Consider the following 70,654-nt stretch of genomic DNA (forward strand, 5'->3'; position numbering starts at 1 on the left):
CGACTATTACTAATTAGAATGATCAATCCGATATTTTGACGCAGCTTTAAATCCTGCCCAAGGCGGAGATACAGTGGCATATAGCATTATTTAGAAACCCAACCCGGGCAATTAATCGCTCCACAGGTACATCACCGCGCGTGAATCCTTCACGTCAGGCGCTCGGGTGGCCTTGTTGATGTGCAGATATATAGTAACACTGGTGGGGGCCCGACTCGATATTTCACTCAACTCGATCCTACAGTTTGGAAGATGGCAATGTAGGATTCTCTTGTGTGTGCCAAATATTATCCAGCTTGTTGAGTGTAAGCGATAAGCTTACATAAGCGTAGAGAAGCTAGAACCTTAGTAGATAGGAAAAGCAGAGATCTTGTACTTTACACCCTCTAGTGTAATATCGAGTTCGACTTTGGTTCAGCAACTTTCGATCACCCTAAGATTTCGTGAGTCCCTTACAGCAAGCGACAGAAAAAACCGCACACCTAATTTGGATGAATGACCCAGGCAGGTCTCGTGATGATCCAAAATGGTAGGCAGGTTACCAGCTCTATTAGAATAGAGGCTGGTTTCAATCTCGGTCTAGAGTACAGTGAATTGACCATTATTCATGAATATCAGCATCTTTCCTTCCACATCCTTGGTGATAGGCAGGACTCCAGCCTCTCTGACTTCGTAACAATAAAGAGAGGCTGGAACCAAACCCCAGTTGATGAATGCGGATTTTTACTGAATGGTTGTCACAGTCGAGAAAGGGTCCTCACAGTTGCCATGGGTTACTTAAGCAATACAGTTTAAGTGAATGGAAGGAGAACTTCGGGATGAAAGATATTTGTTTATATTTACAGTACAAACAAGTGCAAATTCTTTTCTCGATCCCACAATGGATGCATTCCAAGTCAAGATCCCTTCTCTACCGATATTCTACACGCCTGGTCAGACTGGGAATCTTGCAGGCTATAGACAACAAAAAATATTTTCTAGACCTCACCCCAATGAAACTTACAGCCCTGCTACCTCAATTCCATCACGGGGCCGTCCCAAGCGCAAAGCTGCAGAGGACCAGGATTCTCCAGTGAAAAAAATCTGCGAGAATTCAGGAAGAACTGCTGTTATCGCCAACCAACGGGCAGAGTTCATTGGAAGCCCACCAGAACCACTCTCACCATCAAAGCGGCTTAACAGAGAAGACCAAGCCAGGAGCTGCAACGCATTCAATACCATCGAGTCGGAATGGATGGCATCCAGTTCTTCCCAGACACCGACGGAGTGTGATAAATGGCAAAGTACCTCGAGGTGCCCTTCATGTTATAGCTCTGCCCCCGAGCAATTATACCTGCTGGGCAGCCAGCCCAGGCCCAAGCCTCTGGCAACAGTAGAACTGATACTGTCGATACTGAGATCGCGGGATATCACACTCGGCAAGTTTCTCATTACGCTTTTTGGGGATACCACGCACTTAAGTACATCAGCAAAGGAGATGCTCAAGTGGTTCATAGGGGGACGTACCGTGAAGAACCACCCTGTTGACATTGTCCATGCATTATACAGTCATCCATGGGCCCGGCCCCAGCAATCGTATGAACCCACCTATGACACACTGCCAGAATACGCTATTCCAATGATGAGTTCTCAGCCAGGAACTCATTCAGACATCAAGAACACGTACAGCAAGCTACAGGAGTACTTTATTGCACACATTGTTGACCGGCTGGAGACAGAAGTCAGGGCTCTTCTCAAAAGCCCTTACTTGCGTGCAAGAGACACCGCAACAAGCCGATTTAGCTGGGATACGGTCCTAGACTTCTCTGTTAACACAGTCCAGAAGATGGCCCTCAGCGTCGCACCTGTGACCTGGATGTTGTTAACATGGATTGCAGTTGGTGGGGAGAGGGCGGAGCAGCTGAAAGAAGTGAAATTAAGGGACTCTGGGAAGGGACGTGGGTCGAATCACGTACGAGATCCCTATTTAGTGAGTGAACGATTCAGTACTTGCTAGCGAATTAACTGATGATCGTGTGAGGGATGCACCGTTGTGCTGATGGTGCTGTTGTACTTTCGTAATAAAGGGTTAAACAAATTCCAGAGCATCATGGGATTACTCATGTTCTCTGAGAATTCTTCAAAGTCATTACAATCCATCACTGGCCGCATCGGACTTGCAGTCGCGAATAGCTCAACTCTTCAGCGCTTATACTCAATGAGCGCGGTTGCATCCGAGAAAATTCGCAACATAGGGGCTAACTGGGTCAACAAGCTGGCTTCATTCCATGTCGTTTATGATAACATCAATCAGTACCATAAAGACTGGCGGCCATCCCTCTCTTCACAAACATGTATGGAAAGTGGGACTGCTGCCACCTTGATCATGCAGCCTGGCGTGGCTGCAGATGCTTTCGATGGTTTTGAATATGAGGAACGCCGGCGGCACGTCAAACGTGATGACATCACGTTAACGAGGATTTGGGATGACGTTGACCGCAAGCACCTGGAAAACGTCTGTGTCATCAACATATTGCGTCTGTTACTCGATCACATACCTGGCCTGAAGCGACACAAGAACGACTTCGACAATTTCAGGCAAACTGCTGCGATTCACCCAACGCCACTCCAAATCACCGAAGTTATCCCCCTTGAGACGTCGGGCTTTGATGAGGCAACTACTATGGGAAACCGTCAGACAATCCGCGACATCATCGAACGCCAACTTGGGATCCCTCCACATGCTGTCGAAGGACGACTCATACCATTCTCCGGTGATCAGGCCACAATATCACGCATCCGAACCCTGAAGCGCCACACAGCTTCAGGGTCTTCTTGGTTCTCTTCAAACCGTTATGTCCTACCGCTTATCGAGCTTTGGCACATGAAGTTCGCAATGCTCAAAGGGATAATTAAAGCTCACTGGCCAGAGCAGACCGAAAAGGGCGACGTTGGTCTTCGCTTCGCTGCCGATAAACTTCGTCGGAATTTAAACCCCAACAAAGTGGATTTCTATCCCGCTGAGAGACTCATTGAAGTTGTACTCACAGCGATGACGCTAAATTACATCAGGTATTTTTTACTTCCCACTTCCTCCTTCACAGCTCACTCGTAAGTTTTCTTAGACATATACTTCGCCAGAAATCTTTGAAATGCCCTGTCCGGGAGGACAGGAAGCCGATGCACCTTACCGAAGAACTCGAGGCATACACAAAGGAAGGAAACTTTCTCCATTCATGTAGTTTCAACGATCTCTACCGCCTTGCTTGCGATGCATACCATGCATTTGGCTCGACACGTTCCGGTTACATGGCCTTGTCACCCGATGTAAGCGATGGCCAGTCATACTTCGCCCGCTTCATCGATCCTCAACTGGACTCTCTCTTCCCAATGCCAGAAGAGCCCTCGATTGTATCCAATATGGCCCGACGAAGCTGTGAGCAGGGTGAAAGCGATGAAGACGATGTGGACGAAAGTGATGACGAGGCTGGTAATGCCAATGACTGCATCGGAGCATCAATGAATATTGATTTGACTTTCGATAATGAATCTCTCACCTTCGAGATGCCAAACAACACTCGTGGCGACATCTTAATGCACAACAATGCATTTCTTTGGCGAGATTTGCTTCATTACTGGGAGCTCAAGAGTAGCGTGAAGGAAGGAGATGTAGGACAGACGTTTGAAGTGATTAAGGTGAGAATAGTTGGAATTTGGGATTAAACAGTGCCAACTAACCAAGCAACAGTGGCTATGCATGTGGTTCTTCGGCGTTGGGGCGAGCAATTATGGCCACGAACTTTTACATCAAGCGATTGATTTATGGTTCAATTTCACGGCGGCGACGAAGAAGGCAGTCTTTGACTGGTACATTTTGAATGTATCAGGGTTAGTTGGGGGGCGAAAGGAGAGAGATCTCCTTCAGGAGCACCACAACCTTGCAATCAAGCGGGTGCATAATGGACGCTTGGCAAGGTTTGATTCGAGGTTCATTCGGGAGGCCGTCTCCTTGAATGTCGTGCCACTGGGTCAACTTGCAAACACGATCAAGGATCGGCTTGGTCTTCACAAAACCGTATCGAACCGAACCGATGCCGAATTGACAGCGGACATCAACTTACTGGGTCACTCGTACTTAGTTCAGCGACATCATCTCTATCATCCAAACCGATCACAATCCTACTTGGCAATTGATGCACTCTCGCATGGTTATGCAAAACTTCGCAATGGGGCATTGAGCAACTTCTTGGACAAGTACATGACTTGATAGGTGAGTATTCTATTTATGAATCAGCGCCCAGCTGTCTATGCCTGCTTTTCTAATTGCAGGGTTTCGTCCATTAACAGGCCACGTGCCGATCGCACTCTCTTTCGCTTTGACTTCCCCCCATCTTCCATCTCACCATTATCCCCTGTTGGCTCCTTGGACCCTGTGGCACGCCCTGCCCCTCCCTCACCATCTATCGCTTCGGCACCATCACTTGCATGCGATGTTGAGGGCTTCTCGCGTGTAGCCTTCTTTCTTGTCAACCTCTTTTTCTGTGCCTCCGTTGCCTTGACACGTTTAATGATAATCTCTTGCAATTCCGCGTTAAGTGCTTGAACTTTCTCCCACAGTCCATCTATCTCGGCTTCCGACAGAGGCCTGACTGATAACCAGGTTCTGACCACAAAGTCTAAACGCTCGCGCGTGGAGATCGTGTATAGCCGCTCTGCAAGGCCACGAATATCACCATCACCGACGATAACTTCAGGTGAGATATCATCAGGAGAATCAAAGCTGAATGGTCGCTTTCTCCAGACGCTGTGCCTCCAACTCAGCAGATCATTTATTGCATGCTCGCGAAGGTCTTTTGATGGCTTACGAAAGTTCTCCCCAGGCAAGCGGCTAACCTGCTTGCTCTTTTTCGGCTTTTTCCCAGAAAGAACGGCCATGTAGTCTTTTACCATGGCGAGGTGGGATTCCATTGGTCCGGGTTCACACCGTTCACAGCAGTTTGCCACTTCCTTGAACTCGTCACCAAAGTATCGGCATAGTACCATGCGGGGGCAGTCACTGGGGTGAGGATTGAAGAACTCGACCAGCGCAGGCTGTACCATCGCTTGTACTTTATCACGACGCTCGATCTTCGCCGCTGTGAGGCCCTTAGCATTTGATGGCACATATGTCTTCAAATCTCGATGCTCAGCAGGTACGACCTGGAGATCTTCGTTTGCGTACACAACTAACATCCCACCACTGCCATCCCGACTTGCTCGTCCTGCCCACTGTGTCAACTCTTCGACCGAGTTGGGAAGATCGATACAGATGACATTGGTAACACTCATGTCAATTCCGACATTAGCACTAACGGTAGCGACAATGTACCGGATGGAACCTGCGCAAAGGCCGGCAAGCACTTCTCGATGGTCGCTGTCATCCATTTCCGCGTGAAAGGGCGATACCATCTTTGATGCCACTCCACGGCACTTGATCACATCCATCCAAGGCAACCCTTCTGCTAGTTCCATCACAAGCCACTGACAAAGCACCATTACTTTGTTAATAGTACAGCATGCAAAGAGGGTCGGGGTAAGATCAAGCAATGAATTGATGATTGGGGGAATGACCCAGGCGAGGTCGGGGAATGTCGTCCCTTTGGTGGAATTGAGAAGGAAGCGTGGACAATATTTCAGGTCAGGGCGGTCAATGGGTAGTTTGATATCATGGAACTGATTCTTCTTGAATCCCAGGATTCCCTGGACTTTGGTACGGGCATCATCATGAAGGGAGGCGGACATTGCAAGGAAGGTGATCCGTGTTGGTAAACGCGCGCGCAGTTCACATAATTTCAGGTAATCTTTCCGGAATGTTAATCCCCATTGAAGTACTAGGTGGACTTCATCTATGAAGATGAACCCAAGCTTCCGCATAAAATTCTCATTCCGGAATAGCCGAGCCACTGGTGGGCTTTGCAGCATCTCCGGGCCCATTCCAATCACATCCCATATACCATCACTAATTTCTTTCCACAGATCGCGACCTTCCTTGGCTGCCATGGAGGCAAGGATGTTGGCGCTCACTCCGATAAACCGGACGCCTTTCTGACGTGCCTTGGCTTCCTGGATGCCAATTTGGTTTGTAAGTGTATAGCATTGTTGAAAGCAGGTACTGACTTGGTCAATTATTAGTGATTCTGTTGGGTAGATAACCACCGCAATGTAATCTTTTTGAGCAATCTTTCGAGCAATCACCGGCGCTAAGGTGAGGACGGACTTCCCGCTTCCCGTCTTGGCTGTTAGAAATACTTCCTGTCCTTTGAACAGGTCGAGTGAGTGTGAAATCTGCCATGGTCGGGGTGCTGCAATTGTCAGCCATTCCTTAAATATTGTACACATCCATTCTTCGGATCGAGTCTCGAAATGTGCCAAACTCCTACGAAATTGATCGAGCTTGTTGTCGTATTCATTCCGCTTGAGGGATGATGCGCCCTCGATAAGTGCACTCATATGGCAAGTTTTTTAGGATAGATACAATATATTCGGCCACCCCTGCCATCACGCTGCTAAGGCATGACTAGATGAGAACCCGAGATTTCCCGGCACGTGATTCATTGTATTGATTAACAAATTGGGACATAGATACAAGGACCCTTTATGAGACCTTAGCAACAATTTAAAAAAAATCCACATTCAGAACCGCACTGATGAGTCCCAGACTACCTTGGTGACTGAGAAATTAGGGAAATATAGTGGGTTGTCGATAATCCTCGCGAAGAACGGGTCTGAATAGTAATAAAATCCGGTAGCACAAGGCCTGGCTCGGAGTCTGATACCAATGTTATGAGTCCTGGAGGTGTCTCAGCATACTCGGACTGCAATTCCGAATGGACTTGGTTTGAGGTAGAACCCGTTGCTTGGGTATCCTCATCTGTGGTGCTTTTTCACATGTGGGCAGGTATTTTGATTCTGATTTTCAAAGCCTCCTGGGGGTGCTCTTCTAAGGCTTCTTGTGTGATGGGTGATGGTTCCAGTTCGTCATCCTGAGAGCCTAGGGTCACAGGTGTCTTTCCAGTTCTTGTCAAAAATGGTATTCAAGGTGATCGTGGGAAGTGGAGCAGAGTGCGGCAGCGTGAGTAGTCACTTAGCTAATGTGCAACTCCATTGCAAGGCATCTAGGGAGATGGGACTTTGGCTTCAATGACTCAACTGGAGTGTTGTGCCACACGTTCTAGGCTGTCCGGTATTTCAGGTTAGTGGGAGGACCTTGCAGCGACATTTACTCAGGTGAAGATGAGACTTAGAGGTGAGAGGACTTTGGGGGATTTCTAGTCAATATTCGAACTGAGGTACATCGATGGTAACCTACAAGTATAAATACAAAAGGAGAACAAAGAAGGGGCCGGTCAGTCTGGTGCGGGACAGGAGCAGAATGGTAAGTGCAACAAAACTAAATGAGCGATAAGGACCAGGGAAATGGAACAGAAGGAATGAATGAGAGTGAGGAGTGAATGGACAAAGGATGGCAAAGTTGGGAGGCAGACTGAATAGGGCCAACAATTTAGGCGCCAATATAGTGGCAGATCAAAATGTCAATATATGAATAAACCAAATGTCAATGTAGGAGCAGATCAGCAGCGACAATATCGACTGCTAGTAAGTTAAGCGAATAAAATGGTGTACTCAGCCATGAGTGAATCGGGTGTGGCCAAATGGCTGAGGAACCAAAGTGGTGGCAGGAAAGGGGGAGGTGTCAGGGACGCGTCTGGGGTAGAGGGGGCCCGGGTGAGACGCCCGACACTGGAAGTCTCGCAGGGGGTGGAGTGGGCGTGCGTACTGGCAGGCCCGGCTCAGGAGGCAGTCCCTGGCCACTTAGACTGAAGTGGGAAAGGATGTTATTATTATTAAAAGGGAACACTATGTTGCTTACCTGAAGTGGGAAAGGATGAGAAGAAGGCTACTTCTTCGGTTCCCACTTCAGGTATGTTTATATACATGTGGCTTAGGTCACATGACGGGTGCCACGTCATCCTCGCGTACAGCCGTAGTCACCCGGGTGTCCCCGTGGGGGATCCCGAGGGCGTCCGCTGTGAACGCGTGAGCTGGAGATAGCAGGGGTCGCCTGAGGCGCCCGGGCTGGGCATGTCGTGAGCGTGCTGCGGGTGGGTCAATGGTACATTGATACAAGGAAAAGTCGTCCGTGTAGAATAAGGAGAAAATAAAGAGAAGGTGAAATAAGTAAAGAGGGAGTGGAATGGAGAAAGAAGGAAAGAAAGGAGAGGGGGGAGGAGGTAGGGGAAGGCCGGGTGGCGGGGTACTGGGTGAAGTGGGGCCGGGTGGGGCCGGGTCAGGCAGGTGTGCCCTGACAGGAGGCGCCGCTACAGGGGCTGTGGACGGGAACCACTATCAGCACCACTAAGTGATGGACAACGGTGCAATTGATGGGCACAAGAATGGTGGTGGGGGTGCAGGTGATAGACGTGGTAAAAGGACTGTGACTTTGCAGGGCCATGACAGTTCTCTTCTTCCTAGGTGGTTTGGGTGGGCAAATGTGCAACCTGCATGGTTCGGAGACTGCAGGGCCTGTGATTAGTGTGGCTGTGTACACTCTATCCATCGTTGTTCCAGCATCATTGTCCTCCATAGTCTCTGACATGAATTCAGAGGGGGCACATAATGTCCCCAGTGACTCATCACTGTATATTCATGATAGGGAATCTGAGAATGAATTTTGTTCACCGGGTAGATAGTTGATTGAAAAATCAAAATCACTCAATGCATCCAGCCAGCAAGCTTGACGTTGCGATAAATTCCGTTGCGATTTCAGGAATTCCAATGGCTTGTGATCCATGAACAGTCTGAACTTACAGCCTAACAATTGGTCATGAAAGCACTTTAGTGACTCAATAATAGCCAATAATTCTCGCTCATGGATGGGGTAATTTTGTTGCATCAGAGTGAACTTCCCGGACCAGAAGCATGCAATCTGGGCTGTTTCCAGGTTGTCCCCTTGACTTAAGACACTGTCAGGGCACACCCGCCTGACCCGGGTCCACCCGGACCCACCCGGCCACACCACACCCACTCCCCGCTGTCTATCCCCCTCCTCCCTCCTTCCTCCCTCTCCTCCCCTTTCTTTTCCCTCTTCTTTCCCCTTTCTTTATTTCATTCCTCTCATCTTCCTCTTCCTGTTTATTTCTTTCTATCTACATGGACCACCTTCCTTTGTATTGATGTACTATTGACCCATCCGGCCCACACACCCCAGACGGCTTCCCGCTGTGCCCAGCACGCGCGCATGCAGCGGACGCTCTCGGGATCCCCCACGGGGACACCCGGATGCCTGCGGCTGCCTCCGAGGATGACGTGGCACCCGTCATGTGACTCAAGCCGCATGTACATAAATGTGCCTGAAGTGGGAACCGAAGAAGTAACCTTCTTCTCACATTCTCCACTTCAGTCTGAGTGGCCAGGGACCACTGTCCCGGATCGGGCCCGCCAGTACGCACGCCCGCTCCACACCCCGCGACGGCCTCAGTGCCAGACATTACCCCCGGGCCCTCTCGACCCCGGACGCGTCCCTGACAGCAGAAGAAGGTTTTAACCTTATCTCCCCCGCCTCCCCCATCTCCCCAGCCATGGTGTCAGAAGAACAGTATGACGACCTGCTGGCCCACTTCCAGGAGCTCCAAGCCATTGTGGAGAGCCAAACCCACAACCACCCCCCACCCGCACCTGCACCCGCACCCACCCCTGCACCCGCGCCCGCACCCACACTCGCGCCCAGACCCAAACCACCGAAGGTCGCTGCCCCCACTCCCTTCTCGGGAGCCAGTGAAGACCTCGATCGTTTCAAAGCCGAGTGTGGGATCTACTTCCATGTCCACGCAGCCAAGTTCCCTACCGAACTATCCCAGATCCTCTTCGTCCTCTCCTACATGAAGGGAGGACCCGCAGGGGCGTGGGCGTGGGCGACACAACGGACGATCACCCTGTTGACAGCCAGCTCCCCCACCATAACCATGGACGAGTTCAACACGGAACTCGACGCCATGTTTCAAGACCCGAACCGGGAGGCCACAGCTCGGCAGAAGTTGGCAGTCATCCGCCAAGGGACTGACTCCGTGGATAAGGTCATCCAGGAGTTCGAGATATTGGGACCCACCTCGAGGCTAGGCGATGTCGGGCTGGTCGACCGGTTTGAGCAAGCGATTAACTCGTGGCTCAGGGAGAGTATATACCGCCTCCGCCCCATGCCCACCACTTGGACTGAGTGGAAGCGCGAAGCCATGCTTCTGGACAACCAGTGGCGACGTTTCCAAGCCACCCAACCACGCGCACCCCCACCTAGACCCCCATTCCCGCCAGCTCGACCTCTGCTGACCACGACCCCATCCCAGACCCGACCCGCACAGACCCCCCACGACCTGCTCCCGCACCTCCGCCCCCCACCCCAGCAGCCCATCCTACACCAGGGACGGGCCCCCAGCCGATGGATCTCGACAGGTCGAGGACTGACCAGAGACGGTGCTACAATTGTAACACCCCGGGTCATCTTGCGCGAGAATGCCCACACCCCAGGGTCAGCTGAGTACGATGTCTCCACCCGGAAGACCTGAGAACACTGATGGAAGGGCTGAAGAGGCAGTTGACCGAAGGGACAGAGACGGTGGAGGGGGAACCAGAGGAAGAACCTCAGAGGGATTTTCAGGCAGGCGACCGGTAAGGGATGCGTCCCGGCCACCCGTAGAAGATAGCTTGTGTAAATACCGCAGCGTGCGTAAGCCAATGCCAATGCCAAAGTTTCATCAAGTCATCACGAAGAAAAAGAGGAGAAACGCATCCTCCACCTGTGAGAACGAGAAGACCCCAAGGGCAGCAACGCCCGAGGTAGCAGTCTCCCCCCCAGCCATTTACGTCCTTTCCAAGCAGTCCCCCAGATCCCTTAACCTCACAGTGAAACTGACCGCCCTAACCTCCCTCGCGTCGGTATCTGTATCAGCCCTCCTGGACTCAGGAGCCACCGGGAACTTCGTAAGCCCCGAGTTCGTCCGAAAGCACAACCTAGAGACAACCCCCCTTCCCCAGCCCATTCCCATCCGTAATGTCGATGGAACCCCGAACGAAAATGGAGCTATAACAGAAGAGCTAGAAGCCCTCCTGACCTTTGGGCGACACACAGAGCGGGCACACTTCATGGTTGCAAATCTCGGGCGCCAGTCCCTCATCATAGGACACTCGTGGCTGCTGCACCACAACCCAGAAGTGGACTGGGTACGACAGAGAGTCGTCATGTCCCACTGCCCGTCCTCCTGCAGACAACCGCGAATACAAGACGATCAGGACCCGGTACTGGAGCCTGGGGATGGGATCTACGCTGCTATCATTCCCCCAAGCTGGGGCCATGACCTGAGAGCCACCACGACCCCCTCACAGCGGATGGCCCAAGAGGCCCGCGACCCGGAGGCTGAGCCTGCGTCGTTTGAGACGCTAGTACCAGAGCACTACCAAGACTTCCGGGATGTGTTCTCCAAAGAAGCCTTTGACCAACTACCCCCCCGGAAGCCCTGGGACCATGCTATAGACCTGGTACCGGATGCCAAACTGCCCAGGGGGAAGACCTTCCCACTCTTGTGCCCGGAACAGAAAGAGCTGGACGAGTTCCTACGCGAGAACCTACAGAACGGGCGCATACGGCCGTCCAAATCCCCCATGGGAGCACCAGTCTTCTTCATCAAGAAGAAGGACGGATCCCTACGCCTGGTCCAGGACTACAGGAAGCTGAACGAGATCACGGTGAAGAACTCGTACCCGCTCCCCCTCATCTCAGACGTCCTCGCCCGCCTCCGCAACGCCAAATACTTCTCAGCCTTGGACCTACGCTGGGGGTTTAACAACGTCCGGATCAAGGACGGAGATGAGTGGAAGGCGGCATTTGCGACCAACCGGGGGCTGTTCGAGCCCATGGTGATGTTCTTCAGCCTGTGTAACTCCCCGGCAACCTTCCAGACCATGATGAATGACATCCTGAGGGATTTCATCGACCGGGAGGTTGTCATCTGTTACATGGACGACATCCTGATCTTCACGGCCACCCTGGAGGAACATCGAAGGGTCATCCGAGAAGTCCTAGAGACGCTAAGGAGAAGGAGGCTCTTCCTTAAGCCAGAGAAGTGTAAGTTTGAGCGAACCCGGATCGAGTACCTGGGCCTTGTTATCTCGGAGGGTAACGTCGCGATGGACCCGGTGAAGATCCAGGGTGTCCTCGACTGGCCCCCCCCAACCAAGGTGAAAGAAGTACAATCCTTCCTAGGATTCGTAAACTTCTATCGCCGGTTCATCAGAGACTTCTCTGAGAAGGCCCGCCCCCTTCACAGGCTGACCCGGAAGACCCAAACCTGGAACTGGGGCCCGGATGAAGACGATGCCTTCCGTGCCCTCAAGGAAGCCGTCACCACAGCCCCCGTCCTCTCTTTCCCTACCGACCACGGCCGCTTCAGGCTCGAGTGCGATGCATCCAACTTTGCAACCGGTGCGGTCCTCTCCCAACTCCAACTGGATGGAGAGTTCCACCCGGTAGCATTCATGTCCAAAAGTTTCATGGATGTAGAGTGCAACTACGAAGTGTACGATAAAGAGATGCTTGCAATCGTCCGAGCCCTCGAAGAATGGCGACACTTCGTGGAAGGTGCTGAGGAGAAAGTCGAGATCTACACCGACCACCATAACCTGGGCTACTTCCGGATGGCCCAGAGGTTAAATCGATGTCAGGCCAGATGGTCCCTTTTCCTCTCCCGCTTCCATTTCACCCTCGTCCACCGCCCAGGGAAGCTCATGGGGAAACCAGACGCACTCTCTCGCCGCGCTGACCACCTGAAGGGAAGGGACAACAATGACGGGCTGACTCTCCTCCAACCGGCCTGGTTCGAGGCCCGTGCGACGGAAGCAGTCTCAGTGGAAGGTGAGGAGGCGGATATCCTAGAGAGGGTATGAGGAGCGAGAGATCACGACGAGCAGGTGGTAAAGGCCATGAGGGAACTGGGAGAAGGAACGTTAAGGTCGGACAAGCGGGAGAGACAGGGAGAGTTGGTCCTCTACCGAGGCAGGGTGTACGTTCCAAAAGACCCACAACTCCGCCACGATCTGGTACGGCTACACCACGACGCGTGGGCGACGGGACATCCAGGGCGATGGAAAACCCTAGAGCTCGTCTCCTGCGACTACTGGTGGCCTCGGATGGCAGAATATGTCGGGCGATACGTACATGGATGCGACACCTGTAACCGCGTCAAACCCTTCCCCGCACGGAAGGTTGGGAAACTCACCCCAAATAAAGTCCCCACCCACCGTTGGCAGGTAATCTCGGTAGACTGTCAGGGACACGTCCGGGGTCGAGAGGGCCCGGGGGTAATATCCGGCACTGAGGCCGTCGCGGGGTGTGGAGCGGGCGTGCGTACTGGCGGGCCCGATCCGGGACAGTGGTCCCTGGCCACTCAGACTGAAGTGGAGAATGTGAGAAGAAGGTTACTTCTTCGGTTCCCACTTCAGGTACATTTATGTACATGCGGCTTGAGTCACATGACAGGTGCCACGTCATCCTCGGAGGCAGCCGCAGGCATCCGGGTGTCCCCGTGGGGGATCCCGAGAGCGTCCGCTACATGCGCGCGTGCTGGGCACAGCGGGAAGCCGTCCGGGGTGTGTGGGCCGGACGGGTCAATAGTACATCGATACAAAGGAAGGTGGTCCATGTAGATAGAAAGAAATAAACAGGAAGGGGAAGATGAGAAGAACAAAATAAAGAAAGGGGAAAGAAGAGGGAAAAGAAAGGGGAGGAGAGGGAGGAAGGAGGGGAGGGGGATAGACAGCGGGGAGCGGGTGTGGTGTGGCCGGGTGGGCCCGGGTGGGCCCGGGTCAGGCAGGTGTGCCCTGACATAGACATGGTGGGAGAGCTCCCAGAGTCGAAAGGTTATAACGCCATCCTAGTTGTAGTGGACCGTCTGTCCAAACGCATCCACGCGATCCCCACCATGACATCCGTGGACTCGGCTGGTATCGCCCGGCTCTTCCTAGAGCACGTCTGGAAGCACCACGGGCTCCCGGAAGAGATCCTTAGCGACAGAGGGAGCACCTTCGTCTCGTGCTTCTCGAAAGAACTTGCAGATCTCCTGGGGGTCAAGCTAACCCCCTCAACGCCCTACCACCCCCAGACTGACGGACAGACGGAGCGGGTTAACCAGGAAATCGAAGCCTATCTTCGGGTGTTCGTCAACCACCGCCAGGACGACTGGGCGGACTGGCTCCCACTGGCAGAATTTGCCTACAACAACCGCATCCACTCGTCCACCCGTTGAACCCCCTTCGAGCTCGACACCAGGCAGCATCCCAGGATGGGGACGGAGCCCACACGTACGTCCAAGGTAGAAGCCACCGACGCCTTCTCGTCCAGGATGATGAAGATGCAGGAAGAGGCGAAGGCGGCCCTGGAGCACGCAGCAGACAAGATGGCCCGCTACTATGACCGAGGTCGAGAGACAGCCCCCAAGTACCAGGAGGGTGACCGAGTCTGGCTCAGCGCCCAAAACTATACGACTGACTGCCCGACCAAGAAGCTAGACCATAAGTGGCTAGGCCCCTTCAAAGTTGTCAAGGTCGTCTCCCTGGCTGCCGTCAAGCTCCAGCTCACCACACGGCAAAAGGGAATTCACCCAGTCATATCTGTGACGAACGTAAGACCCTACCGCCCAGACGAGATTGCAGAACGACCCCCCGACCCCCGCCCAGGCCCAGAACTTGTAGATGGAGAGGAGGAATATGAAGTGGAAAAAATACTGGACTCTAAGTGGTTACGCCGGAAGCTCTGGTATTTAGTAAAGTTCGCGGGTTGGCCGAACTCAGAGAATGAATGGCTCCCCCGAGACCAACTAATCCATGCCCCTGACCGGATCGAGGAGTTCCACCAAACACACCCCCACACCCCAGGAAGGGAGAGAACGAACCCCCTGGCCGCTTCGAGGCGAAGCGGCTTAAGGAGGGGGTGATGTCAGGGCACACCCGCCTGACCCGGGTCCACCCGGACCCACCTGGCCACACCACACCCGCTCCCCGCTGTCTATCCCCCTCCTCCCTCCTTCCTCCCTCTCCTCCCCTTTCTTTTCCCTCTTCTTTCCCCTTTCTTTATTTCATTCCTCTCATCTTCCTCTTCCTGTTTATTTCTTTCTATCTACACGGACCACCTTCCTTTGTATCGATGTACTATTGACCCGTCCGGCCCACACACCCCGGACAGCTTCCTGCTGTGCCCAGCACGTGCGCATGCAGCGGACGCTCTCGGGATCCCCCACAGGGACACCCAGATGCCTGCGGCTGCCTCCAAGGATGATGTGGCACCCGTCATGTGACTCAAGCCGCATGTACATAAATGTACCTGAAGTGGGAACCGAAGAAGTAACCTTCTTCTCACATTCTCCACTTCAGTCTGAGTGGCCAGGGACCACTGTCCCGGATCGGGCCCGCCAGTACGCACGCCCGCTCCACACCCCGCGACGGCCTCAGCGCCGGACATTACCCCCGGGCCCTCTCGACCCCGGACACGTCCCTGACAGACACCACCTGCTCCTGTTAATGAGGCGTCTGTAACTAGGTTGATTGCCAGAGCATTTTCTGAGGTTTTCTATGGTGATCATGGAAATTCTGGACAATTTCCTTAATTTGCTCGAATGCCCATTGATGGGTCTCATTCCATTTCCAGACTTTCTTGGCACTAGTTAATGGTGTCAGTACACCCATGGGAATCCTAATTCCTTTGCAGTTGGGTGCTAGGTATCCTACCGCTCCCAAGAACCTGTGTAGGAGTGATGCATTCATGGGAATTTTCCAATTCTGTATGCAATTTACTTTGTTTGGGTCCATTTTGATGCCGTTCCTGTCAATCACATGACCTAGGATTTTTAGTTCGTCAGCAAAGAATTGTAATTTATCTGGTGTTGACAAGTAGAATTTCTCTTTTTCCAGTAACTGGAAAACTGTTTGGCAATGTCCAATGTGTTCACTGATTGAATTGGAATAGATTATTATGTCATCCAGATATGGGTCTACCCATTTCCCTATGTATGGGCCAAACATGTGACACATGGTCATCTGCCATGTCGTGGCAGCGTTCTTGTCTCCTTGGTACATGACCCGACTCTTCATCACACCGTCCAGAGTGATTATTAAATTCTTTATCTCGTCCATGGGGTCAACTCTCATTTGTTCATAGGCATCTCACCCATCTACTATAGACATGAATTTGTGCTGAGCCACTCTATCTAGTATAGCTCTTATGTCTGGGAGTGGAGATGACATCGGGACTGTGTTTTCATTAATCTCGTGCTTGTCTATCACTGTGCGGATGCAGACCTCCCCATTGGGTCCTGGTTTTTTCTTGAGTACCAGTAATGGCATTCCATTTGTTCCATTGTAGTAGACCCATCGGCCTGATTTCAACATGACATCATGCTTTTTCTCCCATAACGTGTGCAGTGGTTCTGGGCACATTGCTCATCTAAATCTGTGAATCTTGTTTTTGTCCTTGAGTGGGATTCTGTGATTAATATCACATAAAGGTGGTAGGGGTGTTTCATCGAAAGGCTTACATAGGTGGGCCACTCCCTCCCTAAGCATCTGCCTTAATTTCTCTAAGTCACAGTCAATTAGCACGGAAGTCACAGATGGTATCACCACCGAGTCTTCCTTCCTAAGGGGTAGTGGATTTGCAGATCCAATCCGTAGTCATGGTGGGTTAAGTCCAAGTAGCACAGAGTGTTGGTATAGGAAAGGGGTACCTAAGATGACATCATAGTCATGACATCGAACCGCTTTGTACAGTTAATGTCTTCGTATTTGAATGAAACCGATGCCTCCAGTTGGACATTGACCCTTGAGCCTGTAACTGCCAGTTGGACAGGGAGAATGGTTGATAGTTTTGTTGTTGGGATCCTGAGTTGATCTATGCATGTAGTGGAAATGAGATCAGCCAGTGAACCAGAGTCTATGAGGGTTCAGCAAATATGACCATTAACTTGTGCTTTAATCACCATTCCCTTTGGTAGGATGCATGTAACATCTTTGGGAGTGGCAATTGTGTGCTCAAGTCTGTCAGTTAGTTTTGCGCCCTCCTTTCGGAGTTTATCCCCTCTAGATTTAGCAGCATTAGCTTCAATGTAATCCGCTTTGCTCATTATCGATAAGCTTATTGCATAGATGTTTCCTGAGCAATCTCTGTCTATCAAACTTTCTAGTTCATTTATGTTCACAGAGCGTGCACTCATGCTTGGGGTCTCTTTAGTTACTGGGAAGTCCTTTGCTAAGTGTCCTGATTGTTTACAGTTGAAGCATAGGCCCTTGGCCCTTAGCTCATCACTTTCTTCTTTCGATAGTTTTGTTTTTGAGGATCTGCTCCTGCGCCCTCCAGACCTTTTGTCACTGTCTTTTTCTTTTTTCTCTTCACCTGCCTAGCGGGCTTGTTATCTTTTTTGGATTTCTTGTTTTCTTTCTCAGGTGGGTGCTTGTCCTTCCCACATTCACCTTGTCAGTTCTGGTTTCTCTTGCAATTCTCTTCATATCTGACCATTTTCTTGGCTCTTTCAGCATTCATGGCGATTGCTTTTAAATCGTCTATGTTCCTGGTGTCAGGACTAAATCCATAATCTAATAATTTGATGTGATAGTATTGATCCAGTCCATTGAACACCCATTGCACAAACTGCCTATCCATGATGTTGCTTATTCTGTTCCTGATGTGGTCCATTTCCCTGACATATTCCTGAACTGAGGAATCACGTTGCATCCAATGTTTGAAACGATCTCGTTGAATTTGTCAGGATTCTGGTGGGAAACATTCATCAAACAGTGCCTTGACGGCTGATTTGAGAGTCCAATCTCGCAGAGTCAGGGCGATAGTTGATATGAACCATGTTGCAGCCTTGCCACTCAACATGTGTTGGAGGTGTTTGACCTCATCTCGTCTGTGTACTTTGTTTAGTTCAAAATAAGTTCTTACTCCTGCCAGCCAAACTTCGAACTTATTGTAGTTGGCTTCACCATTATATGGGTCTGGTCCTTTGACCTTGACATGTGGGCTTGGTGTTTATCCTTCTTCAGTAGGGCCAGGAGGAGGCTGGACTCGTTCCTTAGGTTCAGTCTATTCAACTTGCCTAGTTTTAGAAAGTCCGAGTTGTCAGAGTGTATCATACTAGTTCTTATCGACAGGTTCGATGATGAAGAACTTCCGTCACTGCTGTCATCAGAAGGGTCTGACAGGGTCAATTGTTTGGCTAGGAAAGAGGAAGGGGGAACGAATGTTGAAGCTCTAGGCACTTTCAATGTCATATAGTTTTGTACATCCACTTCAGTCTTGGACTGCCCTTTGGACTTGTCCCTTCTAGGTGTCGTCAACTTGTGTTTAAGGGCCTTGTGTTTGGCCAGTCTGTGAGATGCTAGTCTGTTGACGATAGTCTCGGAGTCAGCATGTTTCTCAAATAGTTTACAGACTTGAGTGGATAACTCATCTGAGTCCTTGTTGTCGTCATAGTCATTGATGCCCATTGATTGTATGGGTGGTGGAGTGGGCAAATGTATCTCACATCCTTTTCCTTTCTCTGTTGATGTGGACACACGAGGTGTTTGTGTTTCCATGGCTGAGTATAGTCGAGCGCTTCCAGCGTCAGAACAAGTATCAGTCCACAGATCTGGTGTTCACGGTTCAGGTTCGTATTTTATTACCTGTTCTCTAAAGCAAAGTATCTTGTTAAGAGCCTCATCGGGCATCGCAAGTACGTCTGATAGTGAGTGTGTTTTCGCATTGAGTTGGGCAAAGGGATCAAAAGAGGGTGGACTCTGGGGAACAGGTGGTTCTGGTTCACCACAGTACCTTGTATGTAGATTGGAGTCACTCACAATGGACATGTTTTCTTCTCTGCTTGAGGCATCGCTAGCTTCAGTGCTGTGAGCATCTTTCGCGAGATGGAAGTCCTCCATATAGTCACGAGAGGATGTTACAGGGCTTGTCCCTGTAACCGCTATTCCCACGCTCTCCATGGGGCTGGTCCCCAGAGCTGCTAATACCACACTCTCGACAGGGTTGGTTCCTGGAGCTGCTGGGTATGCGCTCTGATTCTCTACAGGGTTGTACCCCAGAGCCGCTGCAGACTCGTACCCAGTCGGAGGAGCTCTGTGGACGTGCAAAATAATAGCTTTTTTATGCAATGTGGGTAGATGTTCTCACACTAGACCTGCTTCTGATTAAAGTCACATTCTGTACTCAATACAACAGATCACATGGTATGGAGTTAAACACATAGCCGATCACCTACTCCAAAACTTGCCCACAACACTTTGCTCCTCTGACTGGGGCAAATTGTAGATGGCTGTGCTACAGCACTTTCCGGCCTCTGTCCTCCTATGGTAAACAATGCTCGCTTCAAGGCTCTAATCACCACACCCCTCCCCAATCTAACACAGAAAAAATCTGAAACAAATGTAGTAGTAGTTAACCCCACCCAAAATTGACCCAGCCCAACCCAGCCCAACCCAATTCACAGGCTTTTTGTCCTTATGTGCTCAAATTATGTTGGAGTTTTGTATTGCGCACTCAGCACTTTGTCATTATTGAGCCCAGTCAAGGGAAATACATGGTAGACCTACCTAATCATAGCCCAACCCTGTTTTGCAAAATTGACTTGAAGTGGTACACAAATCCCAAACAATACACAATGATTGCTCAAAATAATATTCTTTTTCACCTCATCGGCTAATTTCTTGGGTGGGGATACTGTAGTGATCAACACATGACCATATTTATTATCTTCTATATATCTTTTGGAATGGACCTTGTCATATCCATACATACTCGATCCCAAACCGACTCCCGGACCTCCATCTTCACCACCTCTGGAGTCCTACCCTACTGCTGTCCGTTCTGATATTCACCTTCGGTCCTGACACCACACCTCCCCTCACCCCTCATGCCACCTCCACCCTCCCGTCCTTCTCCTACCCTATCTCCGTTTGCTCCGATACTCATCCCGGACCAAACATCACTCCTCTCACTCCTCCTCCTACTCCTCCTCACGACACCTCCACCCTTCCGTCACTCTCCTACCCTTCTCCCATCTGCTCTGACACTCACCTTTGGACCTGACACCTTTCCTCTCCTCCACTCCTCACCCCCTTCCTCTCTCCTCTCTCTTCCCTCTGACCCTCTTCCACTGACCCTCCACCAAGTTATGACCTTTCACCACTGTCCCATACTCTGTACTCGGACACCGCTCATACCTTTGCTCCGAGACTCTGTCATAGTTCCTACCTCGGACTTTGACCCCACCTCAGCTTTAGTCCATTGCATTGGTGACCTCATACTACGTAAACACCATTGCCAATATTCCTCGGACTTTCAACCCCACCTCCGTAGCCTCTGTAAGCTCCGCAACCTCCAAGCTCCACGGATCATCTTCGGCACTTTCGCCGCTGCAAGAGAGCTAGCGGCTCTCAGCGCCAACCAAGCTCGTGGGGGAAACTCTCCACTAAAACCCTTTTCTCCACTGGCCTCGATCCAAAAACTCCTGGAAATTCTCCGGAAATTCCGCAAGGTCCGGGCTCAGTATCCACTACCCACTCTTTGTGGGCTAGACAACTGCCCTTACTCCTACTGTAGGAATTCCACACACACACACACTAACTCTGACGCGTCCTAGCGCCTTAGAGAAAATTAGGGAGGGGAGAACTTCTTTTCCAGAATCCGGTATGTACAGGATATAAGGAACAATTATTTTTAGAATAATTGATGGGAAATATTGGTACCATATGGCACCTGCATACCTTATTAGGCGAAATAATAAAAAAAGGGTAACAGTAACAATAAAAGAATATCAATCAATATCTGAAATGATGGCAAAATATGAAAATATCAGGAAATAAGCGATTTCTCAACGGATTTACGGAATTATGAGCCGAAATTGGAAATTCAGCCGGAGATAACTCTCACGCAGCCAATAAGCATTTTTACCAATTTATTAGATGCCGTGGGAACGAGTGAGGCTGGAATTCTGGGTTGCCGTTTGAGATTCCCACGCCCGCACATACTCGTGACCTTCCGTGCCTAACCTGTCCAATGCAGAACTCCGTCAAATCTCGACCGATTGGGGCGTTCTTGGTATCGTCAGAATCGTACGAATTAGGACTATTTTTAGGTACCAAATTCCGTACCGAGTTGTCGCATGAATGGAAGTGGTTTTATAGTCGTGAAAACGGGTATCCGAGCCGAGTCTGTGCGTGGGCGATTATCCCGCCTACACCGCTTGTAATGTATCTTTCGCATTTTCCCCTCATCCCTATTTGGACTGCTGCTTCTTCCCATTCTAGCCAGTTAGTCATCATCCCCACTTCCCCTCATCCTCCTGCCCCTCTGGGCTTTGCCCTCCTTACCTCCTTTTGGATGTACCACAGGTTCTGCCCTATGACCTTCAGTACCGCTCCGCTTCTGTCATCCCTTTGTTCCTGTTCGGACGCCTTCGTTCCAATTCGGACCCCCTTTGTTTCCTTGTGCTTTCGCCCTCTCCATTATATATCCGCACTTGTGCATACTCGTTTTAGGCCTTTAGTCCGAAATCGACCTGAAATGCCCCCTAGAGACTTTCCCTCTGCTAGATCCGAAATTAGGGACCCCCAGGACAACCAGCAATGGCACAGCGCTCTGCCTGAGTCGCTGAGGCCGAGGTCCTTCCATGCTAAGTCTCCGATTCCACTCCGGAGTCATCCGAATCCGCCCGTTCTAACAGACCTCACGAAAATCATTGTGTATTGTTTGGGATTTGTGTACCACTTCAAGTCAATTTTGCAAAACAGGGTTGGGCTATGATTAGGTAGGTCTACCATGTATTTCCCTTGACTGGGCTCAATAATGACAAAGTGCTGAGTGCGCAATACAAAACTCCAACATAATTTGAGCACATAAGGACAAAAAGCCCATGAATTGGGTTGGGCTGGGTTGGGCTGGGTCAATTTTGGGTGGGGTTAACTACTACATTTGTTTTGGATTTTTTCTGTGTTAGGTTGGGGAGGGGTGTGGTGATTAGAGCCTTGAAGCGAGCATTGTTTACCGTGGGAGGACAGAGGCCAGAAAGTGCCATAGCACAGCCATCTACAATTTGCCCCAGTCAGAGGAGCAAAGTGTTGCAGGCAAGTTTCAGAGTAGGTGATCAGCTATGTGTTTAACTCCATACCATGTGATCTGTTGTATTGAGTACAGAATGTAACTTTAATCGGAAGCAGGTCTAGTGTGAGAACATTTATTTACATTGCGTAAAAAAGCTATTATTTTGCACATCCACAGAGCTCCTCCGACTGGGTATGAGTCTGGAGCTGCTGGTGCTGCACTCTCCATGGGACTAAGTCCCAGAGCTGCTAGCCCCACGCTCTTCAAAGTTGGAAAGCTACTCACCAGACATGTCTCATACTGTATCCTTCATTCTTGTTAGCTTGTCCTACATCTAGATCGAGTCCTTTTGTCATAACTAGATCATCCTGTTCACTAGGTATCTTGAGAGGCAGCTTGGTATTCTCTACTGACAGGCTCCCATCGTGCACAATAGGTTGGTTAGTAACCGGTTCTGGTGCCAAAGCATCTACTGAGGTTGATTGGCCACATCAGCTCACCAGTGGGACATAGCCTCGACCACTCCTCAGGTTCATCATCACGTTGCAACTAAAGTCGTTAGAGGTGGGTAAAGCTTAAGGTGGCCGGCCTTAAGCTCGGGATTCAGAAGTGAGGGTTAGATCGGTTTAGATCGGTGTAGATCAAGAGTGTGTAGGTAGCGAAAAAATGTGAGGGACCTTAACATCGGCAGAGGCTGGCGATTGAGTTCAAGTGGTTACAGCAAGTGACAGAAAAAACCACACACCTAATTTGGATGAATACTATTCAATATAATCCTGAATATATTGGAAACAGCTGATTGACAATGTAGGAAAATAATGAGTGCTAATCACCCCATCCCAATGCACACTCTTGACCATGTTCACCCAGCTAAGGATCCCCTTGCTGAAACCCATGGCCGAGTGTTACATGCAAAACAAGCTAGGTTCCTTAGGATCCCAGTTATGGGCACCAAAATGGAGATTGTATTGGCACCCTGATTTACTGCCATTTTGGTAGTCATGTTTCAAAGTCCGGCTGCTGAATGGAGAACTTACTGAATTGTTCAAAAGGGTCTTACTGAATAGCCTGTGAAAGTTGATGACATGATGAATATTAGTCGGGCTGCATAAGCACAATTATGTAAATTATCACATAATCAATTCATTCGGCATATGCCTGACTGCTTGCCTCTCATGAACTTCGAAGCTATTATATGGGATAAACCTAACTCCACATACAATGAAGCAATCAAGGCTCTATGCATTGAACTGCAACCATTTACACATGAAAGTGACCTATGGATGAGACTAATCTTTCAAAAATGGTTCCATGTCAATCCCCATGCGTGGCAGGTCAGGAATGTGTGGCACCTGTGCCAGGGAAAAGATGTCTTTCTCACTTCAAAAACCGGGAGTGGGAAGTCAATGCTCACCATGGTGCCAGTAATAGCATGCAGGGTTCTGAAAAGACCACATATGGCCATTATTGTTTACCCAACAGTGGAATTGATGCTTGATCAGGTGAGTTCAGCCATCATGTATCATCAGGAAGAGTCCATGATAAACCTACATGCTTTCCAGGAAGCCAATGCATGGGGAAAGAATATTAGATTTCTTGCTCTGAATGCTGAGACCATTGCCACAGCATATATGGAGCATAATTGTGATCTATGGGAGGAGGCTCGACGGCTTCAGTGGGATGTGATTGGCATGAGTCCAGAAATGCTTACTGATAGAGGTGCCGCCAAGTTACTGGAAGATCCTGACTTCAAACGTGCATTGGGTTTCTGTGGCATTGATGAAGTCCACCTAGTACTAGACTGGGGAGTTTTCCATCCAAAGTACAGAGTTCTATCTGAAATCTGATCTCGCATTGGATCTTCCATCCCATTCTTGGCCATGTCAGCATCCCTACATCACAATAGCAGAGCCCAAATACAAGCCTGCCTTGGATTCTATGGAGATCAGTTCCACGACGAGAAGTTACCAGTGGATCAGCTCGATCTCAAATACTGTGCATGCGTACATTACCATTCAATTGACAGTCTGGAATTCCCGGATTTTGCTTGGGCCATACCCAAGGAACTTCACTCCCCATCTGATCTTGTCCCCACATTATTTGCCATCCGCACTGTTGAGAAAGCCACAGTGTGTTCTGACTGGCTGATCCGAGAGCTGGAGCAGGTTGCACCAGATGGTTATCCAGCAAGGGATTTGGTATGGCCTTTCCATGCTGAGCTATACAAAGAGGATCATAGTGCTACCCATGCTGGCTTGATGTCAGGTCAGATTAGATATGTGGTTGCAACAATTTGTGCAAATGTGGGACTTAACTTGCCAGTCTGACAGGTCATATGTGTTGATCTTCCCACAACCTTTGAAGAGATGACACAATGGGCTGGGCGGGCAAGTCGGGATGGGAGTGGTGGAAATTTCATTGTTTATGCACCAAAAGAAATGATATTCACACACGAGATGGTGGAGGATTCGAAGGAAGCGAAGAAGGGTGAGGGTATATGTTGACCCCACTCGAAAAGCTGCAAAGGCACTAACTATGGCTCAAGTTGCAGCATGCAAACATTATCAGTCAAAGGCAGCTCCAGGTTTAGTGAAGTTCTTCAACCCACCCGGAACCCAATGCCAGCGTTCTGTTTATGCATATTATGGTGATGACTTTGTAAAGCCCCATAATTGCTGCGAGTCTTGCCAGGAGGACACAAGAGTAAGGGATGAGGGGATAGTCGAGCAGCATCTCAAGAAGGTGGCACATCGGAAGGCATTGGGAAAAACAAAACTTCCATCAGCACCCAGAGGGGTGAAGAACTTCACCGAACTCACCAAGGATCTCAAATCACAGGTGCTTGATCAACTCACAAAGTGGCACCAAGATGCATGGTATGCACACATGGATCTGCAACAAATGAACTTGCCCCCCGGAAGGATAATTGGTGATGGGGATTTGAGGAAACTTAGCAATCACCTCCATATTTTGACATCGCAAATCAAGTTTATGAACTTCCTTCAAACCCTTCCTACAGTAACCCGAATGACAGCACCACAGTGAGAAAGCCTCTGGGGACTGGTGCAGGAACTCAATGTTGAGATGGAAGCAGCAGCAGAGAAGGTGAAGAGGAAGAAGGGGAAGGAATCAAGGCCCAGACAGGCAGCGAGGGTGCAAGCAGATGTAGAACTGGGTGACAGGGGTGAAGGCAGCAGTGGAGTTCCAGTTGGAATACCATCAGAGAACATGGAAACACTGCTATCACGGAACCAGGTTCTATCAGCTGCTGAGGTAATGACAGGCCCACGTAAATGGAAACTTACTGAGCGTGTGCAACTCATGTTGGAAGAAGGGAATTTAGATTAACATTACTTTCCAAAATATTTGTCCAGAAATTTCTGCAATGCACCGTCTTCAAGTTTTGCAGATCCATGCTCAATGTCAGAGACCTGGTTGAGACAAAGGAGTGTCTCCATGGCGGAGGGCTTCAGCCTCAGCGACTTGTGCCAGGAGCGCTGTGCCAAGTAACATGTCCATGCCCTAACTTACTAAACTGGCAACCAGAACTGAAGGGGGTAAACTCTAGTCGATTTTATTACTGAAGTGTAACCTATGTACAAGTTGAGTATATATAGTTACAGTGAGGGCGGGTCCGCAAATGGTGGAGCCGAGCTAATGGTGTTAGACATTAGCCGATTGAATATTACCGACGAGTCGGGTTACGGGGTTAACGGAAAGGCAGGCGATAACCCAGAAACGGAAGGGAGGGATAGGCCCGAAGGTGGGCTTTGCAGGGCAAGCAAGTGTATTGTCCAGCAGAGGTGGGAGTGTGCTAGCGGATGTCGGAGCTGTCTGGAAGCCTTTGGGGCTCCGTACTTAGGGAGGCATAGGTAATAAATTGAAAGGAGGGGGTGGTGACCATCAAGGGGTACCGAGGGAATTGCGGAATACAGGAGCTCCGAGGTTAGTGAGGAAGGAGCGGAAGGGATCAGAAGTCGATGGCCAGGGATGGATATGACACTCAATAGGGTCCAATACAACATATGACTGAGTTCGGCCAGCTTGGTATAGGTGGTGCCTGTCCATAAGATACGTTTGGCCAAGGTAGTTGATGTCAAATGTCATGTTGATTTTTATGCGACCTGAGAAGAAGTTGCTTAGTCCAAATCTCTCAAATATATTCTGGGACAGCTCTTTCAGTGGGACAATATTGAGGGTGACAGCTTCCCTAAGAAAAGAGGTATCAAATTTCGCCAGCTGGCCATTGAACACCTGTTTGATCCAAAAGTTGTGATGCTCCTGAAGGAGATCATGCTCCACCCATCCATCAGAGCGGCCTGATGGGCAAATGACATAGTTGCTGAACACAGCCCTCTTCATCTTCTCAGAGAGGTGAAATCACAAGTCAAGTGCTTGATGTAACAGCTCTTGACCGTAGTTTGTCGCTCCAACCCCAAAAAACCAGATCCGTAGCCACTGGCAGGAAAAGTGAATGTAGGAGAGCAGCAACCAACACCACGTACTTACCTTGATGATTTCAAATGTGTGTCCAACATCCCCATCCTTGATGCTAGTCCAGAACTCCCAGTACAGGAGCATGTCATGGTAGAGCAGTATGTTGTTGAATAAAAGAATGTCGCCCACAGAACCGGAGTTGGGTGTCTCAGGTGGCCAAGCATCGTTGTCATTGTCATTCTCGGAGTCAGAGTCGGTTTCGGAGTTGTACTTCCGGCTTTCGCGCACCCACGCACTCAAAGAAAGTGGTTGGGGTGAAGGGAATAATGAGTCTTTGGCTGGGTCAAGCAACTGATGGAAGTACTTGGTCGCCTCAGCAGTATTGTAGTAGAGGGCCATGTGTGCTGACTGGGATGTGGCAAAAGTTGTGTATATGTTGCATGCGAGCTCAAGTAGTTCATCAAAAGAGCAAGTCTGGAGGAAGTAGCTCTTCTCTGAGTAGAGCTGTAACTCTTCAGTGAGATGGGGGGTGCAGCTGAGTTGGGAAAGTGGGAGTGAGGAGTCCTTCTGACGGATAAAAATCCTATTTGACAAAGATGTGTTAGACTGCTGCAGGTGCCAAAATCGGCATAGATTGTGTTTTGTACTCATACCTAGCATAATGCAAAGTCATGGCAGTTAGAACTGTCTCAACAAGCCACTCTGCTGGATAAAATTCAGGGTCACTGCTGTTGAGTTTCCATCTGAGTTTCTCGGCACTGATGCACAAGCCAGTATCCCCTTTAGCCGTACTTGTGGCCCAGTGATTCCAAAGGATCCCCTTGATGAAGTCATGTGCCATAGCTCAGTGAGTACGAGCACAAACTTGTGGGAGGAGAACCAAGTGCGCCCTCGTGCAGTGTGGCGTTTCACCAAACAGAGTTTAGTGGCAGTTGAATAATCACCAGAAATTGATATCATCTGACCATTCAACTCCTCTGGCTTGATGCCCAATTGCTGCACCAACAAATCCTTCACCACTTCTCGGTTCCCAATATTCTGGGCCTCATCAAATGCGCTTGTCTCCATCAGGTAATATTCAGTTTTTTAAAGACTGACTGGTTGCTTCGAATAATGGTGTTGGTATAGGTGTTCAAGGGCTCCACGATGGTGTCGAAGATTTGGCACATAGTCAAGGATGATACGAAGGATGTTGATTATGCTTATGATAGCAATGTGATCCCACTGTATGTTGTCCCATATTTTTGAATATGTGATTTGTTCTCGGGTGACTGAATCCCATCGGTGTTCATAATCCAGTCCATCAAATGCACCATCCTCAACATCGCGTTGTATAATCAATGTCGCTGCAGTTCCACTCTCAAGGGATGTCTGTGATTCAAGTGAGGGATGCCAACACCGGTGATACTGATTGATATTGTCATAAACCAAGTGGATTGAGAGTTCATTCTGGACAAGCTTGCAGCCTATGACTTTGAGATTTTCGGCTGCACTTTCAGCAGCGCTGTGGAGCCAGTTGTGCATGGTAGTATGGGCAACAACAAGACCAATGCGGTTTAGGATAGAGACTGTCGCATGGTGAGTATTTGTTGCAAACATCAGAGTTCCAAATATGGACTGAAGTCGATTAACCGCTTTGTTCCTGAAGTTCACAAGCATGCCCATTATTGAGTGTTTTTTTTTTGTTTGCATATTTGATGATTTCTAGACTCACGAGATATGGGTCGTGAATGTGATTTGACCCCTTCCCACTTGCTTTTGTCCTTGCTGCCACTTCCCTGAGCTCCTCTGATCGATTCTCCCCAACTGCTGTGCTCGTTAGCAGTGTCCAGGTTACTGGGGCTGTTCACATCATTGCCATTTGAGTCTCCTTGACTGAGAACTGGTTTATGGTATCCCATGAAAATGAACGGCCTTCTTTGGCAGCAGAACTTTGCAGCACAGGTTCTTTCTGAAGCTGGCATATTTCTTGGTCAACACACTTGGAAACCTTCTGGACAAAGTATCTCTCTAGCACTTCGTATGAACTAGTAGCAAGGGGCTTAGCTGGGATCTCGATGATATTCAGTGGGCCAGATGCACTGCTGTCATCAGTTTCTTGCGTGTCCAGAGTGTGTGGATTAAGCTTGATTGGGATGCAAGATGGAGGTACGAAATGTGTTGGATTGTCCCATTGTCCATTCCAAGACCAAGGATGCTCGGTCAGAGCATGAACAAAATCAATGGGCCTGTTCTTGAGTGTGCGCCCGCTAAGAAACCATCGAATCTCATAGGCAGTTGTGCTGTCAAATGGGAAGTTTTGGTTTACTAATATCATGAGGAATTCACCAATCGACAGTTTCTGGGCATGCAAAACCCGAAACACAGCATCAGCACGGCCAAGAGCCTCTTTCTTCTCTCCTTGTTCACAGTGTGTGGATAGTGTGAGGTTTGTGCTAGAGCAAACCTTACATATGGTTACCGGCAATGAGCCATAGCTGAGTGAGACAGGGTTGATGGCAATGGTGAGCTACTGTGATTTCCGAAGCAAGGGGGTGGAATTGGCAGGCTTCCGGGAACACTTCCATCAATCCTAAAGTTCTTTGATGGAGAAAGGGGATCTCTTGTGTGATCCTGTAGTACTGTAGTGCCCTGCTTGTGCTTTATGGATTTTGTTGAGGGTTGGCCTTGCCTGGGTAGGATTGAGGGAGTACATGGTGTTTCATTTTCATTATGAAAAGTCAGAGATGGCCCACAAGCTAATTGGGGGATCATTGAAATTGTCAACCTGAGCAGGAAGTAGTGCCAGATGAGCTTTTGAGACAATAACGAGGTTCAGGATTTGGGATGGAGTGTAAATACAAACAAATAAACCTGTAATACTTATCATGTCATCAACTTTCACACCTATTCAGTAGGACCCTTTTTGGATAATTCAGTAAGTTCTCCATTCAGTGCATACCGAACATATCATATGGTGCGTGATCGCTACATGAGATTGTCATCTCTCATGCACATTCCATTCTAGCTCACTTAAGTCCTGAGAAAACGATGATCTACCTTCGTCGTGATGTCTGGTGGAAAAACATTTTGTGGGATGCATGTAAGTTCTGTCTGTCTTGCCCAGTTTGCACAATGACAAAATCTCGTACAATGGCACTGTTCAGCCTCCTGAGAACCTTACTGATCCCATCACAACCTTGGGAATCTGTGGGAATTGATTTCCTAGGCCTGTTGCCACTTGTCAAAAACCCCGGAGGTAGTTGTGGAAGAGGGGGTAAATGCGTGAGTCCGAATGCGGGCGGGGCTCAACTGAGGGGGTCTGAGGGCTCCGGTAGTGAACTGAAGCTTCTCAGGGAGCCCGGTTCTGCTGGATGGTACAAGAGGCTCTAAGAAGGACGCGGCCTCAGCGACTCGGAGGGAGCGCTGTGCCTCCGTTACGTCTCAGTTAGTCCTTGTATTTCTTATGTCTGAGGTGTCTTGTAGAACAGGGACAGGATTCACTCAGAGGGACTTTGGGTGGCATTTTAGTCGAGATTAGAACTGAGGAACTACAGGTTCTAATCTACGTGTATTTATTGAAGGAGGATGGGGAGGACTTTAGTCAAAGCCCGAAATGACAAAATGGGGAAAACACCGAAAGGTACCGAATGATACCGAGAGGTACCGAAAGGTTCCAAACGATATCTAAAACGGGGAACCGAGGTGTCGGGCCAAGGAGGGCGGAGTTGGAGGCCGGAAAATGAATGGGGAAGACAAATGGATAAAGGGGGTTAGCCGACTGAATGGTAGTAAGAAGGTAGTCATGCTAAGAATGGGAGATGACTAATAAGTGATAACGTGAGGGAGATCACCGAAGGATGTGGGTAGCTCCGAAAGCGGAGTTGCATATCCGAAGGATGTTGGGTGACTCAAATAAATGAAATGGGTGGAGGAAGGGTTTAAGGGCATGTCACGGGATGTCGGAGGTCCGTCAGGATATCGGAGCAAATCCAGGATCTCCGAATGTTCCGACTCGGGACCGAGGTTCCGGGATGGGAGTGGCCAAGGTTCGGTGTGCCGCAACCAGACCGGAGCTGAGACAGTCAGGAGGGAAGGTGACTTGGAGAGTGGGGAGGCAAGGTGTAGGGGATGGTGAAGTTGTTAGGAAGGTGTGATGTGGTGGGAGTGCGTGGGGTCGGGATTCCGGGATATGACACCACTCTCAAAAACCCGACATGGATATGATCTGTACAATCATTGATCATTTTAGTGGCATGGTTCACCTAGTACCAACGCTGCAGACCTATACAGCCCAGGATATGGCCGAAGTATTTTTTGATACCATTTACAAATTACATGGCCTCCCCCTACGCATTGTAAGCAACAGAGACAGCCTATTCACGTCGACATTTTGGACTGAACTACACAAGCTGATAGGTGTGGAACTACAATTGTCCAGTGCGTACCACCCAGAAATGGATGGCGCCACGGAACGCGCTCACCGGACCCTGTCTCAAATGTTGAGACAAGCAATATCAGGTCATCAAAAGGATTGGGCGTTGAAAGAGGGCTCGCGGCTCTCTATGCCGACTAAGCTCGTGGGGCCAAACTCTCCAAAACCTCTACTTTCTCTCTTGACTTCGCTACGCTCTCGATCCTTAAACTCCGTGTGGGTTCTCCGGGATTCCGCAAGGTCCGGGCTCAACTAATCCACTACCCACTCGTTGTGGGCTAGACAGTTGCCCTTATTCCTACTGTTGGATTCCACACACTCACTCCAACTCTAGCGCGTCCTAGCACCTTAGAGAATTTGGGGGAGGGGAGAACTTCTATTCCAAAATCCGGTATGTACAGGATATAAGGAACAATTATTTTTAGAATAATTGATGAGAAATATTGGTACCATATGGCACCTGCATACCTTATTAGGCAAAAGTAATAAAAAAGGGTAACAGTAACAATAAAAGAATAATGATCAATAACTGAAATGATGGCAAAATATGAAAATATATGAAAATAAGCGATTTCTCAATGGATTTGCGGAATTAAGAGCCTAAATTGGAAATGTAGCCGGAGATAACTCTCACACAGCCAATAAGCATTTTTACCAATTTATTAGACGCCGTGGGAACGAGTGAGGCTGGAATTCTGGGTTGCCGCTTGAGATTCCCACGCCCGCACATGCCCGTGCCTAACTTGCCCAACATAGAACTCTGTCAAATCTCCACCGATTAGGACGTTCTTGGTATCGTCAGAATCGTACGAATTAGGACTATTTTTGGATACCAAATTTGTACCGAGTCGTCGCGTGAATGAAAGTTGTTTTCTGATCGTGGAAGTGGGTATCCGAGCCGAGTCTGTGCGTGGGCGATTATCCCGCCTACAGCGTCCAAACTCCCAGCCATAGTACTGGCAATAAACATGTCAACATCGGATAGCACAGGATATACACCTTTCGAATTGAATGGAATATGGCAACCAAACCCAATCCTCATCTCGTGAGAGTCCCCTTATCCAGGTGTTCAGGCTGTAGCTCGCAAAATCACAGCAATGACTCTGGACGCGCACGATGCTCTCATTGATGCACGAAGTAATCAAACAGTGATAGCTAACAAACATCGTAAGCAAACACTGTTCAAAGTCAATGACATGGTTTACTTGTCAACGGAAAACTTGAACCTAGGGAAGGGCAAATCAAGAAAATTATCGATGAAGTACATTGGCCCAATGCGGATAACTAGAGAAGCTTTGCCAAACACAAGCTTTGAGCTTGAGCTAACGAACTCAGAAAATGAGGTATATGTTGGAGTAACAATGACCCGTGACTTACCAACCAACACCACATGATCTCTCTTACATCCGTATTCGCCTCGTGACACAATGTATATAATTGTATATACTGTTTTCGCTCTACTTTCCTTTTCTCCTCAGTTCTTCATTAACGGAGACTGAGGTTAGTATCATTGTTTTTAGTTAGTTGTTACATTACTTACTCTGTACTCTTCTGTACTATAGTTCCCGCTTTAGGTTAGTATCAACCGTAGTAATTCAGTTCTTCATTAACGGAGACTGAGCTCCCGCTTTAGCCCTCCTATTAGTATACACCCCGTATTTCACTCTAAGCTGCTACGACCACACATCCCTAACGATGATATTCTATTCCCCAACCGAAAAGTCGATGAGTATATAGGAATCGGCGCCTCGGACGACACATTACTACAACGCATTATAAAGCATGACGGTCAAGGAAAACACGCGAAATTCTTCGTTCAATGGTCAAACGGTTCCACAAGTTGGGAGCCTTGGAGCCTACTGTGCGGAAAGGCACCTTTGAATGATCACTTAGATGTCTTAGGGGTAAGCAACATTACGAAATTATGACAAGAAAATACCCCAATATCAGACATAACTGAACATATAAAAGGACTATCCATTGCGGCAATATCGATAGGTCTCACTTGTAGCTCGACTAACCCCCCCATATCGACCCTCCCTGACCACGGACACGCCACAATGTTCAATCCACACTCGCACACCATCATCCCGCCCAGGAGAGGATTCACCACGAAAGTAAAACCCAGATTCACAATTGTGCCCAGCATGGAATCAAAGGACTATGCAGCGGTATGCCGCCATCTTGCTATGATAGAGTCTGGTGGCACGATTACTGGCCCCGAACTGAACTTTTGGACGCAATGGGTGGAGGCTAACAACCTCATGGACATGATTCTGAACGCAATCGAGTCTCACGCGCTCCATGCTCCCTATCTAGAAGCGCAAGCCGTCTTAAATTCTGGCACGGTCATCGGTTCCCCTAGCAGGTTCACGCGTCCACCGCCCCCTCCTACATCTCCCTACCACAGCCGAGAGCGGGTGCCACCCCACCGCGGAGGTCCTTACACCAGACGCGGTGTGTGCGGACGAAACAAATACCGTAATGTTGGGACGAGGCCTACTGAACGACACACCGACAACGCGGGACCTAGTGGTGGAACCCCAACTCCAACCCCGACCCCCTACCCATTCGCGAACACAGACAACGCGCCAATCGACCCCAACAATCTCTTTGTGAACGCGGAATATGTGCCATCGGTTGCCCCCCCAAACTTTGTAACGCCGGCATCCCCTTCACTTTCGAGCACTATTGGCCATATGAATGACCTCTCAATGGCAGCGCTACAGACGGAGCACTTGGTCGACACCACCGAAGGAGCGGCTGAGGCGAGCTCTTCAGCTCCAAAGAACGACTAGACTTCGTCATAAGTGCAGGTTCTGAATTTATTTTATGGTTCCCTTTATCTTGAGTATTATATACGGCTTCTAACGACTAATCCCTAATTTGTAGATGCGAGTCGCCAACGTCGCAGGAGGGCGACTGTAAGCGATAAGCTTACATAAGCGTAGAGAACCGTATATAAGCTAGAACCTTAGTAGATAGGAAAAGCAGAGATCTTGTACTTTACACCCTCTAGTGTAATATCGAGTTCGACTTTGGTTCAGCGACTTTCGATCACCCTAAGATTTCGTGAGTCCCTTAACCACTTGAACTCAATCGCCGGCCTCTGCCGACGTTAACGTTCACATTGAGTGATCGGGGATAGCGCTTTTTCCCACGCCGAACTTGCAAATATTTTCCACCATCGAGAATAGAACTGTCTGCTATTCACAATGCAAGCCCAGTCTGTCGCACAGGATCAAAAGGTCGTCACAGCGGCACAGTCCCTAGCTGCTGTCAAGACGCTTGTCACTGCTGGTTTTGGGTGTATGACGTTTTTACGGTGTGTGCCACTTTCATTCATCAGCCAGCGTCGAAGTGTGAATCACGGCTTCAAATGAACGTGTTTAGGGGTTTGTTGCCAGATGAAAATTTTGAGGATGCAAGACTTTCTTCAACTGGAACGTCATTGGACGGAGACCCTGAGCCCTCTGCCCAGAGGAACGTGAGCGGGGTGAGGATAAAGAGTATGGCGCCGCTGTCCTTTAAATCGCGTGCCAAACGCGTAATTTCATACCATATCCCAATCTAGCTGTAAAGAGGGGATATACTAGCGAAGGGGATCAGATGCTCGATTACTTGGAGAAGGGTGTGTTCGACGCGTTGGAGAAGCAGTACCTTCAGAGTTTCGTCTTTGCAATCTATCTAGTAAGTGACTCCGTCCCAGGATCCTATGTAGCTCGCATGTTTCATTCGGTTCAAGGACAAAAACGATCCCTCAAAGTATGTCCTAATTTCGGTCTGTGGCCTTCTCGAACTGAAAATGTTCAGTATCGTCGAAGCGTGGACCTTCAATTTCCGGTATCATAAGATCGAAGGGACGAATGTCACGGTTCCAGTGTTTTCGTTGGATAAGGCAATGGCGGGGATATCGCTCGCCGGCAATTCCGATCCGGTGATGTCAGCGTCGCTGAAAGGGAGGCACATTACTCTTGGGGAGGTTAAGCGAAGTGTAAAGGTGACCCTTACTCGCTATCTCCAGTCTTGCCTCATTTAGCCCTCAATCACAGAACCTTATCCGTGGCTTGATTACGGCGAGCCAAGGGCTGGAAGTACTGCCGCGTAAGTAGTATTTGAAGTTATCAGGCTTTCCAAACACTTCCAACATTGCTTCCTACTTCCAGTCCGCCGTCATGCAACTTTCAAAATTTACTACAACAACGGCACACCTCAGAATTATGAGCCCCCCTTCTTTGTTCCTGCCGATCCGGCTTCATCCAGTTTTGTTTTCACTACACACAACCCGTCCGAATCTCCCGACAAGGTGAGTTAACTCATCGCGCCTGGCCCCGCATAGGATTACCTTTCAATGATTAGATTCGTCTCGGCACCCTCGACACTCCTTACCATAGGTATAGTACTTAGTTTAGTTTTTTGTACAAAATACTGATGAACAATATTTTAGCGTCACTCTTGATATTGCCTCGATAGTTTCTCTAATTCCCAACAGCGAGGATAATACTGCGCAGTTCTCGGGTTTGTCTCCAGGCCATAGTCCGCCAGCGACATTTGCGGATGGCTCGCGCATGCGACAACGGGCAGCCGAGGTCCAGATCGAGGATGCCAGGCACAGGCATATCGTCTGGGATGCGGATGCGCCTGCTCGTCCTAAGAGTCCTCCCGATGAAGGGTCTGTCAGAGCACTGGATTCAGATGTTGAAGCTGACGAAGACCGAGATGCTCCTCTCGGTGTTCGAGGGTCCGATGGCAGCATTCAGCCACTGTCGACTGCCATTACAGTCAAGAAATCTAGGAGAAATGACGAGCGCGAGTTTAACTTTAGCTCACAGACCTCTGATAAGATTGTATGTCGGTTTTTCATCGCCATCGGTCCCGTGTCGTTCATTCCATGTTTCGGATCGTGTTCCAGGTGCTATCACCTCGACGCGATGGGACTCCTACAGAAATAAACGCATCACAGGCGGGATCCCTCGTGACCTCTCCAATCCCAGAAACCGTCAAAGCAGGCAATCCGCTTCTGCAAAAGGAAACGAATCTAAGTGATATTACAAATGGTGTCGACACGCAGTATCTCAAGCAAGTTATGAAGAAAGGAAAACATCGTGGCCGTGGTTTGGAGTTGAACCGAGCCACGGCATCTGAAGGCTCGGACCCAACTTTCACACATGATTCCATTGCTTCTGACCTTTTGCGTGCTAATCCCTTTGAGGCCACACGATGTATTGAAGAAGACCCGATTTTCTCTTCTGCTGAATCCGAGCTTACCGAGCTCAGTAGTCAGGATGCTGGTGGGGAAGATGAAATTATAGAGGATCCAGGCACTCCAAGAGCGCGCGCCCTCGCACTAAACGTCTCTGATAGCCAGATAACTATTGAAGACAGCCAGATGGAAACGCCAGTGTCTAATAGGGGCACGACGCAGGTTCAATCAGGTGTGGACCCTAGTGGTTTGACGGCTGACTGTGATTGTGGAAGCAAAGTCGGCCTCTTCGATATTGATCAAGAACCTCTCATTAATTCGTTGGGCTGCATAGACGTCGGAAGTCGACTGGATCCTGTGCGATTCATGCGGAAGGTGGCTTCACATATGGTGTGTCGGTCACCCCACGCGGTCGCATGGCTGACAATACTAACGATCCTTAATACGCAAGGTGTATGGGGTAAGTGTGCGGTACCTGGCACGGGGGTGACGCTTAAAGAAAGCCAGGTATCATAATGACAGAGACCAGAGAATTTCCAACTGCTTTCGCTGCTTCCCGTGCGAGCTTCGTGAAGATCCGAATTCTAGCCTACTCGACGAAAACCAAGTTGACGCCACTATCTCTTCTTGGAAGGCTTTAGCTCTGTTCAGGTATAGTGGTCGTTGTCCCACGAGCATAACCCATCGAGTATGGGTCGTTCTGTTTCCGTTCCCAGACGTTGTCTTCAAGCAGTTCGCGAAAGCGGTGAGACGAGGCCGGAAACGTCGCTCGCCTTGAAGAAACGATTAGGCACGTGTCATGGGATATTTCATTCGTCGCCTGAGCTCACGTTGTTTTTAGGTGTCAATGCTCAGGTGGCTGGCCAAGTTTGGAAACGACTCGAGACTGAAGGTAACAAATTGCAACTCTGTGCACTGATGGGGAAGAAACCTGCAAATCTTGCTAGGATTTATCTGTTCTCTTCAAGATCTTGAAGATCTGCTCGACAGGCTCGGGGCCTCGCCGCCAAAGGCTAGACCAAAAAGCAAAAGAGGCCGCCCCACCATCAAGCGTGTCCCAGTTCTAACCAAGGATGTAAATGCCGCCTTCGAACGATACTTCGACCCAAGAGGCGAACTCGAAATGAAGGCGATTGGACTTGATACATTGGTACGTAACGCACATGGTGAGCTCCAATGGCAACTGGACACCTGGGTAGAGAGGAAAGCTACGTGACCGGAAACGCCCTGCTCAAGCCGCTTCCAAAATGACTTCCAACACCACTCACGGCAGCAAGGACGGGGACTCACATCTGAGTGACGACGAAAATAATCAAGATGCAGATATGGGATCTCCAACCCAATCTCAAACACACCCGGGCGATCATATGGAACTTCACGCATCCCAAGGAATCAAAAGGAAGTCCAAAGAATCAGACTCTGCCGGAGAGCTTCCTGTGTGCGACGTTTCGAACGAAAGTATTCTTGAACGAGACCGTAAGCGACTCAAAGTTTCGATGGCGACCCATGCACTGGATCTTGAAGAATATTAAAGTCCCATGAAGCGCCATCGTTTTTTCTTTCCGCCATCTCGGCAAAGTTTTGTCCATGACTAACCATCGTCTTGCTGCTCTCCCTGTCAAACGCTTCTATCAATGTTTCCTTAGGAAATAAACGCACTACCAATCATGTGTGCTAATTGTATCACAATGCAAATAACATTGCCCAGTACCCATTCAACTTGTGTGGTAGGATCTTAACTTTTATTGGTCCTTTATTCCGTAGTCCGAGTTGAACTCCCGGCCTATTAACATTCGTCTGATCTCTTGTGTCCCGGCTCCTACACAGTATAACCGGGCATCCCGTAGTATTCTCCCGGTGGGGTAATCTGAAAATTGCCAAGATTAATGGAAAAATGTGAATAGCAAAATGAACAGCTGCAGACCATTGATATATCCATTGCCGCCCAAGGATTGCATTGCATCTATGGCAACTTCAACGGAGCGATCACTAGAGTAGAGAATAGCCCCTGCACAATCCTGGAAGAGGAAGTGAGGAATGGATAAGTCTGAGAAAAATGCCATACCCGACGGCTGATGTTTCCAGCATCGCATGCTCTGCCAACCGCATACACGTAAGCTCTGCTCGCACTCAGCTTAGTATACATATCTGAAGGGATTTCGAAATCATGAGCAATTGATCCTAGGTCTGGTCAAGACAGGATCATACCCGCAATCTTGCCCTGCATGAGCTGGAAAGTCCCTACAGCCTTGTTGAATTGCTTTCGCTCATGCACGTAGTCGAGTGTTATGTCGAAGGCAGCTTGCATGAGTCTAAGCGATCGAGGCGAGCCAAATTAGTCATTCGCGCTCCTCAAGAATGCGACACCTTTGACACACCCAAGTGGACCGCCGCTCAGAACGAGACGCTCAAGGTCAAGGCCACTCATGAGCACGGCCGCACCTCCGTTCAATTTGCCCAATACGCTCTCTTGACGCGTAAAAGGCTTAAGCATGAGCGACTCGAAATGCAATTCATGGAACTTGCCTTCTGGAACCTCGCAGTTTTCAAAGACCAGCTCACAAGTATCACTTCCTCTCATCTACACACGCCAGATTCAACAAGTTGGAAAGACAAAAAAGCCTATAACCTAAAAATGTATTCCTCACCCCAAACTTATCGAGTTTTTGATGCGTTGAGAATCCAGGGAAGTCTTTCTCAATAATGAATGCTGTTATCCCCTTTGAACCCTTCTCAGGTTCTGTTTTGGCGTAAACAACAAGTGTATCTGCTATCGGCCCATTCGTAATCCTACCCTCCTTTTCAGCCAAAAAAAAATCAGGTTATAGTGTCGAGGATAACTTCTCACCAAAATTTATTCCCATTGAGCACCCATCGTCCCTCCTGTCTCTCGGCTTTTAGCTGCATACTGACCACATCGCTGCCGCTTCCGGTTTCACTCATTGCCAGTGCACCAACTTTACGTCCTGAGACGAGATCTGGCAGATATTTCTGTTTTTGGGCGGGAGTCCCATGCCGGTGAATTTGGTTCACACAAAGATTGGAATGGGCGCCATATGAGAGGGCCACAGACCCGGATGCTCGAGATATCTCTTAATTAAAGTGGAAGGGAAAGCTGAGAGATAAGCGCGAGACGGCGGGAAATAAGGGAAGGAACGAACCCTCCATAACGAGAGTGTGTTGTAGATAACCGGAGTTAATCCCACCATATTCCTCGGATATGGTAATTCCTGTTTTCAGAGTGTCGAAATAGTCATAAAAACGGGCTAAAGTGTGGATCGTTAAGATTTAAGCAAAATTCACCGAGCAAGCCCATGTCGCCAAACTTCCTCCATAAATCCTAGCAACTTAAAGCCTTGAGGCAGTTGCGATTGGAGATGAAATGACTGCTATCTACCATTGGAAAATTATTTGTCTTGTCAATCTCGGACGCTCGAGGGGCAATTTCCTTCTGTGCGAAATCAGACACAGCAGCCTGGAACTGACGTCCCGCAAATTGGAGGCATCATTTAGCAATCCCAGAATGGTGTCTCACCACACCCCCCATGGTCGCACCTCTATTTGTTCATCTGTCAACCCGTCTAGCACAGTGCGCTGGGTGCTTGCGAACCTCGAAAGTGGTGGGAACAGGCATCCGCGCACAGTGTGGAGGCTAGCTCTCAGTGATGTGGTTTTGAGTATAGACATAAAGCGAGCAGTCGTAGTGAGTGAGTGTGGATAGTGTGAGTGAACCCGTCAAGTAGGCAGGACTCCAGCCTCTATGACTTCGTAATACTGTACTAGCACGACCAACAACCGGTAACGCAGTAAACCTAAAACATCAAGGGGTGTCGATTCGGCCATTGCCGAACCCCAGGTTGGAGGGGGGGGGTGGCACGACTGCCGTCCAATCTTATTTTCGGATATCATTTTAGATCAATTCATATGCAGTCTAACTAAGAGAATTCAAAGCTTTTTTACACGCTTATTGGTGCGAACAATCTCATGTGACCCACAACTCCATCCAGGAGGAATGTATGAGCCGAGCCCTTGACATGCTCGGTGAAACTAAGGAGAATGTTAAAGATACTTTGAAGGTACATGACAGATGTACGAACCCAAACTGTTTCACAACCAGTCCTATGACATTGAACAATGGTTGTGCCATCTGCGATTTCTTCCGCAGTAATTTGTCTTGTACAACAAACATGGAGAGCGGTGGCGCGCTTTATTGCCCTGCGCATTGGTCGTCCACTGGCATATGTTGAAGCGGGGGCATTCAGGGAATTAGCAGGTGTCGAATGTGGAGGAAGGCTATTGTTCAGAGTGGGGGAGCCAGGATTGGGGGAGCGTTGCGCGTCATTTGGGACCATATTTTCGACATCCTCTTTGGGTACCCATTGAGACGATTTAGACTGTGCCTCAAGGTCTGTAGATCTTGAAGTTCTAATTGATCAGTAGGGACCATCATACAGCAGAGGACTCCATTAGGATCACGGACCTTAGCGCAACTCGTGAGCTATGTGCATCTGAGATGTTAAAATGAGCCGGAAGTTGTTTCCTCCGTCTCATCTCTGCTCTGTTTGCTGTATGACGGCCATTCCAGACTACTTTGAGTCCCTCTGCCTCAAAATCAGTGACCTGGAATTCCGATGAAGGCCGGATTGGGTAATGCTTGCTATGGTAATGGGCCTCCATGTTGTATTTCCAGACAGCGCTGGAATCCTTAGGGCAGCGGGGGCATTTAAGTGGAACATTACTGCATGGATTAGTTGATGATGCAGTACTAGCCGGACCATAAGAGAATTTTGTAATTCGGGGGCATGATGATTTAGTAAAATCGATCGCTGGAGCACCCTTGCTTCGCTTCAAGACAAATTTACACAAGGGATTAGGGAGAAGGCAGAGGCCACAGGGTTCACAGGACCGATCGACTTTAGGGTCATAGAGAATATGAGCGGCAATGTGAGTGAGCAGCTTCGGAGTTGTTTCCAGGAGCGCGTGACATTCAGGGCATGAGTTGTTGTTGTTGTCGAGGATGTCTCTCTCTGTCCCTTCAACCTCACACGCAAAACAAACCCTCCCTAATCACATCTTCAGTGACCAGTCTCATAGAAATAGAACTGTACACACACCTTCAAATCTGTATGGAAAGCTATCAGTGTGCTTGATCTCTACCATTGCACGCAAGTCATCCCCACTGAGACTTTTGAACATCATGGCCGTAAGTTCTCTCAGTTCATCACTGCGGAATCCATAACCGATGATTCCAACGGCTCCACCAGTTTTCCCATTAACAAGTTCTGGGCCAATTTGTTGAAGGTATTTCCCAGGAACTACGATGCTCGCGTCGACCCCCTTTTCCCACACCCAGTCACCCTCAGCCCCATCCGACAGCGCCACGTTAGATGGTTTCAAGTGGAGTATTTGGATTCCAAATGAAACCTTCTCCTCACGTAGTAAGTCTTTCTCCACGGATGTTTGACTACTGCCGTCTACTTTGATAGAGTTGACCTGGGCAATCCCCAGAAATGGGATACCACCGCATCGAAGAAGTACAGCGATAGGGTCCTGGACAAGTATACATTCTGGCCCCACGACAGCATCATCACCAATGTGATGGCTAAGTGAAGACACAGGTTGTGCAAACTTCGAAATATTAGCAACTCGTCTCAAACGGTCCGTGGAGTTGGAAGTTGTCGAGTATTTGGTGAACTCTCGTAAGACTTTTGCTTTATGAACTCGTTTCCCATCAGGCAGCTCAATGGTACTTTCTAATCCACTTTGATGAGCATATTCATTATCTGCCAGATCTTCGAGTTCCAGTGAAGATATTGCCGATGCCGTGAGTCCTTCAGGGAAAGGTTGCAGGTCATATGTGTGAGTTGAATCCTCGATATCTTCGTCATGTATGCTTGACCCAAAAGGATTTAAAAGGTCGGGACCACGCTGTGATTCCAACTCATTTAGCTTCTGGGCCGGGTCAAACTCTGTGAGGTCCTTGTCATTTTCTACAAGGTAACGCCCAGCTTTCCAAGCTGAGACTAGCTGCACACTGGCAACTTGGACATTGCCCTTCCAGGATGCGGGGTTGATGTGATCAACTTTTTGTTCAATTCCACCAGCATCAGTGAAACCTCGGAGCCTTAGTCGACGTGGACCACGATCCCATTCTGGATGCTCAGAGAGGATGGCATGACATTCCACAGCACCCGAGATGCGGTTTGAGAGTGAGTAAGTCCCAAAGTTGACATTGTACCCATTCTCTGCCCGAGTGAACCCAAACATCCACTCTAATCTATCGGTTCCCAGAAGAATTATGTAAAAATTTCCATTTGGTTTGTCCCGCTTTGCCTTTGCAACGCAAAAGAAGACATTCTTGACCATAATTTGAATGTCTCGATATAGGGCTGCTGGGAGGAAGGAGGATCGTGTATTTTTGTGAGTGTAAAAAATGTACGACAGATGAGCCGCAGCACTGAGATATTTCAGTTGCTCATAGAGGCTCAATCCGATGTTTATATAGGGAAGAATGAGCCACTGTAGAATCTTTGAAAGGTGGTTGAGTGCAATGCGACTCTTGTGTTGAATCGGCAGGAATGTGGGTGGAGGGGATGGGAGTCTCCAGATCATATCCATCAGGTTCAGCATCGTCGTTACATCCTGTTTATCGGTCACATTCAGAACATTATTGATGCGATCTGCTGAATAGCCGTTTGATTGGAGTTGTGCTCGGAGGATGGATGGAGTAATTTGAGAGCAACCAATGGAGATGCCACTTGTACGAAGGCAAGCATGTCGCAAACGTTTAAAAACATGTTTGTAATCCTTGTCTGATGTTACTTCGTTATCTCCTACCATTAGGTTCAGTAGCGAGAGGTTTTGGAGAAATGGATATATGGCAGATGAAGGTGACAGTCGAGTGTGTTCAGTGAGAGAAACAAGGGCCTTTCCACGCCGTGATTCCCCATCTGATGCTAAGCAATACACCTGCCCTTTGAGGGTCTTGTCTTTTTGAGCGCATGCCCTCCATGCGACACTCAGAAGCTCGGCATGCTGATCAGCAGTCTCCCGTTTGCAAGTTGCACTGATTAGGAATGGACGTGCAATATATCCTCGGTGTGTTTCAGTTAATGCTCCTATTGCACCAACGGTGGCCTGAATGGGAGTCTTGGTTCCAGAATTCCATATAACAACTATTATCAACTCACCTCCGTCCCAAGATGTACTTTTTTTTCCCTCAAATCTTCACATATAACCTGCGCATCATCTAAATTGGTGAAGATATGTCCCTCCGGACCTGAATGCTCGCGACATAGGCCAATGATAGAATTGGTACGTGGACACCAGTCCAGTCCCTCTTCGACTTTGATCTCATCAAACATACAGACAAGTCCCATCACTCCATCTCCTAAGGGGGAGTTCAACTCATAAGCTGAGTCAATGTTCCGAGTAAGTCCTTCCAAATTTGGGAAAGCTGCTGATGCGAGGATGGATGTTGTACAGTGTTGCTTGATGGCAGTCAGGCCTGGCATTCCCAATGCAGCATGTGCAAATTCGGCTAGTCTTGAACCACCTAGCCGATACAGAACAACGCTCATCAGCTGTTCCCTCTCTGTGTATTGTGGATGGTAACTCCCAATTGCTGCCTTCCCAATGAGATGGATTATATCTCCCATGCCCCGTCTATTTTTTAGAGCAGAACGGACAAGAACATTAATGCGTGGAGCATCGCATTCTGCGACTGCAATAACAAATCTTTTGTAATCAAGATTTGATGTTGTGAGTACTCGGAGTTTTCGAATGCTATTCAGATGGCCAAGCTTGAGAGCATCAATCTGACGGTCTTTGCGTCGCAAAACCTCAAGTAGTTTGGCCATTCCTAGGTGCTTGTAAGGGGTTGTTTCAGGAAGGCCATTCTGAATGTGGCGTTGGACACGCAAGAGCCAAGAATGATTAATGCGGCTTTGGCACTCCTCACAGGGTCTATCAGCTCTCACTGAGAACCCTAAGCACCCTGGAGCATATAGTGTAAGTACCCCAGTTTTAATCACGACTGTGACCAATGCAGCTAACTCTTCTTGCATAAGCCAAGGCCATTCCCGAAATGGGGTCATGCCCTCAGGCATAATGACCTTTACCCCCGGACAATTTATACCCATTCTGAGTCCATTGGGAGTCTGTTTGCTATTGCTGCCATTTGAGTCCGCGTCCGAGTCCAAGTCCGAGTTTGAGTTTGAGTCCGAGTGCAAGCCTGGGTCCGAGCCTGAGGACAACTGTGCGAGGCTGGATTGGTGATAATTGTTCTCGTTTCTTTGGCTCAAGTTGTAAGATGGAATAGTGGATTTACTCGACTCGGATGTCATTATCCTTGAAAAGGGTGTCACTATCATCCTTCCTCAGTACGATTTGTGACATACATTTTTTCAGCCTCAACTAGGAGGATGTTGATTCGATCACTCAGAATGGCTTCCGTTGCGAAGCCCTTGTCAATAAAGAACTGTAATGTCTGGCAAAGCCCTTCTAGCCCATGAGGACCCCGCTTCATTGCCAGGGGAATGCGTCCATTGTTGATTGCCCAGACACCACAGAGACCGTTGAGTTTTCTATCCAGCCACTCATAGGGATCCTCTTCCTCAAGACTACACATAGTCATTATGCCTTCGGCATCACAGAGCTCCACTATAGCATCATCAGGCTTAGCCAGTGAGACGGATGGGGGGAAATGGGAGGCTATGACTCTAAGCCTTGACAAAGCAGACAAAAAGCTGGTTTCTGGTGGTGGAGAGGTTGCAGTAGTCTCTGGTACACTTGGGGATGTGGGCTGAACTTCCATGGCTTGGGAAAAGCTGTGCAGCGGGGCAGGCTTTGTGACAGTTGAATGCACGGGCTCTTGGCGCTTAAAAAAGGCTGACATGAAAGTAGCCTGCTGGTTAACTTTCAGCGTTTGCTCATTCTCCTTCTGTCTATTGCGGCAAGTTTTTTTTCCCCTGTGATTCTCCATATTGGATGGGCCACCATAGCCCAGAAGGACTTCCATACCACATTCAGGGCATACCTCGTGATAGTTAGCAGGGAATTTAGCACTAGCCTACAGGACATTTTAGTTACTATAAGTGGATTTAACACCGGACAACATGGTTACCTTCACCAGGGTGTGGTGTTGATCGGGGTGGAAATTTTCAGCGGACTTGCCAAATTTGTGTATTGGGACGTTTTGCGGCATAACGGCAAATACCGATTGAATTAAATGGGGGGGAGGGTGCTCTCATATGCGCCAATTCCTAAAATTGGACATGAGGTACAGGATTCAAGAAACTGACACCCCTTGTAAAACATTCCCAAGTACATCCCGCAAAAATCACGTGTTTGACGAATATGAAAATGATGATGTTTTTTTGAATCCGCCAATTACAACATTGTGACATGAAGGAAATGAATAAGATGCAAGCGTGAAGACACACGGGCAGGTGCCCGTTGAAGGAGTGGAACTGAGAGTGCAGTTTTCCCTGTTCCTGGTTGTGGGGGAGTGTACCTGTTGAGTACGGTGCTGTGTTAGTGTTTTGGTTGCTTTTTCAACAGTTTAGTATGCTATAGAAAAATCAAACAATCAAACACCCTGCGGAGCTGTTCAAATAATTCTGTCTGTCTGAGCCGACTCTAATCTGTTCAGCTCTCAGTCAGAATTCACCTAATTCTACCACTTTTTAGTTTAGGAAGTGATTACTCCTATGTGTGGAGAGATACTACTATTTTCTCCCTTCACACTGTCACTTTTTGTTCAGTAGTAACAAACTGCTTCTAAGTGTCTTACTTAGACGCCTATAAATCTCCTACCTCACTTATCACACTGTTGTTGCCTTTTGTACAGTGGCGAACTTAACTGTCTTATCACTTTTTCGCACTGGAGTGAGAACCAGAAGTGCTTGAGAGAAATATTACTCTATTTTCCTACTTCTCTTACTGTTGTTGCCTTTTGAACAGAGGCAATCTTAACTGTGTCTATCACTTTTTCGCACTGGAGTGAGAACCAGAAGTGCTTGAGAGAAATATTACTCTATTTTCTTACTTCTCTGACTGTTGTTGCCTTTTGAACAGAGGCAATCTTAACTGTTTCTATCACTTTTTCGCACTGGAGTGAGAACCAGAAGTGCTTGAGAGAAATATTACTCTATTTTCTTACTTCTCTGAGGGGCTGCAAAGTGAGCGAAATCATGGTCCTTTTATACCTTTCAAGACCTTTCTTTCCCACGCTTTGCACTATTTACATGCAATAGAGTATTTACAAGCTTTTGTTCTAGAAAGCCCTAATGACTTGCCCAGATGACTTAGTCAGATATGACTCAACCAAAATGACTTGGTTAGATGTGATGGGGCTGTGTATGACTCAGTCTGAATTGGTTTCAGGCTGTGCATTTCTATTTTCAAGAAATGACTCAACCACATTATGACTCAACCAAAGTGACTTGGTCAAAAATGACTCAGCTGGAAATGACTCCATCAGAAATGACTCAGTCAGGGTGTCATATAGTTCTGTCTAGAAAATATTTCTAGGTAGTTGTTCATAGGTTCATATAATCCATATAGTGTAAGCATGTGAGGAAATGTTCTTCAAAGTATGTTTTAACATAAACAGTCCAAAAAAATGTCATAAAAATGTAATGCATGTCGGATCCCCCTTGTTCCACAGCCATGGGAACATCTGGTGAATGTCTGTGCACAGGGAAACTTGTGCCAAGACTGAGGCTGAAGTGTGGTCACCTTACCAGTTAAAGTGTTTAACTTGTCACATGACCTTCAACATGGTGTCGAATCCAAGTGATACACACAACCTTGATTGACTCCTTCAATTACTCTTTCCTCCCATTCCAACTTGCTATCATACAAGGGTCAAGTGTCCATGCATGTGAGGTCATTCTTTAGTTGTTGATGATGTCCTCGGAACTTTCCCTACACCGTGCACCTTAAGGGAAGGGAAAAGTGTTAGAAGTTGCAGCCCAACGCCACTGGTGGTCAAGGGAGTCACCTGGGCCGGACATTCACGCTTTGGGAAGGGGAGGGGTGCTTTTGAAGAAATTGCACGTTGCCTGCCCGGACTTACTCCGTGATATCCAAATGAGGTAAACCAGGTGACTGGACAAATGACATAAAATGGACAAGCCTGGTATCGAACCCAGGACCTCTAGCGTGCATCCATACACTACTCGCCCGTTATGCCAGGGGGGGTACCCCTTCCCTGATGGTTTGGGAGATCACTTGATCCCTTTCTCCAACACTCGCCCTCAATTTGGGGTGTTAGCCTCCAAATTGATGTACCGTGGCTGTCCACCATGAGGGTCAAGTGGATTTTCTTGATGATACTTCAGCGAGCCGTTAGGCCGGCTGGGCTCATAACCTATAGAAAACCATAGGGATGAGGCCACAATAGGGCCGGGGTCGGACCAGATGAGAGTAGACCACTAAATAGAATTATCGGCACAAATATATGTAAATACATGTTTTGAGGTTGATCTCCAACAGCTTTGAGGCACAAACGGCGGCAACCTCTTTGACTCTTTGTCTTTGCGCTTTTGTTTTCAACTTGTTGTTTACCACTCATGTTTCACCTCAGTGGCGTAGAGTCATTACAAGATGTATATAAGGACCGGACTTGCGCTAGCAGCTGATACCTCACTAATTGAGGTATCGCGCTGCACAGTTATCACAGGTTATCAGCCCAGTTTTACTCCACCGCTTTAAAAGTCATCTGGCACTGTTGAACTATTGCTCAGAAAGGAGCTGTCTCGTTCTGAATCGCCGTTACCTACTCATTCTGGATCAGACCCGAAGAACATACCATGACTCTGAAAGACTCGACCATCGATAAGGCTGTCCTTGCTATCGCTAAGCTGAAGGGATGCGACAATTGGAATAGGTGGTCTATCAACCTCCGATTTGCTATGGGACACACCTGGGGCTACCTAGATGGAAGCCTGATTGAACCATCTGATAAGACAATACCCGAATACGCGGAATGGGTTGAAGGAGAAAGGAATACTCACCGAAGATTATGGCTATCTCTCAGCGATTCAGTCCAAGACAACATTTTTCGCCACTCCAAAAGTCCTGCCACAACACTATTCAGAGCCTTGAAAGGTGCCTACCAGCAGACTGGTGCCTCCGCTGAATACTATGCGAGAACTAGGTACTGTGAGGCAAAAGTCAGCAACTACAAATCGATCTTGGACTTCTTATCTGGCCTTATGAACCTCACTCACAAGGTAAACAAACTTGTCCCTGGCGATCGAGGATGGATCGAAGATCGAATGATTGCCATGCAACTCATCCATACCCTCCCATCTTGCATGAGTACCTGCAGACCTTGCTCATCCAGAACGCCCCAGCAGCAACTAACAACATGAGCTGGGACCTCGACAAACTGAAGGGGGAGGTAGAGACCAAGGAACTCCAGGCCCGGGCAAAGGGAGAGAACCTTGGAACGAAAACTGAACTTGCACTCATGCCAAAGGCCCTTGCTGCAGAGAGCGATACAAAGGGAAGGAAGGGTGATCCATCTTGGCTAACGCGCAAAACATGTTGGAGTTGTGGAAAGACTGGCCATCTTCACACAAAGTGCATGGCAACAGAAGCCGAAAAGGAAACCTACCAGAAAAAGAGAGCCGCCAAAGGAGGGGGTGCGGACGCTACTGAGGACTCCGAGGAAAAGGCTCTATGTGCTGAACATATCATGGACACTGCACTGGTCACTGACAGGAACACAGATGCACCGAAACCCTGGATCATGGACTCAGGATGCAGTAACCATTTTTGCCCAAACAAAAACGACTTTGTGGAATACACACCTTTTGATCCTCCACGCCAGATTGCCTTGGGAAATGATAGCTGTGTTCCCTCGCTCGGGGAGGGAACCGTCTTGATCGCCTGCACTGCCGGAGGGAGGCACTTCACCTGTCGAATTCCAGATGTACAGTATGTACCTAGTCTCAAGTACGGTCTCCTTTCCTGTAGAGTCCTCATCCGTCGGGGCACCCGGATTACCTTTGGCCTTGACAATGTCTGCAGGATTGAAAAAGATGGGAAGCTGATTGCTGAAACACTAAAAGAACTTGCACCAATGTTCTACCTGAATCACCTGACCTCGCAGCTGACACCCACTGCATCCAAAAGGGCGAACCCGGCTGCGGAAGCCTCCACCCCCTCCTTCGACCTTCTCCACAAACGCCTGGCCCACCCTGGGAAGGATGCATTAAAGGAAATGATAAAGAGTGGGTTGGTTCTGGGAATGGAAGACGTTCGGGATGACTTGAGAGGTTTCGATTGTGAAGCGTGTATCAGGGGAAAGATGACGAGGGGATTGTTTGGAAGGGGACATGAGGTTGCTGGTGAGAGACTAGGGCGAATACACTCCGATATCTGCAGGCCGATGGAGGTGATGTCACTTGGAAAGAGGCGATATTTCTGCACACTTGTGGACGACAAGACAGGTTTCACCTGGTTCTATCCATGCTCACTTAAGTCAGATTTCACAGGGTGGTTCATCAAGATGGACACACACTTTGCGAATCAGTATGGGTCCCATGTCAAGGTTTTGAGGACAGATGGAGGAGGAGAGTACTTGAACTCGACCCTTCAGACATATTGTAAAGACAAGGGAATTGCCATGGAGCAGACAGTTCCGCACACCCCTGAACAAAATGGAGTGGCTGAATGGACTAATTGGAAGATCTTGGATAAAGGACGCACCTTGCTGAAGGACGCTGAGGCTCCAAACTTCTTATGGGCTACGCTTTCGCCACAGCTGTCTACACTATGAACTGGACCATCGATACCCACTCAAATACAACAATGCCCTTTGAACAATTCCACGGAAGGAAGCCAAGTGTCACGCACATGAGGGTTTGGTATGCTAACATGTTTATTCATCAGCCGAAAGATTTGGGAGCGCAGAAGTTGGGGGAGAGGGGGCGACCGGCTAAGTTTCTGGGGTATCCAGAGAATTCTTCTGGGTATAAGGCATACGATGAGCTGACCCACAAGGTTGAGATTGTCCGCTCACCTATCTTCCAGGAGGAGGCGAACATCCAGCCACATGCCGTCTTTGAGTCAAGGGCACATGACGATTCTGGTGATGAGTCAGATGACTCGGATCACCTGACTGAGGCAGCATCTTCCAGACCCACATCTCTGCCTGTACCCCCTACTGTACCTCCCGCTGCCACCCAGCCCACTGCTCGACCACAGAGGGAACGACATCCACCTCATTGCTTCGACCCATCAGACTATGGTGCACATGGCTGGCACAAGGACCTGATTGCCAATGTGTATGAAGACTTCCTGAATGAGGTACTGATTGCAGCGACTGTCACCATGGAAGACATCCTGGATATTGTGTTGGATGAGGCCCATCTGGCGAACCCCATATTAGATAAAGACGCCGATCTGCCAGACACTCCGACCTTGCGGGAAGCGTTGGCTGGCCCCGAGCAGGACCAATGGCATGCTGCTGTGCTAGAAGAGCTTGCTGCCATCTGGGACACCGGCACCTGGGATCTGGTTGACCCATCTCCAAGTATCCGTAATGTCATCGGCTGTCGATTTGTGCTCACCAAGAAGCGTGGCGCTGATGGAAAGGTAACCTGTTTTAAGGCTCGTCTGGTGGCTCAAGGCTTTGGTCAATGGGAGGGGATCGATTACTCAGAGACGTTCGCCCCCGTTGTTGTGGGGACAACTCCATGTACCGCAAAAAGTCGGATTCTGTGGAATTTGGTCACCAACATGCAGTACATATCCGCTGACGCTCACGATACTCATTCTATCACTATCCAACACTCCATACACTCACTCCATATTTTTCCATATTTTCCCCATCATTCCCGACAACCCCAAGCAAAATTCCCACACCCAACCATGCCGCCAATTTCACCCCCTCTCCAGACCTCCACACCCACACATACAACCCAGCCGTTTTTCCACCCGATAGTGATGCTCTACCACCCTTCTTCACCCCCGGAGCATTTCCCAGAATGGCAATCCCATACCTGGATGGTTCAGCACAGAGTATACTCTCACATGGTCTTGACAGCACCTGTCAATGTTGGGGTCAGAGGTGTTGGCAGAAGTCTGTTGGAGCATGCATGCATGGATATGTGGGCAGAAATATGCGGCACGTCCAGAAGTGCTGTTCAAGGTTAGCAAAGTGGGATCGTGGCCTCAGCGACTCAAGTGGAGCGCTGTGCCCTGAGCTTGACATTTGGGGAAGATCCCATATTTACAGATTGACACTTACAGCAGACTTCAAACAAGACCTGTGGGTGGAGCAGACCTGTAGGAGGAGCGCAGACTCTGTGAGCATGGACTCAGAGGGGGGGAAGCCCCCTTTGCAGAAGGAGGGACTCAGACCAGAACAGGGGGGGTACTCTAGTTGATTTCAGACTGAGGTCCCCAAAAATATTTACAGGATATAAATAGGCAGGAGGGACACAGAAGGGCCAGTCAGTCTGGCACGGCAATAAGCGGGGATTGTCAAACTGAATGAAGGACAAGAGCCTGGGAAATTGTTAGAACTGGGCAAGGGCAGACAATTCCAGAGGGGAACCGGAGACTTAGCAAGGAGGGACCTTGGCCTCAGCGACTTATGCGGAGCACTGTGCCATTGCTGTTTGTCCATTTGGTCCTTAATTTCAGAGGCAGTGAGCAGGAAGTCTCTAGGGGGCATTTCAGGTCGATTTTAGACTAAGGGCCTAAAACGAGTATGTACAAGCACCAGTATATAATGGAGAGGGCAAAAGCACAAGGAAACAAGGAGGGTCCGAATCAGAACAAAGGCATCTGAATGGGACAAAGGGAAGACAAAAGCGGAGTGGTACCGAAGGTCATAGGTCAGAACCTGTGGTACATCCGAAAGGGGATAAGGAGGGCAAAGCCCAGAGGGGCAGGAGGATGGGTGAAGTGGGATGATGACTAACTGGCTAGAATGGGAAGAAGCAGCAGTCCAAATAAGGATGAGGGGAAAACGCGAAAGAAACATTACAGATGGCGAAAGTGCTGAGTATGATCCGTGGAGCTCGGAGGTTATGGAGGTTATGGAGGTTATGGAGGCAGGGTTGGAAGTCCGAGGAATATTGGCAATGGTGTTTACATAGTATGAGGTCACCAATGCAATGGACTTAAGCCAAGGTGGAGTCAAAGTCCAAGGTCGGAACTATGATGGAAATCTCAGAGTGAAGGTATGAGCGGTGTCTGAGTACAGGGTAAGGGACAGCAGTGGAAGGTCGTTGTTGTGGGGACAACTCTGTGTACCGCAAAAAGTCAGATTCTGCGGAATTTGGCCACCAACATACACCACATACCCTCTGACGCTCCCGATGCTCATTCTATCACTATCCAACACTCCATACACTCACTCCTTATTTTTCCATAATTTCCCCATCATTCCCGACAACCCCAAGCAAAATTCCCATGCCCAACCATGCCACCAATTTCACCCCCTCTCCAAACCTCCATACCCACACATACAACCCAGCCATTTTTCCACCCGATAGTGATGCTCTACCACCCTTCTTCACCCCCGGAGCATTTCCCAGAATGGCAATCCCATACCCGGATGGTTCAGCACGGAGTATACTCTCATGTGGTCTTGACAGCACCTGTCAATGGCCACATCTCAAGAAGTACTGCACCAAATGGGACGAATAGGGGCTCGTTGGAAAGCTGGAGACGAGGAGGTTGCTGGCGGGAGGATAGGCGGGCGCTGTGGCGAAGTGTTGCGGAGTTAACCTTCACAATTTCCATTTCGGACCCGTTATCACATATTCCCCATTCATTCATTTTTCTTTTATGGTTTCTTTGTTCCCAATTGGATATTCATCATTTACGGTTGCCTAACGGCCCGTCTACATTCCCCCATGCCATTCATTGCATTTCAAACATATATAAACTAGATAACAGCTTGTACATAACAAGTTAGTATTGAATAGACCCGTGAAGGGACAAGCAGAAGTTACATCCAAGTGGCAAAGATGCCATCCACGACCCTAACGCCCCCTCTGAGCTAGTTGCTCATGTCTAAGACCCCTCACATCATAATACTCAGCCTTGACGTCCAAGAGAGACGTAGGTGAGTGTTTGTTTGAGGTTTTTGCAGACTCAGTAGCACCCATGAACCAAAACCCGGCCCCATGAACCACACCTGTGCACACTACCACCCTCCCCCTTCTCTCTGTCTTGAGTCTAGGCAATAGACCCGTTACAGCGCCAAGGGCTTGGGAACTGGAGGTAAGGTCAGAATGCCAGCAGGGTCTAGGTTCTGATTGTTGGCCAAGTCTCGTGCAATAAGGCAGGGGGCCAGACATCGGGTTGGGGGCTGGTTGGGATGGGTTTCAGGTTGGCGGATTTGCCTATCGGCATTGGTTCGCCGCTGATGGAGCCCCAGGATTTGTCGGTCATGACAATGCCTATGAGTGCATAGGAAGTTCTCTATCACAAGCCCACTTCTCACTTACAACATCAGCAAAAAATTGTTATGCTCCTGAGTGCTCCAGAGTATGGAGAGCACTGGGAGAATCAAGAGGAGATTGGCCAGTCCAGGAACAGCTCATTTCCTCCAGAGTTGACCAGGTACTCCAGGGCACTCCCAGGAGGGCATGGAGCATTGCTTTGTGCACAAACATATCCAGTAAATACAATTTAAATGCTTCAAAGTGTATAGGGGTGAGAAGCTTCTGGGAGCTCCTGGAGCATTTGAAAATGAAAAGGAAAAAAGAGGGAAGATTCCCAATGAATACCTCCTACCACAAGACTAACACAACAAGACACTGCTTAACATTTAGATCAAACACTATACTATATATCAAGGGCACTGAGACTCACCAATACACAATCAAAATTTGTGGCCTGATATATGATTAATCTGGCAACTTAATCACTTTTGGGCTTGCAGAATATGGGGGGGGGGGGGAAATGGGGGAGAATGAGGGGGGGAATGAGGGGGGAAATGAGGGGGAATGAGGGGGGAATGAGGGGGAATATAGAGGGAAATGAGGAAAATTTGAAAAATAGGGACTTCTAAAAAGTTGAAAAAAATAATTAGGGAAAAATCAAAGAAAAATCAGGAACTGTAGTGCTGTCAGGGCATACACCCTGACCTAGCCCATACCCACATCCACACCCGCACTTGCACCCGCACCTGTGACCGCACCTGTGACCGCACCTGGCTGTTGCACTTCCCACACATGCCCTGTGCCAGACATTCAGTGTGGCCGGATGGCCCAGACCTCGGGTCTCGGGTCTCATGTGACTTCTGGATATCTCCGGAAGTTTTCAATGTATTGTGGCCACTGTGGGAAGATGAGAAGTTAACTTCCTTCTCATCTCTGACCCACAGTAGGATTGTGCCCTGGATAGGGCTGGCCAGACTTGAGGCTGTGGGCCATAGGGGAGGGTCATGGGGACCCAGGAGTTGTCCCCTGACAAGTGCCTTTGAAGTGCTTTCAGGATATATGATTATTTTCAAAATTGAGGAAGAAATGATGGAGAAAATGGAAAATACTTTCAGAGACCCAAGAAATAATGAGAACTGAATTGATGGGAAAGTCTGAAAATTGAATAGGAAAGTGAGGGGAACGGTCTCCAAAAGTATTTTCCATTTTTCTCCATCATTTCTTCCTCAATTTCACAAATAATTATATGTCCTGAAAGCACTTTAAAGACACTATAGTTCCTGAATTTTTTTTTGATTTTTTCCCTAAATTTTTTTTTTCAACTTTTTAGAGACCAACATTTTCCTCCCACTGCTCCTGGTACATTGCATACTCCTCACCACTCCCAGCTGCTCCTGAACCCCCTCCCAGGAGAACACTATTGGCTCCAGGAGTGCCCAATCTGTTGTTTTGTCTCCCCCATGCTCCAGCCACTCTTGATGCTCCAGAGCATAACAGACTTTTGCTGATGAAAGTTCAAACAAGGAACGGATTAACTGGGGCACAGGCAGAATATGCTGTGCAGAAGTACAAGTCACATAGATGTATTAAAATGAGTATCTACGACTAGAATTTAATTTATTATGATCTCTACAATCATAATTGCACAGCAGTTCCCCCATAAATTTCAACTTTTTTTTTTGGGAGATTGGCCACCCACCATTTTTCTGAAACTTCAAAGAAAGCTGTTTCTTGGGTACATTTTATAGTAGGATTTTAATTTGAAGTCGTGTTTCTAATCCGGTTGTTGAGTGAAAATGGTGTGGGAAAGTTCCATCCCAAACTGTAGGAATCTTGAACCAATTCATCTATATGAATAGTTATTCTGACCTCAGCCATCTTCATCCACTATTTTCTTCTTACTGTACACAACTTTCTTTTTGTGATAACTGCACAGTGCAATACCTCAATTAGTGAGGTATCAGCTGCTAGCGCAAGTCCGGTCCTTATATACATCTTGTAATGACTCTACGCCACTGAGGTGAAACATGAGTGGTAAACAACAAGTTGAAAACAAAAGCGCAAAGACAAAGAGTCAAAGAGGTTGCCGCCGTTTGTGCCTCAAAGTGCCCCTCCCCTTCCCAAAGCGTGAATGTCCAGCCCAGGTGACTCCCTTGACCACCAGTGGCATTGGGCTGCAACTTCTAACACTCCCCCACAGTCCAACATCCATGCATCTATCTAGGCCACAAACTCCATCCCAAGCATCAGGCAGAAGCGATCGTGCTTTGCCTTGACTAAGGACTTTGTAAGTACGTCGGCCACCATATCATTCATTCCAATAAGCTTCAAATCAATCGTTCCATCCATGACACATTCCCGTATGAAATGATACCTGACATCGATACTTTTGGTCACGGCGTGATTGACGGGGTTTTGAGCAAGTAGGTTTGCAGCTCGGTTATCAATGTGTAACGTGGTTGAGCCAGGCATTCCTTCATGTAATTCCTCCAGGAGGTGTCGAAGCCAGACTACTTCTTTGGCTGCTTCGGCTGCTGCAACGTACTCCGCATGTGTTGAGGATGATGCTATGCCAGCTTGCTGCTTTGACATCCACGAAACCACTCCCCCAGATAAAAGAAAGGCATATCCGGATACTGACTTTCTGTTTACCACGTCGTTCGCCCAATCTGCATCGGTGTAACCTACGAGGTCCCCGCTCCCGGCTGTATATACTATCCCTCAGTTCATAGTCCCTGCAAGATATTTCATTATGTGCCTAAGTCCCTCAATGTGTTCTTGTCCAAAGGTCGATGCGAATGGCACCAGCGCTCTCACGGATGCGCAGATGTCTGGACGGGTTCCTAGAGCAGCATACATGAGAGATCCGATGACTTCGAGGAAGGGGTATGAGGAAACTCTCAAATGGTCTTCCATTGGTACCGGTTTGTAGTGTATCTCAGCGGGTAATGGCGTGGTGCATGGCATGCAATCTGTCATGTCGAAACAAGCAAGAATATCCTTGATATACTGCGACTGGTCAATCAATAGCATGCTGGCCGATATGTCTTGGCGAACTCGGATCCCCAGGATCCATGATGCTTCCCCTTTGCTTGAGACTTTGAAACGGTCCCCGATGGTGTCTTGGATAGATGTAAGCAGTTTTTCGTCATTTCCAGCAAGGAGTTTGTCGTCAACGTAGACAGGAATGATTACAATGGATCGTCCTCGTTTGAATACGAAGACCGAGTGGTCAGCATGTGTTCAACGAAATCCAAGGTGAATCAAGAAGTCATGTAAGGTTGCGTACCACTCCCATCTGGCTTGCTTCAATCCATAGAGCCCCTTCTTAAGTTTTTCAACCATTTGTTCCCTCCCCTTTTCCTCATATCCCTTCAGTTGACGCATGTATATATCTTCCGAGAGCACCCCATTGAGATATGCCAATTTGATATCCATCTGGCAGACTTTCCAACCGTGACAGGCACATATGGCAAGAAAAACACATAGGGAGGCTGATTTCATGACGGTGTAACGGGTCTATCGCCTAGACTCGAGACAGAGAGAAGGGAGAGGGTGGTAGTGTGTGCGGGTGTGGTTTGTGAGGCCGGGTCTTGGTCCATAGGCGCTACTGAGTCTGCAAAAACCTCAAACAAACACTCACCTACATCTCTCTTGGACGTCAAGGCTGGGTATTATGATGTGAGGGGTCTTAGATGTGAGCAACTAGCTCAGAGGGGGCGTTAGGGTCGTGGATGGCATCTTTGCCACTTGGATGTAACTTCTGCTTGTCCCTTCACGGGTCTATTCAGTACTAACTTGTTATGTACAAGCTATTATCTATTTTATATGAGTTGGAAATGGAATGAATGGAATGGGGGAACAAAGAAACAATAAAAGAAATATGAATGAATGGGGAATATATCATAATGGGTCCGAAATGGAAATTGTGAAGGTTAACTCCGCAACACTTCACCACAGCGCCCGCCTATCCTCCCGTCACCAATCTCCTCGTCTCCAGCTTTCCAACGAGCCCTCATTCATCCCAATTGGTGCAGTACTTCTTGAGATGTGGCCATTGACAGGTGCTGTCAAGACCATGTGAGACTCTACTCCATGCTGAACCATCCAGGTATGGGATTGCCATTCTGGGAAATGCTCCGGGGGTTAAGAAGGAAGGTATAGCATCACTATCCGGTAGAAAAACGGCTGGGTTGTATGTGTGGTTATGGAGATGTAGAGAGGGGGTGAAATTGGTGGCATGGTTGGGCATGGGAATTTTGCTTGGGGTTGTCGGGAATGATGGGGAAAATATGGAAAAATAAGGAGTGAGTGTATGGAGTGTTGGATAGTGATAGAATGAGCATCAGGAGTGTCAGAGGGTATGTGGTGTATGTTGGTGGCCAAATTCCACAGAATCCGACTTTTTGCGGTGCACAGAGTTGTCCCCACAACAGTGCTCCTGGCATTCAGTCCCTCCAGTTCCTATGCCTGCCTTGTCTCCATCTGAACCACACTCATTGCTTCCCACTATGTGGTCACAGCCATGCCCCGCTTCTGTGCATTCTGCACCCTCTGGCCACTTCTGGTTGCCCTTGACACCTCTGGTCAGGTCAACACTCCCTGTACCTCTGTTGGCCTTCATGCTGTCCTTGTGTGACAGTACTGACAGATCAACCTCTGTTCGTGGACTTGTGTTGGCACCGCACCGACCCTGCTTATTTGCAGACTTGTATCGGCGCTGCTCGCTGACCTCCGCTTTTGTCCTCTGGCCATTTTTGTCACTCGGCAGCATACCATTCATTCGCTTAACTTGCCAATATTGGCACTTGATCTGTGTGCTGATGCACTTCTTATTACCTGTCAATATTGGCACTTGATCTGCTTTTGCTTTAGTTCATTGCCTCCCATTTCTGTCATATCTGTACATACCTGATCCCGATCTGACTCCTGGACCCCCATCTTCACCACCTCTGGAGTCCTACCCTACCGCCGTCCGTTCCAATATTCACCTTTGGACCTGACACCACTCCTCCTCTTACCCCTCATGCCACCTCCACCCTTCCATCCTTCTCCTACCCTATCTCCATCCGCTCTGATACTCACCTCAGACTGAACATCACTCCTCTTGCCACCCTCCTCCTCTTACTCCTCATGACACCTCCATGTCAGGGCACACCTGCCTGACCCGGGTCCACCTGGACCCACCTGGCCACACCACACCTGCTCCCTGCTGTCCATCCCTCTCCTTCCTCCCTCCTCCCTCTCTCCCTCTTCCTTCTCTCTCTTTCTTCTCCTTTCTTTATTTCATTCTCCTCATCTTTCTCTTCCTGTTTATTCCTTCTATCTACACGGACCACTTTCCTTTGTATCAATGTACTATTGACCCATCCGGCCCACACACCCCAGACAGCTTCCCACTGTGCCCAGCACACATGCATGCAGTGGACGCTCTCGGGATCCCCCACGGGGACACCTGGATGGCTGTGGCTGTCTCCAAGGATGACGTGGCACTTGTCATGTGACTCAAGCCACATGTACATAAATGTACCTGAAGTGGGAACCAAAGAAGTAACCTTCTTCTCACATTCTCCACTTCAGTCTGAGTGGCCAGGGACTGCTGTCCCTTTCCGGACCTGCCAGTATGCATGCCCGGTTCACACCCCGCAAGGGCCCCTCTGCTGGGCGATACATCCGGACCCCCTCTACCCCGGATGCATCCCTGACACTCCACCCTTCCATCACTCTCCTACCCTTCTCCCATCCGCTCTGATACTCACCTTCGGACCCGACACCTTTCCTCTCCTCCACTCCTCTCCCCATTCCTCTCTTCTCTCTCCTTCCTCTGACCCTCTCCTGCCAACCCTCCACCAAGTTACGATGTAATGGGTCTATCACCTAGACTCGAGACAGAGAGAAGGGGGAGGGTGGTAGTGTGCGTAGGTGTGGTTCATGGGGCTGGGTCTTGGTCCGTGGGTGCTACTGAGTCTGCAAAAACCTCAAACAAACACTCACCTACGTCTCTCTTGGACGTCAAGGCTGAGTATTATGATGTGAGGGGTCTTAGACATGAGCAAATAGCTCAGAGGGGGCGTTAGGGTCGTGGATGGCGTCTTTGCCACTTGGATGTAACTTCTGCTTGTCCCTTCACAGGTCTATTCAATACTAACTTGTTATGTACAAGCTGTTATCTAGTTTATATATGTTTGAAATGCAATGAATGGCATGGGGGAATGTAGACGGGCTGTTAGGCAACCGTAAATGATGAATATCCAATTGGGAACAAAGAAACCATAAAAGAAAAATGAATGAATGGGGAATATGTGATAACGGGTCCGAAATGGAAATTGTGAAGGTTAACTCCGCAACACTTCGCCACAGCGCCCGCCTATCCTCCCGCCAGCAACCTCCTCGTCTCCAGCTTTCCAACGAGCCCCTATTCGTCCCATTTGGTGCAGTACTTCTTGAGATGTGGCCATTGACAGGTGCTGTCAAGACCACATGAGAGTATACTCCGTGCTGAACCATCCGGGTATGGGATTGCCATTCTGGGAAATGCTCCGGGGGTGAAGAAGGGTGGTAGAGCATCACTATCGGGTGGAAAAATGGCTGGGTTGTATGTGTGGGTATGGAGGTTTGGAGAGGGGGTGAAATTGGTGGCATGGTTGGGCATGGGAATTTTGCTTGGGGTTGTCGGGAATGATGGGGAAATTATGGAAAAATAAGGAGTGAGTGTATGGAGTGTTGGATAGTGATAGAATGAGCATCGGGAGCGTCAGAGGGTATGTGGTGTATGTTGGTGGCCAAATTCCGCAGAATCTGACTTTTTGCGGTACACAGAGTTGTCCCCACAACAACGACCTTCCACTGCTGTCCCTTACCCTGTACTCAGACACCGCTCATACCTTCACTCTGAGATTTCCATCATAGTTCCGACCTTGGACTTTGACTCCACCTTGGCTTAAGTCCATTGCATTGGTGACCTCATACTATGTAAACACCATTGCCAATATTCCTCGGACTTCCAACCCTGCCTCCATAACCTCCATAACCTCCATAACCTCCGAGCTCCACGGATCATACTCAGCACTTTCGCCATCTGTAATGTTTCTTTCGCGTTTTCCCCTCATCCTTATTTGGACTGCTGCTTCTTCCCATTCTAGCCAGTTAGTCATCATCCCACTTCACCCATCCTCCTGCCCCTCTGGGCTTTGCCCTCCTTATCCCCTTTCGGATGTACCACAGGTTCTGACCTATGACCTTCGGTACCACTCCGCTTTTGTCTTCCCTTTGTCCCATTCAGATGCCTTTGTTCTGATTCGGACCCTCCTTGTTTCCTTGTGCTTTTGCCCTCTCCATTATATACTGGTGCTTGTACATACTCGTTTTAGGCCCTTAGTCTAAAATCGACCTGAAATGCCCCCTAGAGACTTCCTGCTCACTGCCTCTGAAATTAAGGACCAAATGGACAAACAGCAATGGCACAGTGCTCCGCATAAGTCGCTGAGGCCAAGGTCCCTCCTTGCTAAGTCTCCGGTTCCCCTCTGGAATTGTCTGCCCTTGCCCAGTTCTAACAATTTCCCAGGCTCTTGTCCTTCATTCAGTTTGACAATCCCCGCTTATTGCCGTGCCAGACTGACTGGCCCTTCTGTGTCCCTCCTGCCTATTTATATCCTGTAAATATTTTTGGGGACCTCAGTCTGAAATCAACTAGAGTACCCCCCCTGTTCTGGTCTGAGTCCCTCCTTCTGCAAAGGGGGCTTCCCCCCCTCTGAGTCCATGCTCACAGAGTCTGCGCTCCTCCTACAGGTCTGCTCCACCCACAGGTCTTGTTTGAAGTCTGCTGTAAGTGTCAATCTGTAAATATGGGATCTTCCCCAAATGTCAAGCTCAGGGCACAGCGCTCCACTTGAGTCGCTGAGGCCACGATCCCACTTTGCTAACCTTGAACAGCACTTCTGGACGTGCCGCATATTTCTGCCCACATATCCATGCATGCATGCTCCAACAGACTTCTGCCAACACCTCTGACCCCAACTCAGACAGAAACCAATCCATCTTCAGTCCATCTTTAGCCTGTCTTCCAACAGTGTTCCCGACTCTGACAGGCATCCATATATCGCTGTAAGGTCGGTGTGGGTTCCGACCTGGGTGACTCCTCAGTCCTCTGGCTGTCAAGATTGTAGGCTGTATCGAGCTTAGATTTGACAGGGGTGAGGGTAAAGAGTAAAGAACCCTTTACTCGAGCCCGAGCCATACAAATGTAAATACAGTTGTTTACATTGTATACAAAGAATAAAGAAAGAGCGCTTTGCGTGCATCACCGCTCTACCACCCATCCCTTACAATCGCCAAGTCTTCTGCAAGTAATGGTGCAAGTGGGGAAGAATGGGCTGAAGAGCTGCAGGGGCACACAGACCTCTGAACCTGAGCAGACCACCCTCACACACACACACAGGTAACGAAAGGGGAGGAGCAAAACCACAGTGTTGACAGACTCACTGGTGGACCTTCCTACTACTAGGTCTGAAAACTTAAACTTCCATGAAATACCAACTAAACCAACTGGTGGACCTTCCCTAGGGCCAAGCAAGGCATCCTGCCTTCTAAATGTCGCCCTAAACCTGACTGAACTCGTTCACACACTCCCAGATGCGGTACTGTCGGACTGGCACTAAAGTGGGAAGGAGGAGAAGATCTAAATACATCCTTGTATATAACCGAAGCTAATGTCCGAGCAATCCGACGGTGTTAGGGACGGATAGAAATGGACAGAACAACACAGAACAAAGAAAACAACAGAAAACATGATAAATATATGGGTGTGGCCACACAATCGATAGAATTCGACGATCTCCACAACGGCTGCACCAAATCTCCCGATACTGGACTTGTTCGACTCGTCTCGACGGCAGCTTTCTAACGATATAAAATGTGTCTGGATCGGAGAAGAACTGGGGGAGATATGGTGAAAATACCATGAAAGCGGCCTGACATGGAAACTAAGTGGCCATAACCTGGTCTGGAAAAATACAGAGATGATGGGGGGAGTGCAACGGGCTTTGGGGGGATGGGAGATTGTGTGTTGGGTCCCAGGTAACGTCTGTAGACCGTTATATGGTGCCATTTGGGTACTACCAGCTTGTCCCTCCTACAACAGCGTATTGTGATGAGGTCGCATCCATCTAAACATGCAGGGACAAGTTGTTTTGCCATATGGAACTTACCATCTGCTGCAGCCCTATACCCTGTAAATGAGAGTAATGCATATGTCAGATTGAAACCTGGTGATATAGTGAGATAAGACGAGTATGGTATTTTGCATAGCCCCACACCATCTCTATCAGATTAAGTTCACAGTGAAATTTAGGAAGGAAGAAGCAGAGGTGGCCACATTGTTCCACATAGTGCTGGATGAGCAGCTTTTCGTTTTGAAAATCAGACTGGCAAGAGAGCACACAGCTCATACAGCACCAGTCAGACGCAGGTATTGGTTCACAGAGTGCTGAGTCCAGTGCTCCATCTGGCCCTTCAGCATCTTCTTGTCCTGCAGTGTAAGGTTGGTGTGGGTTCTGACCTGGGTGACTCCTCAGTCCTCTGGCTGTCAAGATTGTAGGCTGTATTGAGCTTAGATTTGACAGGGGTGAGGGTAAAGAGTGAAGAACCCTTTGCCCAAGCCCAAGCCATACATATGTAAATACGGTTGTTTTACATTGTATGCAACAAGAATAAAGATGAATAAAGACACAGCTGCTCCACCATCCATTCCTTACATGCAGCCTCAGCTGCAGCCAATCATGTGGCCGCATCTTTAGCTGCTTGTGACATTTGGCAAAGTGTCAAGGCATGGCCTAACCAGCTACCCTGACTCCCTATGCCGGAAGGGAGTTGCTGTAAGACGATCCAGAGTGATCTGAAGAATGCAGGTAATCTCGCTTAGCTCTCGCTTAGCATCCCACTTCTATCTTCTGTCCACATGTCACCCCTTTCCCACACCTTGCTTACGATTACCCGAATGAATAGCTATCTTTTCATGTCGTCATTCTATCGGCTGTTTCTTATCTCGTTTGTAGCCGCACTCTAGTGGATAGCAGTATCCATGTATATAAGCCCTATCTCTGCTGAAGGTGGCACTTCAGCGTTAACAACGACTAGGATTCTTGGGAACACCTTTATCATCGTGAACTGACATGCAGTCCCTGACACAATGCTCACAAATACTGACTGGCTTGCACTTCAGAGAATTATCACACAGGATGTCCCACACAACCCCATGCTCTTGTAGCACAGCCTTCATCCCTTTAGGCTTGCCACAGAGTCCTTCCGGAGTGCATTCATCATCAGGAAAGACCATGAGTTGTACTTGGCCACGGGGATCTGGGCACCCAGGTTGAGGGGGAGGGTTGCCAAGGGGGATTGTTGTCGGGTGCATCTTTGGCTGTTTACCACCAGGATTGATGTTCATATTATTGACATTCAGGGCATCTGGTGCAAAGGCCTCATGACTTGATGAACAGTCAAACATCCAAACCCCAATGCAATCTGGGAATTTAAATTCAAATATGTCTATCACATTTTTGAGCTATTTGTGATCTCAGCCTCGTCCAAGACAGCATATGGGTTACCAGTGTACCTGTTTCATAAACTGAGAGCCATCCCACCATGCATCATGCCCCTTGCCAGGGTATATGATGACTCATGCATCTGGCTCCACTCTTGCCTCAGGTGGGCGCTTGAGGTTCAAGTCCTTCTCCTCTTCAGTTAATACCAATCATCCCTTTCAGTTATGAAATCGGAAACGTGTATTGCACGTCCATTCCCCTTCTTCCAGAGTGGCTGCTGGCCATCCTTGATCCACACATGTTGGTGATATTCATTCACATGGAAGATGCTTTCATCTTGATACACTGGAATGTGCTCTTTTCCTGGACACACCCACTCTATGGGCTCCATGTTAGGGCCATCATACACTTGAATATATCTGCAACAATAATCTATTGAATAACTCTTTGAATTCAAATTCATTGTTCAGTGCTCACCGTCCAATCCCCTTCTCACAAGACATTGCATCAATAAATGCTTTGCAGGAAGCAATGACATCTGGGCGTTGTAATGGGTCTATTGCCTAGACTCGAGACAGAGAGAAGGGGGAGGGTGGTAGTGTGCGTGGGTGTGGTTCATGGGGCTGGGTTTTGGTCCGTGGGCGCTACTGAGTCTGCAAAAACCTCAAACAAACACTCACCTACGTCTCTCTTGGACGTCAAGGCTGAGTATTATGATGTGAGGGGTCTTAGACGTGAGAAACTAGCTCAGAGGGGGTGTTAGGGTTGTGGATGGCATCTTTGCCACTTGGATGTAACTTCTGCTTGTCCCTTCATGGGTCTATTCAGTACTAACTTGTTATGTACAAGCTGTTATCTAGTTTATATATGTTTGAAATGCAATGAATGGCATGGGGGAATGTAGACGGGCCGGTAGGCAACCATAAATGATGAATATCCAATTGGGAACAAAGAAACAATAAAAGAAAATGAATGAATGGGGAATATGTGATAACGGGTCCGAAATGGAAATTGTGAAGGTTAACTCCGCAACACTTCGCCACAGCGCCCGCCTATCCTCCCGTCAGCAACCTCCTCGTCTCCAGCTTCCCAACGAGCCCTTATTCGTCCCAATTGGTGCAGTGGTTCTTGAGATGTGGAGAGGGGGTGAAATTGGCGGCGTGGTTGGGCGTGGGAATTTTGCTTGGGGTTGTCGGGAATGATGGGGAAAATAAGGAAAAATAAGGAATGAGTGTATGTAGTGTTGGATAGTGATAGAATGAGCATCGGGAGCGTCAGCGGGTATGTAGTGGGTGTTTGTGGCCAAATTCCGCAGAATCCGACTTTTTGCGGTACACGGAGTTGTCCCCACAACAGCATTCATGTCCATCCATGTATGCTCCCTTCCTTGACTCCACATTTCGGTATCCAAGCTTCCACAGCCAGCATTGCACTGTCCTCTCAGTAATGCTGTTCTTCCCAACTTGTGCCTCCAGTGTCAAGCCTGGGATGAGGACCTCATTAACATGCTTTGTGAGGAGATGCAGAGTTATCTGATGAAAAATGATCAGTTCCTGTCAGTTAAGAGTTCCAGCAATGACTTACTGCTCCGAGGTTTTGTTCTGCAAGATAGCGTTGAACCCCTGCAACAACAGCCTCATTGTCAAGAAGGCTCTCAGCACCTATCCTCTGAAATTTTGTGTGCTCAGGGAGTCGCCGGTATTTCTGAACATATGGAAGAGTTTCTCAGATCTTGCATGCAAAATATTCTCCTTTTCTCATGCATGCTGCTACTGCAAGACTTGCAGCCTTTGCAGGCTGTTTCTTTCATCGCAAACCAGTTTTCCACATCCAGCGCAGTTTCTCATATGATACAATGGCTGTAAGCATCATAATATTCCTCAAGGTCTTCTTCGTGTGGACCTTCACAGCATGTTTAAGTAACTTGGCCACAATGACCAACACATCTTCCTTGGGTTCCTCTTCTATCAGGATGCCTTCAACAGATGCAATGGCTTCATCTGAACTATAGTCAGGCCTTTCTGGAACTGCCTCTGGTTCTGCTGACATGTCGGAGACATTTGTCGAAGTGCAGATTGACCTATTTTTGGCACAAAAGTCCTTGTCATCATCACTGATATCTGTTACCTGGCCGAGAGTCAGTACATCAATCTTATTTCAGTCAACATTCAACACACATCTGATTCCTCCATAGTTAACAAGTCCATCCTGCTTATGATTCTCTGTAACTTCTCCTCAAATTTGTGAGCATGGAACTGATGAGTTTTTTCCTGGGCCATCTGGACATCTCCCTGTCGCCCATCAACACCTATGTGCTTGTGCTTCAGACAGTGGGACAAGTTCTTCAGTATGGGCCCACTTCTGGCACATTTCAGAATGTACATCATGACGTACCTTGAGCCTGGCCTTTTGCTCAAAGGCCCGAAATACACTATGATTGCATGAGGCAGCTGCTCCCTCTAACTCTCTCCAATGCTGCTGTCTGCGACGCTCTGAATGCTTGGAATTTCCAGTATAAGGTGCTCGGCCACAGAACTTGGCCTGCCACACACATCGATTTAATCTGAACCAGAAAAAGTGGACAATCTCGCTTACATTTTTGACCTGTTCTTCAAGGTTGGGATGTCTATCTGGGCCCATAAAGACTTCGTAAAACCCCTCTAAGCTTTTGATTGCATCCTCTTCATCTTGACAGTCATGATCCAAGTCGGAGAGGTCAGTTGTGGAATCTGAGGCATATTGATAATTGAAGTCGGAGTCAGAGGTGGCATCCTCAAGCCATATTCACTTCCCAAAGGCACCTGAGGCATTTCTTTCCTGCTCTCTCACCTGCTGCTGACAACATTTTTGGCAGGCATTTTGGGTTTGAGCGCTAACTTTCCCATGTGATAATTCCATCCATCTCTGCAGTCCAACCCTACATCACAATGCAGGAATGGTCATTCTCACTGCCAGAGATGCCTGGTAGCACCTCAGATCACCTCTTTGCCTTAAAACTTAGTGTGTGCTGTCTTAACAAGGCCCTTTCCTAATTTGGCAATTGACGTGGCCAATTTCGTGAGTCCGACTCTTCTCAGAGCTCATTTAACAAGAAATTTACAATCTGTGAAAGCGATGAAGGAGAGAACGAAGGAAGGTCAGTTGGGAGGTTCAAACGAGACCACCACCAAGCTGTTCCCTGGTTCTTTAGTTAGGATGGGGAAGTGTACTAGTGTTGTTTATTGTAAATATAGTACCAATCCGAGTGTTTTGGCTAATTCTATTTTTAAAGTTCCTGGGAATTGACTTACAGATAAACCGAGCCCTGCGGAGCTGTTTCTTTATTGAAATTTATTAATTTGTCTAGGTGTAATTTTGTGTAGCGTTGTTTAATTTGGATTTAAACTTGAATTTAATCTTCTACTTGGTGAAGTTTCAAAGATTCTATTCAGTTAATGAATTTGGATGGTGTCTGGAGTGTCCCTTGAGTTCGTTTTATTTTTGTCTTTATTTTATTGCTTGTTTTAACAGTAGCAAAATAACTGTTTTGTGTTTACACTTTGAAATCTGGAGTGTTAACCAGCTCTCCTGTTGAAATATCTACTTAATATTTCTCTCCTTAATTGCTGCCTTTTACTACAGTGGCAATCTTAACTGTATATCACTTTTTCGCACTGGAGTGACAACCAGAGATGCTTGAGAAAAATAATACTCTATTTTCTTACTTCTCTGAGGGGGGCGAAAGGTCGCAGAAAGGGTCTCCCTTTTATACTCCTTGGGTCGCCTTCCTTTTTCACGCTCTACCTTCTATTTACAGGATTTATTTACAGTGTATTTTTCTCAAACTGAATAAAAAGTGAAATTTTCACGCTATAGTTCCGCTGCGCTTTGCTGCGCTGAACTGCGGTCTACTGCGGTCAGACTGCGCCTGGAATCCTTATTGTCCTTCCTCGCCTAAGCTATTTTAATGGTTAATTAGAATTTGTCTGCGCCGCATTTGCCGCAGTTCCCTATTTCAAATTCCCCATATTTCCCATTAAGTTCGCTATGACTCGGTCATACTGAATTCAAACCTCGCATTACTATGCGTGCGACTGTGCTGAGACCTTCAGCTGATTTATTCCAATTTTATTTAGTGACATTTTAGTTAAAATGAGACTGAAATGATAAATGAGTGAATTATTCAGGTTTAAAACTGAAAGAAAAAGTTGCTAGTAATCAAGAATTACTCAAACGAATGTGTTATAGCTCTCTACTTCATTAGAACATCGTTCCCTAAAATTCCCGCCATGGTCCGTCGTAGTTTAGTAGTTTTCGTGAATTTCGTTCATATTCCCTGATTCCCTTTTGTATTATCACATCCTAATCCTCCATATGTATTGTTCGTTGTTATAGTAGGTCGTCCTCGAAGATATCATATTTTTATGTATTTTATTTAGGGCTCTAGACCTCTTGAAGCTGTCTTCCCGCGTGTTTTCAGGTTTCTAACTTCATGTCCTTGTATCTCATTCATTTCTGGATGTTTTCTCACGTTCTTGGTATCATAAATTTCCATTTATTCCCACCTTTCCAATGGTACTAAGGTTGTGTCCTATTTCCCTGTATTCGTTGAGTTAGCAAAGTTTCGCGCGCACATTCGGTAATCACGTGCGTCGTTCCCATAGTTGTTCGTATGCGGGAGCCGTTTTCGTTTAGTTGTTCGGGATTTATGATATGCGCGGGTGTTTATTTCTTTCATATGGGCTTCTGTGATTTATTTCAGATTTTTCCCTCATGATCTAAGGTTGTTTTGCACCTTTCGTGCTTTGTTTTGACCGGGCTCTTCCTTATTTGGACGGAAATTGGTCTTCGCGATCTGCCGAAGTGCGGATCTCGGTTCCGACGGCCGGTTCCCTGCGCATCGCCACCCTCACGTGTCATTACACATGATGCGGATTCCTATATTCCCGCCATGGGTATAACTTCACAACGGCTGGACCGTTTGGGCTGAGAATTTGCATAACTATAGTTTCCTATTTTTCATATTTTCCGTGTAAATTTCGTTGTATGTTTTAATTATGGATCCTACGCAATCATCGTCTTGTCCCTGAGCTCGGACTTTTGATGTCGCTATTCCCGTTATTGGATTTCTCATTAACGCATGATCCTTTTATTATGGAAATTTGGGAGGATTAAGAGTAGATCCTTTCCTTTCTAATGGGCTATCAAGCTTGTCTCGGTCGTTACTAGTTAATCTTCGCGCTTGCTTTTTAGACATTGTCCTCGTTTTGCAGGAGTTTCAGTCATATCTCCGTCGTTTATGGGTAGTTTCCCCTATAATTACTCTCATTGGTTCCGTTTGGGTGACATCTACATTTCCTATTATAAACACGACTTTGACTTTTGCATTAGTTCCTGAGGAATCTTTGTTCCGTGGTACTTCCATCCTTGCTATGTGTGCGGACGTGGGAAAGTAGTTTCCGTGGAGGTTCTCTGATTATTTTTATAGTCAAATCTTGGTCGATTGTCCTAATTCTTGGTTTAATATTTGCTATAAATTCCCCCGAGAATTCCGTCTCGTTGATGGTAAGCTTGAAGTATTTTTGTTATTTTTCTTTCTTTCGATTTATCGTGTATAGTCGTAATAATTCGTAAAAATTCGTAAAATTCGTTAAAATTCAGGTCCTTCTATGTTCTCATATCTACTTGTCGTATGAGGTTTTGTGATTTATCTGGCATATTTTCATAATGGGTTTCCATAGTGTGGCCGTTATTTCTCCTACAGCGAAGTTTCTTGGAAGCAAAACTGGGTGTCGGAATTTAGCGTCCCACACTGTAGTGATGGTGGTTTGGCTTAGCAGCTGCTGCTGCCACCTCTTCAATTCTGTGTTTAGAGGGTTCTGATTCAAATCCTGCATGTTACCACCTCTTTTTTTTTTGAGTTTCTCCCATAGAAAACTTTTGCATAAGATGAAAAACTTCCAAAAGGGGTGATCAATGTGTACATTGGGCAGCTGCTTTTGACTTTGTGATCAACCCCGGATCTGTGGCTGACCCTCTATATATTACTTTTAAGGGTGAGTACATGTGAGGTCTACTTGGTCTAGAGGGTTATAGTGCTGTTTATAGACCCCTCTGCTTGTGTGGGTTCGATTCATTCTTGGTGGGGTTTTTTTGCCAGAGTTATTGCACAAGGATGACTTCAATAGGGGGATTCACAAAGGCAAATCTGGAGCAAAACTAAGGCACAACTTGAATGCAACTCCATCACATGTGGGTGCAGTTATGCCTCAAAGTTTAGGATTAGTTTGGAACTAGTTATGGGGCGTTCACGAAGATCCATATCTTAGGCTCAACTAATATTTCTTTAACACTGTCTACCCTTGACTTATGTAAGAACTACACAGTTGATGTCAACTCTCAAGCCCCCACAAACAACCGACACTGAAGCATGCTCACAGTATCCAAAATTCCTACTATCAGCACCACCATCACTTAATCCTGTCCCAAACCTATCCTGCCATGATATGATGA

At 48.2% G+C, this 70,654-nt stretch overlaps 7 protein-coding genes across 7 annotated transcripts; 3 read left to right on the forward strand and 4 right to left on the reverse strand.

Annotated features, from left to right (window-relative positions):
- Positions 1-880: 880 nt before the first annotated feature.
- EI90DRAFT_3016964 (uncharacterized protein) lies at positions 881-2,008 on the forward strand (the record flags this gene model as incomplete). The annotated part of the gene is made up of 2 exons (XM_039057055.1): positions 881-1,969; positions 1,997-2,008. 2 exons carry the CDS (start codon positions 881-883, stop codon positions 2,006-2,008), a joined length of 1,101 nt encoding a protein of 366 aa, XP_038915252.1.
- A 22,022-nt stretch (positions 2,009-24,030) lies between these two features.
- On the forward strand, positions 24,031-25,498 carry EI90DRAFT_3124834 (uncharacterized protein; the record flags this gene model as incomplete). Its single annotated transcript, XM_039063759.1, has 4 exons — positions 24,031-24,415; positions 24,515-24,643; positions 24,696-25,168; positions 25,220-25,498. 4 exons carry the CDS (start codon positions 24,031-24,033, stop codon positions 25,496-25,498), a joined length of 1,266 nt encoding a protein of 421 aa, XP_038915253.1.
- Positions 25,499-26,530: 1,032 nt separating this feature from the next.
- EI90DRAFT_3016966 (uncharacterized protein) lies at positions 26,531-29,062 on the reverse strand (the record flags this gene model as incomplete). Its single annotated transcript, XM_039057056.1, has 8 exons — positions 26,531-26,608; positions 26,660-27,170; positions 27,241-27,407; positions 27,443-27,649; positions 27,686-28,155; positions 28,302-28,429; positions 28,570-29,022; positions 29,049-29,062. The coding sequence occupies 8 exons, from the start codon at positions 29,060-29,062 to the stop codon at positions 26,531-26,533; spliced, it is 2,028 nt and encodes a 675-aa protein (XP_038915254.1).
- A 5,115-nt stretch (positions 29,063-34,177) lies between these two features.
- Positions 34,178-37,976, forward strand: EI90DRAFT_3155096 (HORMA domain-containing protein). The gene is made up of 17 exons (XM_039065975.1): positions 34,178-34,326; positions 34,395-34,510; positions 34,576-34,691; positions 34,747-34,766; positions 34,815-35,001; positions 35,054-35,105; positions 35,168-35,307; positions 35,361-35,395; positions 35,449-35,848; positions 35,914-36,483; positions 36,539-36,598; positions 36,621-36,624; positions 36,711-36,855; positions 36,921-36,994; positions 37,046-37,096; positions 37,152-37,354; positions 37,404-37,976. The coding sequence occupies exons 1-17, from the start codon at positions 34,217-34,219 to the stop codon at positions 37,734-37,736; spliced, it is 2,616 nt and encodes an 871-aa protein (XP_038915255.1). The 5' UTR covers positions 34,178-34,216; the 3' UTR covers positions 37,737-37,976.
- EI90DRAFT_3145811 (acyl-CoA dehydrogenase NM domain-like protein) lies at positions 37,947-39,891 on the reverse strand (the record flags this gene model as incomplete). Its single annotated transcript, XM_039065348.1, has 12 exons — positions 37,947-38,071; positions 38,129-38,222; positions 38,270-38,352; positions 38,413-38,516; positions 38,583-38,673; positions 38,731-38,785; positions 38,853-38,994; positions 39,053-39,296; positions 39,366-39,434; positions 39,508-39,544; positions 39,602-39,685; positions 39,760-39,891. 12 exons carry the CDS (start codon positions 39,889-39,891, stop codon positions 37,947-37,949), a joined length of 1,260 nt encoding a protein of 419 aa, XP_038915256.1.
- A 227-nt stretch (positions 39,892-40,118) lies between these two features.
- On the reverse strand, positions 40,119-44,360 carry EI90DRAFT_2996770 (uncharacterized protein). Its single transcript, XM_039056219.1, has 5 exons — positions 43,395-44,360; positions 41,313-43,341; positions 40,685-41,267; positions 40,302-40,620; positions 40,119-40,251 (listed from the first exon to the last, which is right to left on the reverse strand). Exons 1-5 carry the CDS (start codon positions 44,343-44,345, stop codon positions 40,150-40,152), a joined length of 3,984 nt encoding a protein of 1,327 aa, XP_038915257.1. The 5' UTR covers positions 44,346-44,360; the 3' UTR covers positions 40,119-40,149.
- Positions 44,361-65,436: 21,076 nt separating this feature from the next.
- Positions 65,437-66,972, reverse strand: EI90DRAFT_3124842 (uncharacterized protein; the record flags this gene model as incomplete). The annotated part of the gene is made up of 7 exons (XM_039063760.1): positions 65,437-65,694; positions 65,747-65,866; positions 66,017-66,289; positions 66,340-66,483; positions 66,557-66,703; positions 66,758-66,891; positions 66,951-66,972. The coding sequence occupies 7 exons, from the start codon at positions 66,970-66,972 to the stop codon at positions 65,437-65,439; spliced, it is 1,098 nt and encodes a 365-aa protein (XP_038915258.1).
- Between the last annotated feature and the right edge of the window lie 3,682 nt (positions 66,973-70,654).

This window comes from Cantharellus anzutake, assembly GCF_015039405.1.
Source record: "Cantharellus anzutake strain C23 chromosome Unknown EI90scaffold_29, whole genome shotgun sequence".
NCBI lineage: Eukaryota > Fungi > Basidiomycota > Agaricomycetes > Cantharellales > Hydnaceae > Cantharellus > Cantharellus anzutake.

Coding starts and splice junctions, on each gene's coding strand:
- EI90DRAFT_3155096 (XM_039065975.1), top strand. CDS start 34,217: ATGCAAGCCCAGTCTGTCGCACAGGATCAAAAGGTCGTCACAGCGGCA. Junction 34,511..34,575: donor GAGCGGGGTGAGGATAAAGA/GTATGGCGCCGC, acceptor ATCCCAATCTAG/CTGTAAAGAGGGGATATACT. Junction 36,484..36,538: donor ACTGTGATTGTGGAAGCAAA/GTCGGCCTCTTC, acceptor TGGGCTGCATAG/ACGTCGGAAGTCGACTGGAT.
- EI90DRAFT_2996770 (XM_039056219.1), bottom strand. CDS start 44,345: ATGGGTATAAATTGTCCGGGGGTAAAGGTCATTATGCCTGAGGGCATG. Junction 43,342..43,394: donor AAGTACATCTTGGGACGGAG/GTGAGTTGATAA, acceptor ACTCCCATTCAG/GCCACCGTTGGTGCAATAGG. Junction 40,252..40,301: donor CTGGTTGTGAAACAGTTTGG/GTTCGTACATCT, acceptor CATTCTCCTTAG/TTTCACCGAGCATGTCAAGG.